Source organism: Chenopodium album, chromosome 12, assembly GCF_948465745.1.
Source record: "Chenopodium album chromosome 12, dcCheAlbu1.1, whole genome shotgun sequence".
Taxonomy (NCBI): Eukaryota; Viridiplantae; Streptophyta; class Magnoliopsida; order Caryophyllales; family Amaranthaceae; genus Chenopodium; species Chenopodium album.
In genome coordinates, this window is record NC_137845.1 from 37,596,566 (window position 1) to 37,668,654 (window position 72,089).

Sequence of the window (72,089 nt, forward strand, 5' to 3'; positions counted from 1 at the left end):
GTTTTTTCCAAATCCGATCCTGAATATTTTGGAAAATTTGCATCTTCGACCCACCAATATAAGTTGGTAAGCCAAGATATTTGTCGTGTCCCTCAACGGTCTTAAAAGATAACTTCATCTGAAGCATGTTCTTCCGTTCTTGCTCAATGTTTCGGCTAAAAGACACTTCTAATTTATCCATATTCAGTTTTTGACCCGAAGCAACCTCATTGGTAGAAAGAATCCCAAGAATTTTATCAACTTCCTCCTCCGCCGTTCTCACAAAAAGGAGACTATAATTTGCAAAAAATAAGTGAGAGATAGGATTCACTTATCTCCCAATTTTAATTCCATGAATAAGTTTCCTCCTTTCCGCATCCCTAATCAAAGATGAGAGACCTTCCGTACACACAATAAACAGAAAAGGGGAGATGGGATCCCCTTGTCTAAGCCCACGACTTGGCTTAAAATTCCTCGACGGTTGACCATTGACTAGCATATCAAAAGAAGCTGTACTCACATATTTCATAGGAAAATTTGTTTAGAAAAACCTTTTAAAGTGAGCCTTTTGTTTAGAAAAACCTTTTAAATTTGTTTGGTTAGGAGAAATTAGTTATAAAATTTTATTTGTTAAAGACAGCCAAATGGGACTTTCCGACGCTGAATCGCATTTTTCCGGCGTTGACCAACCTTTTTCCCACGTGTGTGTGTCACATGAATCTTAATTTTCTAATCACATCCCCTTTTGCTAACCCCATCACTCTCACTCTCCCCTCCTCTCTCTCCTCTCTGTGAACAAGCCATTGTTGGAGTTCAATCTATTCGAAGCAATTGAAGGCTTTTCCAATAAGTTTTGACCAGAGGTAAGTGCTTAATTTGTCCATCTCTCAAGTTTTCGAAAGTTGATTAGAAATTAGCCCCCCCCTAAACTTTCTCAAATATGCAGCAATTATGGTTCGAGGAGGTATAAATTATTGTTGTTGGGTTGGTGTAAATTGAATGCAGGTTCAATTCCTCATTGATGATGTTGCAACCATGGCAGAGAAGGGCGTACTTGCCTCGATGCTTGTTCATAGAGAGGAGAGAGAGTAGGAGAGAGTGAAGTGTTTAATTTAGAGGGAAAAGAGAGTGGAATTAGGAAAGGAGGGGTGTGATTAAAAAATTAGGAAGCACGTGACACACACATGTGGGAAAAACGGTGGTCAGCACTGGGAAAACGAGAGTCAACGTCGAAAAGTCTCACTTGGCTGTCTTCAATAAAATAAAATTATAACAGGTTTCTCCTAGCAAAAAAATTTTTAAAAGGTTTTTCTAAACAAAAAGTTCACTTTAAAAGATTTTTCTGAACAAATTTTCCTATTTCATAACCAAATTCACAAAAATTTCCGACATTCCCAGTTTAATCTATTTACAATAAATTAATATGAACAAGATCTATTTAATAGTTTGTAACTTTGTATGAGTGTGACTATATGAGACAAACACTTAGGACAAAGGGAGTATTAGTGTTTTTTTTTGAAGAAAAATAAGGGAGTATTAGTTATAGTACGAGTATATTAAAAAAAAGCCCGTCTTGTGTGTGGCTAGCCATACCGTATGACCACTTATAAAAAGAACAAAGTAACCCATGTAACACTGATCAAGTAACTCCTATAATATTGTCTGTGTAACCCTATAACAGTAATCGAGTAACCCAATAACACTGACGAAGTAACCCCTTTAACGCCGATCAAGTAACCCCTATTACACTACAAAGTAACCTTTGTCACACGGTGTGGCTAGCCACATGTAATGAAAAAATAAAAAATGTAAGGTTGTGTTTGGATCCAAGCATTTCATTTGAAATCTAGAATTTTCAAATTTGGAATTTGCATTAATGACATTCAATTCCAATGTTTGGAAAAAACTTAGAATTTCAAATGTATCAAAATTCTCTCTTCCTTGCTCTAACTCTCCCTGGCATTCCAATCACCCAAATTGTTCATCCAAATCTCTCTCCTCCTCGTGTTCATCCAAATCCCCAAATTGTTGACCCAATTAGATGAGAAATCGGCATCAATCAACCAAAATCTACAGTCATTATTTAGATTATGACATCAATCAACCCAAATTGGCATTAAAATTAAAATGTCAATGGTGGTCGGTGGTCAGAAAATTGTTTTTTTAAAATAAAAATAAAAATAAAAAACCCTTAGAAACTTTTCGATGGAGGAGAACGCACACTAGCTGCTTTAATGGAGGATAAAATCTTCAGTAGAGAATACAGAGTACATCGATAGAAGAGAGAGAAAAAAAATTGGAAAAACGTAAAAGGACTTAGGAGAGAGAAATTGGGGTAATTTTTTTACTACATGTGAAAATTTAAAATGACATCATATGAGATAGAATTTGTAATTCATTGATTTGGATATAATTATTTAATGGCTTAGATTTGGCCCAAATCAGAATTTCAAATTTTTGTATTACCCAAACAACTCATTAGGCCCAAATCAGAATTTCAAATGAAATCCATAATACCAAATAGACCATAAAAGAATTTGAATTCCATTCCTTTCCGACCTGTTTTCGCCTGTCACTCACAAATTATTCCACCCCCCGCGCCCCCCCCCCCCCCCCCCCTCTCTCTCTGATGCTCCCCTGACGGTGTTGTAAGCTTAACATCTTCGGCGTAACCTCCCATCCCATCATCAACATCCCACTGCATTAACAATGAGTGTGATCGACATTCTCACCAGAGTTGACGCGATCTGCCAGAAATACGACAAATACGACGTAGAAAAGCAGCGCGACTCCAACGTTTCCGGCGACGACGCTTTTGCTCGTCTCTACCCTTCCGTCGAATCCGACATTAAAACTGCATATCAGGTCTTCTTCTCTTTCTTCTCTCATTGTTTTTTTTTGCTTGATTTAGGGTTTGATTGAATTTGTGGTTGTTGAATTGGGGGATTTTTGTTTTTCAGAAAGCTGAAACAGCTGCAAATGAGTCGAATAGGGCGTCTGTTGTGGCGTTGAATGCTGAGATTCGTCGAATTAAAGGTCGATTACTTGAAGAAGTGCCTAAGTTGCAGCGATTGGCTCAAAAAAGGGTGTGTAATTTTCTTCAGTTTCGGTTTGTGATGCTGACCAATTTGATTTTGTGCCGAATTTTGATTGATTTGTTGCCAATTTTGCCCTAATTTTGCTGGATCTATGTTTACTTGGAACTTTGAAATGTCGGTAGTTTCTACTAGTAAATACAGTTGAAGAATTAAATAGGCAGAAAGACAATGAATTATACTTTCTTATTTTGTAAATAAATTGGTATTATGAATTTAGTCTTGTTGCCTTTTGAGGTTCTGTTGATATCGGCGAAGTGTTTTGACTATGTGTATGTGATGCAAAGTTATTTGAGGTTGAATGCATAGGTGGATCAGGATTTTTGGATTGGGCAGGGCGTAAAGCCGTAAACTATAGAGCTTTCTCAAAGAATTAGGAGAAAAAAATTCCTAAAGACAAATAGGGGAAAAAAAGCCAAAGTAATTAATATGTAATCAAATCCATTGTATCTTGCATGTTGTCTTGTTTTTTAAAAATTGCAATTTGAGTACTTATTCAGTTATTCTTTTGTAATGCAGGTGAAAGGGCTTTCAATTGAGGAACTTTCCGCTCGTAATGATTTAGTCCTTGCTTTGCCTGATAGAATTCAATCCATACCAGATGGAACCCCTGCAGCTAAAAAGAATGGGGGTTGGACATCTGGTTGGACTTCTTCAGCTACTCGCCAAGAGATAAAATTTGATTCAGGTGTGTTTGAATTTATTTGCGCGGCATTTTGGAAAGTAAACCTACATTTGTTAGTGTTAAGGTTGACGCTTGAAAGTACTTATGTGACTAATATAATTTATTGCGTTTTGTTTTCTATAAATGGTAGATGGAAGATTTGATGATGAGTATCTACGGGAGACTGAACAGTCCAGCCAATTTAAGCAAGAGTATGAAATGAGAAAAATCAAGCAGGTGAATTTGCACAAAGCTCCCATTTCTAACTCTAAACTTTCAGTTGGAATTTGAGTTCTTTCTTTCATGTCCATGTGTTTTAATCTTACTATATGGTAATATTCTTATTTTGTTAGGATCAAGGTCTGGATGTGATAGCAGAAGGTTTGGACACTTTGAAAAACATGGCACACGATATGAACGAGGTTTTCCATCTTTTGTATCCTTCCTTTGATAAATTTCCAAGTATTCTGTTTTGATTTTGATGTCATCCTGTGCTTTTTGCCAAATACAGGAGATGGATAGGCAAGTTCCCTTGATGGATGAGATTGACACCAAGGTGAAAAACTATTTATTCTAATTGGCAAGCTGATAATGCAGCTAATGGATTGATTTCGATCCAGAGCTAACTCTCTTTGATTTTTGCAGGTGGATAAGGCAACTTCTGATCTCAAGAATACTAATGTCAGACTCAAGGACACAGTGACACAGGTATTGACTTACAATATAATGCTCAACTGTTACATTTGTATCCTTAGGTTGTATTATTTTTCCTTCTTAGTGACTTGACATGCATCTTTATTTCCAGCTGAGGTCAAGTCGAAACTTCTGCATCGATATCATCCTCTTGTGTATAATTCTCGGGATTGCTGCATATTTGTACAAGTAAGATCATTGCTTATTCTTGTTCTGTTATTAAAAGTACTTTAGAATAATAGTTAAACATTCTCGCTTGCATTTAATTTAGGGTAAAAGGAGAAAATCTATTCATGTTGCATGTTAATGTTGAATCATGATTTCATGAATGTTATTGGCAATTTTCCATAAGTTACCTTGCTTTAGAGTAATACGCCATGCTTTGTGGCCTTTTCCTTAGTGCTCTAGGCTTACTAAGCCCAACCTCTTATTTGATTTTTGAGCTGTAATGTTAAAATACATTCCAAAAGCTGTCTTACAAAGTACTCTTGCAATGTTGCTTTAATTATAATTTGATCAAAAGTTTTGATTTAAATGTCAAATGTAGTATATCATTTGAAGAATTTTTTAAAAATTGTTTTTTTCTTTTTTAAATAAAGTTATTAAATTATGATTGAGTACTGTAATGGACTGACCTAAGAGAGGATTGGGAAAGGATTTTGTAGTTGAGCTATGTAATTTGAGAAAGTTTTCGTGTTTTAGATGATAAAGTAAGGAAGTCAAAACAATGTATAAAATGGTTCAAGGTGCACCAAGGCATTTCAGAGTTCCCTACGAGGCATGCCTCGGTGTGCCTCATTGAAGTGAGGCACTTATAATGAACAATTAAAAAAATTATGAAAATTGTCTTTGTGTGCCTCAAGGGTGCGCCTTCGCTGCACCTCATCAAAATCGCCTCGCCTAGAACACAAAAAGCACATGACCTCTAATGCCTTGCGCCTCAGCATGCCTTTTCATACACGGTCAAAATTTTTGTAAAAAAAGGGGAGTAGAGAGATAGGTATAAAAATTGTTGAGAACTTAGTTTTTAGTTCATTTGTTTGTTTGATGAGAGTTAAGCTTCTTGAAAGCTTGAATTATCTTTTTAATTCATTGATTTTCCGTGGTTTGGATGAATTTCAGTTTGGTAGCCTATATTTATCTAGACTGAGGTGTTAGTAATTTCCTAAAAACGTCTTCCTAAAACCAAACCCGATGATGAACAACCTTTCACTGCATTATTGGTCGGGTTAGGTATTTAATGTTTGGAGTGCTTAAAATCCATATTTAGTCCAATATATTTCCATTTAATTCACCTAAATTAACCTAATTTCTAGTCTATTTCCTTAATCTATAATCTTAGTTTTTTAAAAGCGCAAGGCGCATTGAGGCACAAAGGGTGCCTGCCGAAGCGCAAAGCGAAAGCACACACCTTTTGGATATGAGGCGCAAACTTTTTAATTTTTAATTTATTTTTATTTTACTTCTTTTTTGGCATTAAAAATTCATTTAAAAATCAAATTATGATAATTATTTTATTTTATTTTATTTGGTGCTCTTTTGAATAAATTACTGTTCTTTTGTAATTTTTTTAAAGCAGCTTTTTTGTAATTATTTTTCTAAAAATACTCAAATTTAAGCATAAAATAATAATAATAATAATAATAATAATAATTATTATTATTATTATTATTTATTTTTTTTTTATTTTTTTTTTTGTAAAAAAAGGGAAGGTGGTTAGACTGGTCACGTGATTGACAGTCAGAAGGAGGACAGGCTTTTGTTATTTTATCAATAAAAAAAAAGGAATAATGAAAATGAATAATCCCACCTTTGTCCGGTCTTCAGAAGAGACTCTTCTTTTACATGTTCTTAAACGGTTCTTTTGACCTATAACCTATTTTAAGACCACGTGGTTTATATTGTTGCATGTATGTTGTTGAGGCTAGTTGATTAATTTGACTATATGCTCTACAAATTTGCTATAAAGAATTGGATACTTTAAGTAGAGATCTTTCAAGTAGCTGTAGATAGTTGATTATCTCCTTCATTTTAAAAGACGTGAGGCGCGCGAAGTTGCAAAAGTCCTCGGGGCCTAGGCGCAAGGCCCATGTTTAGTCATAACAATTTTTCTAAAGGCTCTTTCTCTCCCCCTTTTTCTCTTATTTATGTGCCTTACATATTCTTTCCCCCCTCTAACTAATTTCTTGCCCTCTTCCTCAACAACTAATAAGTCATAACAGTATTAATGCTGGAATACCCATAACAACTTTTCCTCTTTGGCTAAGTGCTCAGCCTCATTCCCTCACTTGAAACTGCTTTTTCTTCATCTTGCTTTAATATATTATTTACATGTTATTAATGCATGCCAAGCATATTTCCATGTGAGAACTAAAACAATAAAACCCCTGTATTCATTCTACTTGATCACATGGGTTCTTTACCTTTTTATAGTTACTCAACTATCCTAAATTTTTTTGCATTTTAGAAATGTTATTTTATTTGAAAATGGAGGAAGTAATTATTGATAGATAACGTAATTTTAGGCAATTAAATACTCCCTCTGTCCCTTATTTACAAGCTTGTATTTCATATTTGGGTAACCAAAATTACAAGCCTATTTTTATTTAAAGGTTGTATTTTTTTACAATATTACCTTCTCTTTTATGATTTGTCTTTTTTTTTTTTTTTTTTTTTTTTTTTGTTATTTTGACATCAATTTCCTATACTTTCTCTCTCTCTCTTCAATAATTACGAACTACTTTTTCTTTTTCTTTATCTCTCTCTAACCCTACATGCATGTTTGTACTCTCATTTATTAGGGTTCATTTGGCATCGTTGTGATTTTCTGTTTTTTGGTTTTTTGTTTTTCAAACTCATGATAATCATGATAATTTTGAAAATTGACGACAAAAAGGTGGAGACACCTTTTTCTTGTTTCCTGTTTTTGGTTTTTTGTTTTAAAAAAAATAGAAAACTGAAAACTGAAAACAAAAAACAATGCCAAACAAGCTCTTAGTTTTAAGGAATCTATTACTTCCTTAATTCTTGTGAAAAAACCCAAATAGACATGTAAATAAGGGACTTAGGGAGTACGAACTAGTTGCATAATGTAACAACCAAAAGAAGTCACTTGTCCTTTCAACTAAACCAAAATAGGACCACACAAGATGGGGGCTGGTGTATAATTGCAAGATCACCATTGTACAATTGAGCCAGCACCCTCTATCTCCTTTCTTCTCCCAACACCACCAGCGCCTACACATACTGCAAATAGGCCATGGCATGGCCTACAGAATAGATTGGTTGCTGAAAAGAAGGGGAAAAAAAAGATTACACCTCCCAATTAAAAGGCTAATGAAATATCCAAATAAATAAATGAAATTGGAAATGAATTGAGAAACCTAGAATCAAAACGTCTCCACAGTATTAAGAAGGGATGTTATATCATACATTAAGAATAAACTGAAAAAGGGTGGACATAAGAATGAGGTGAAATCCTAGAAGGATTATAAAATTATATGAAACGAGAAAAAGAGTAAGATGTCCATCCCTATAATGGTAATAGGTGAAAGGCAAATGAGACTTTTAGAGAATAAAGGGATGATATGAAGGTTAGGTGGTGAGTCTTATGTTTCCGACAACTAAAATGAATAGAATAAAATAACTTTAAGTGGCTCATACTTCGAACTCCTTGAAACTTGTTTATTTCAATGCATTTCTCAGTAGTAGGATTTTAAGAAATATACAAGTCTTTAATTATTAAGGTAATCTTTTAGACTTAATAATTTAAAATTGTTAATCTTAATGTAAGGTTATTAAGCTAATTTACCAATATTATCATGGGTTTTTAAGCTTATTATCAAGGGCTTCTAAGCTTGCTTACCTTAATTTCTAAGCTTTTCTCATAACGCATCTTGATGGAACTTTTTAACATCGTATTAATGACAAAGACATCACTTGTAACATTTCTCAAGTTAATTGGTGGAACATTACAGAAATTTCCAGTAGGTGAGGAAGTGAAAAAAAATAAAAAAATTATTTGTAATAATATTACCCAAATTTGTTTTTCTTCATTCATGTAGCATGCATTCATTGGGATTGTGAATAAGGTAAAATGAACTTTTATATTCCCTTATTTAAATGTACTCCCTCTGTTCCATATTGTTTTCTGATCTGAAATCTTTTTTGAGACAAAATTGGTCGAAATGGGAAAAATAATATGAAATAGAGGGAGTATGGTTTTTTTTTTTTTTTTTTTTTTTTTTTTTTTTTTTTTTTTTTTTCTAAAATCTAGGAATGCAGGCCAATTTTATATATACTTAGTGCTCCTATATTCAAAACCTCCATAATATATTTTCTCATTACCAAATAAAAGTCTAAATATGCTAGATATAGGAGTTATTGATGATATGCTATTGTTAGCACTTAACGTAGAATTGAGTTATCTCCTATTTCGTCACATGCCTCTCTTAATATTTTAGGTCACCATTGGGCATTTTTCTGCCCCTTTCATTGTCTATGTGTAGATGTTCATCGAAACATCATTGTTGTGCTTCAAAATAAATACTGATGCATTTTGATTATAATTAGCATAATATGTTCAATTAGTTGCTTTTATTTATTTATATTTATCTATTTGAATGTTTTTTAAATGGAAGCCAATTATTTTTGCAGTGTATTGAAGAAGTAAATGATAAGGGGAGTTGACTGCCATTTGGCTTCGGTATTTTCTCATCTGTCAGTGTTTTGAGGATGTGGGTTGTTGGTGTGTTTATCTCCATATCTTTTTTATACCTTTGCTTGTTCTTGGAAAATGAATGTGTATTGCGTATCAACACTTCATTTACATTTGTCCTTGTATACTACATCATTATGGGTAATGTTCCTTGTTATTACTCCGTATCATTTTATAGAGAAGGTTATTTTAGTTCTCTTCATCTGTCATGACATAGTAGAATCCAATAATACATTTGTTAGTTTAAATCCGTAGCAAAATCATTTGGATGAAATATATGGAATCATTGGCTAAATAAATGACTTGTGGTGAATAGTCTGTTTCGTGTAACATTTGTTTCTCGGGACAGGGGAGAAAGATTTCTTGTATTACCAATATATTTATAAATGCCTTTATTCTGTTAATGAACCAAATTTAATCAAGTATTGCTTATTAATTTGATTCTGTTGTTGTTATCTTCGTCGTCACCTGCCATGTCTCTGTTTCTGCTATCACCATCTAACCCATCAATACCAGACTCCTTTCCCTTTCCTCCCGCTCGCCTTACCACCCTGTAAATCCCCATTCCTCCTTCCCACAGCTACCCTATCCATCTCTTCCAGATTCCTTCCCTTTTGCACCACAGCCCCATCCCTCAGTCTTTTCTTGGACAAGACTACTCTAAATTAAAAGTTATGTCTTGCTAAGGCAAAAAGGGTCCTGATTTAATTAAGTAAAATCCTTTGATGGTACTATCTGGCATTTCTGATGATATACATTGTCAATTTTCCTGAGTTTTTCTTTTTTCAGTTTTAAATCATACCCATTTCTAAAAGATGCAGTATAATTCTGGGATCATAAAACACAACAAAATAATCAATGACATGTGATTTGTTACTAAGTTAAGCTGTATTTCACAATATTGTTTTGGAAACCCAACTGCTTGAAGATACTTGTAATGAACTCATTAACATGCACTTAATTTAATCCTTGAATGAATGTCCCTCCTTTCTCTGTAATATGCCTTATACAGAGTATTCTGTATGCATAATTCGTCCTTCCTATTTATTGTCATCTTCAGCTAAAATGGTCATTTCTTTTCTTTTAGCCAAGGATAATTTACAGTAAGCATTTGCAAGTTTAATTTGTTTGTTTGAATTCTGATTCCAATGGATGAAATTGCGGAAACATAGGTACATGAGTAGGAAGAGGAGGAAAAAACTATTCTTTTATCCTTGTTTTGATAGAAGGTGGAAACTTTTGTAAAATTTGGGAAAGATGGAATTAAAGGGTATCCTTGAGTTTATCCGGGCACTTAAATAACTTTGTTGCAGAAAGAAAATCTAAGAATCTTCCTTGATTGTTCATTTGTACTTGGTGTCAAAATTGTTTATTTGTACGTTTTCTTGTTAGCCTTGGGGATAAGATGATTTCTTTTAGAGCTGGATGTATGAGATTTTTTCTAGAGTTTTTCAAGCGTCGCTAATGTTAATGCTTAAAGTTCTAGGGAATAGCATGATGAAATCAGGGTTTTGGTTGCTATAACAGCCATCGAAACCTAATTTTTAGGGCAATGTGAATGGCTTTTGGCTGTTGCAGCTTAATAGCATGACTGGTAACTCGAAAACCTTTACAGTTTGGCCACAATGCTGTCTGTGATGCAGCGAAGATTTAAAAGCTTGATAGAAATAAAGAATTACCGAACTAGTCATTGTTTTTTTCTTACAGATATGAACACGTCGGTTGTTTGGCATTTATGCAATTATGAAAGAAGCTGATTACTTGAGTACTGAGTGAGGTTTCTGTCTTTGTTTACTGTTTCTTTGTGAACTGTTAGAGTTTTAGATCTCCTTTCCAATTTTGCTCTACAAATCCAACTAAATGGGGCTTAGTTTATTCAATAATGAATAACGGGGTATATATATTTTGTAGGAATGTGACAACTCTATTCGGATATCTGAATAAGTAAAAACCTGATTGAGTACTAAATCTGTAGTGTCATCAGTGTATAGTTGCTGACATTTTGTTAAAGATTGCATCTTTTTTTTTTTATCTGGTTGGTACTTGGTAGCCGTATGCTCAATTTATGCTGAACAGTTGACGTAACTCGCCATTTTCAAAATTGTTCTCTCTAAGTATACTAGGGAGGTTTGCACATCACAAAAAAGGGTTAAAACTCTTAAACCACTAGCTTGGAGGTTGTCCGTTCTTCGTTGGTGCTATTTAGATTTTAGTTTGGTTGCAAATGAAAACAATACTTGATATATATATATATATATATATATATATATATATATATATATATATATATATATATATATATATATATATATATATATATATATATATATATATATATATATATATATATGTTTTTTTTTTTTTTTTTTATTCCTTTTCAAGAAGAGTATTCTGATAGGTTTTGTTCTCAGTTTTTAAAATATTGTGATTATGGTAATTTTGATTAGAGTTTGTTATGCAATCAACTGAATCAAGCTTCCACAAGCTCACAATTGTTGGCTACGTTACTATTACTCATCCCGTTTGTTCAACACGGTAGGTTGTTAAACTTCTGCGTGTTAGATTGCTCATTGTCCACCTTCTAGGACCCTACCATGGGCGGTACACATAACTTTTACAGAAGGTGTACTCGTATAAGTTAGAAGTGTATTGTCACCGTGAAGAGCTGCCAAAACCGACCGACCCAACCTGAAAAATTAACCCCATCCTAACCAAAAATTAACCAAAATTCGATCATGACTTGAGTTTTTTAAACCCCAAAAAACTTGAATCCAATCATGATCCGGATGGGAAATTGGGAATTCGTGGTCTTGTTTTCCTTTTACCATGGGAGTAACATTTTGGTTATCCTTTTTGGGTATTCTTACAATCATCACCCAAAAGTATCTTAACAAGGATAGACCCTATTGGTTCGAGTGATACCATTGTTGACCTATCATTCGTTTGCTTAAGAGTGCTCATGTGCCCGGTGAATCTCATGCAACCGCTTCCACCAAGACTCTCAGTAGCCTATTGCAAACTTCAACTTTGTCGACAACAATAGTAATTGCTTCCCCTCAAGTCATGATCATTCTTCATGATCCTTGGTTAAGTGTACTTACTTTGTACCATGTTATCTTTGTTGATACCGCCAACTCCGTAATTTTTCTAGACTCCCCTTGAGAAAATGAGATTTACAATGGGTTAAACTCTCCTCTTCCAAGCAAATGTTCGTAGCATTTCTAGAGGTTTGATGACCCCAAAACCAATTTCAAGGGTCAAGGCAGCCTTGTGGGAAAGTCGGGTTTCCTTAAATTCGAGAACTACCTTCATTATGTCACCTGAACAGACTATAGGAGAGCGTTTCGAGCTCCTTAGTCCACAAGACCACAAGCCTAGAATTATAGTAACTTATAATATTCTCATTTAGCTAAAATTTCTCAATCAGGCACTTCGAAAGTCTATTTTCAGTCTTTTACAAAGTAGTGTATTTAACAAAATCAAATCTTTTTTTTTTTTTTTTTTTTTTTTTTTTTTTTTTTGTTTTTTTGGGGGGGGGGGGGGGGGGGGGGCAACCTTGCCTAAAACAAGAACACAAAAATTAGATATTGTTCCAAGTAACCTCCCCTATGGAGTACTAAACTGTAGGGAATATTTCAAGCATCCCACACTTGAGCCCCATCGTGATCATACACTTAAGTATGATGGCGTCCAAAGGGAAGGAAGTTAGAGCAAAAGAGTCGCCAGCAAGTTTTAGGAACTTGTAAACCGTTCACAGGGTAAAGGTTACATCCCTTCACGATCCATGAGATCACTAACTTCATATTGGTCTGGAACCATGACTGAATATTCGGGGATGAAGGTACAAATCTAACCTAAAAGAGATTAAACCTACCCTAAAAATAGGTCTCTACTTTATTCTTCTCATATTCATGTGCGCTTAATGACTAACAAACAAATAATATATTAATCCTAAACCTGTTTATCTATGTTGGTTGAATATTAATGCACAAACAAGACTATTATTGGCGATCACTTGAATTAAAATCACATTAGCCTAAACAAGGTTATTAATTATCTTATTAAGCGTGATTACAAGTACAAATTCCCTTTAATTCTACAAAAGAGGGCGTGATCAAGCAATAACAATAATATATCAAGCAACAATAACAATAATTAACACAATAAATCATCATTATCAAAATAATATTCTCAATCACATCAAAGCATAATAATATTATTAGCAAGATTCTAGGCATGATATTAACAAGATTAATAACAAATCCTAGTATGTCACTAAACATTAAAGATCAAAGCTTTAGCCCTAACATGATACTAACATGATAGAAGAAATAGAAAGCAACCTATGCATGATACTAGAAAGCAATAAATAGGCTGGGTAGGCTAATGATGTAGGGATCAAGCCCCCAAATCTAGCTCTATATGGATAGGGATGAGCATCGGAGATCCCTTGATATGATCATGCGTGAATATGAATATGAATGCATTTTTATTACGGCCGCACCTCAATGTGAGGTTGCCTACGTATCCGTTAGGAATCAGGCCGAACGTACCTCTAGCCGAACCTCGCACAAGTGTGTGTATACCTCTAAGAGGTCTTTCAAGGGTTGTCACGTGGTTAGGCTAAAGTTTTAAAAAGAAAGGGAATAAAGGCTCAAGACCCTAGATAAGCCCCCAAGGTGTGCAGCCTTACTTTTGAATCTTAGTATTTGTATGCTTGAAATTTCCTCACTTTTGAACTCTCTTTTGTTTATATTTTTGCTCTCTTTTTTTACTTCATCATTTTTTTTTAATATTTTTTGATAAGTGTGGGTAATCCCGATCATGCGGTCTATCACTCACTTGGCATTCATGTTTTTCAGGCATGGTACCGAGCACCCGATAAGAGACGCAATCTGAGACGTGTTCATATCAAAGACGTTCATATTAATGACATTGGCACACTTTCCCTTTTGCACACTTTTATAGTTTTTGCTTTTTGCTATTTTAATATGTTGAAATCACTCAAGCTTTTGAAATTGCATAATTTGCACACCATCCCATCCCAAGGATAGGTAGATGTGGGTTGAAGAAAGAAAGATCTATTGTTAGACGAGGCTCAAAGTGGTTTATCAAGAAAGGATTTATATCTGAAGGGTGAAGATGATACGAAAAGGCTACAAGGGGTGCCTCAAATCATAAGTATACCGTGTGCTTAGTCCAGCGTTTTTTCTATTTTTATTTTTATTTTTTTAAGCAATGATCATATGCAAGGAAATAAATGCTCATTTTATTTAAAAAGAAAAAAGAAAAACCTACAAAATAAAATCTATAGAAAACAAAAGGTGCCTATGCTACACTTATTGGGGAAAGGAGGAAAAGAAAAAAAATCATGACATCTTGTCGTTGAAGTCCGCCTTGTGTCTTGTGCTTTATCATCACTTGGTCTTCTTACCAACTGGAGGTGTGGGAAGCTTGTTATTATCAATCAAATATTGGATGATCTCTTTTAGCTTTCAACAGCTCTCATTAGTATGACCCCTACATTGATGGTACTTGCAGTGTGTGTCTGGGTTCCAATTAGGCAACCTCTTTTCAGGTGCGGGATCTTGAATAGGTCCAATGGGAGTAATGAGTCGCTTGGCATGGAGTCGATTGAAAGCGGTATCATAGCTCATCCCAATAGGGGTGAACTCTTTCCTTAGTTGCTTTTTGGGTCCTTGATTATCCATGGATAAGACATCATTGAGGTCAAAGGTACTAACATTGTTAGTAGAGTGGGTGTTTTCGGAAGAAGAAGGATTGTCGTTCTTCTTTCCTTTTCAGCACTGTTGTTACTACTGTTAGTAGCTTTTTGCTTTGCAAGGTCGTCTTCGATTTCAATACCTATGTCATAGACGGCTTTGAAAGTATTCAAGTTGTGTTGATATTTCAAGTGCTTTGAATATTTTTCTTGTAGGTTCTTGATGAATATCCTTACAGACTCCTTTTCAGTAGGGACTTCAACCATATTAGCGAAAGTTTCCCTCCACTTGTTGAAGAAAGAGGTGAACCCTTCGTTTTCTTTTTGCCTTAGCATCTCAAGTTGTCTATGGTCTGTTTCAACTTGAACGTTGCACTTCTATCTATCTATGAAAGCGTTTATTATGGCATCCCAAGAAGAGGTCTTCTCTTTTTCAAGGGAAAAGAACCATTGTTGACAAACTGTTTCTAAAGATAATGAAAATAGTGAATGGAAAACCTTCCTATAAATCCCTTTAATATTCATTATTGTTTCAAAAGCTCTTAAATGGAAGTATGGATTGTCAGTTGGCTTGAATCTAGGGATGTCATTGGCATTGAACTTCTGTGGAAGAAGTTCCTTGTCCACCAAGACCCCTTGTGAGCTAATCCCCTGAAACTTATAGTCATTAGAGAGCTTGTTCCATTCGCTGCATTTGTTGTTTTTTCGCAGGGTCATTGACTTGAATAGCAATAGTCTTCATCATCTAAGTTAAATTAGCAAGGTTTTGCCTAAGTTCATTGACTTCTTCCTTAGTTGCCATTTTCTTCTTAGCTTTTCTCTCTTGTCGAATCGGTTTATCAAATAGTAGTACTTGAATGAAAGTGTTGTCCTTGATTAAACGCCTTTTCTTCTTGACCAAGTGCCGTGGAAAGGGAAGTCACGGATACTTGGTGTTAATTATTTGACTCAAACTCTATTCAACATGCAATAGATGAGAAAAGATCATGAAAGAATGAGGGGAATGACATGTATGGTGAAATTATGTGGAGAGTGGAAAGATGATGTAAATGGAGAGATATGGAAAAATTAGGAATAGAGTGGACCCCCAACTCAAATGATGGAAAAGATGACTCATGCATGGACCTAAGACATGGTCATGGGGTGAAAAGAGTATGTACAAAGTGTGTGAATACTTGTGAGTGTAAGTAATATGCTCAAGACTCGTGTCATGACCATGGGACTAGACTATGTGACTAGACTCAAAGAAAGACTAAGTTAAGACTTCATGTATGTGCACTAAACTGGACAGGCTGTAGTATTTTAGTTATAACTTTTGATCTGTGACTCCGAATTGGACGAAACTAATGCCAAATGAAATATAAAAATCGGGGCTACAGATCTATAGGTTGTACGACTCGTAACTCTTCCTAGAACTCTGGCTATGATCAAAACAAGTTGACACTTGTGCAGTAAACGGAAAAAAAATCTGGGTTGACTCAAAAGGACAATGACTCGATTTTAGATTTATTTATTGGTTCAAATTAATTAATCAATTAATTAACCAAAGTCCTTTAGTCCTTGGTTAGTTTATTTAGATTTAATCACAAGCCAAACAAACGGTTAGTGTAAATATGCACAAGCAAGAGATGCACAAATAGTCAAATAAGCACAATATGATGCAATGAGTTTGCAACCTAACCATGGCTCTAGTTTTCTAAAGTTCAAGGATAAGGGTTAGTCAAAGAGGGTCCATGTTTATGAGTCCGAATGCATCACGCGGAAGCCTTATCTTTGGAAGGGTTGGCGCGTATGGATATGACCCCACAAGTTAAACTTGTTTCCATGGTTTGGTGAATTCACAAACTCGGATGTACCCTTCGTTGCAATGAGCGTTCGATTAGGTAGATGGAGCGTGAATTTCCATAGGGTTATAGCCATATGTAGAACACATATGCGTTCAGAAAAGTGAGAAAAACACAATCAAGAAGTAAAATCGAGCAAACATTACTAGAACTGGTCAAAGCAAGAAGGTAGATTTCTGGCTCGGTATTGGAAGAACTTAGCGCGAGACAATAGGGACCGTCGCGAGACGATGACCCTATCGCCACGCGACATTGCTGTCGCACAGCGATAGAGCCATCGCACTGCGACGGACACTGTTTTCTCAGCGCCACTTCCTACATGCCAGTTTTCCGTTCTTAGAATTTTCCAGTTTTTCGTAGCGTTATCTCGATTCTAGTTGTGAAAGATATTTCCCAAATTTCCTACGTATAAAAAGCTTATGTTTTTAACGCATTACCGACGGACTATCCAATGCGGACCTTTTTATACTTATGCCAATAATGTCAGTCAAAATTACGCACATGAATTCTTAGAGCTTTTCGAGTCTCATCCACTCATTCTAAATTATTGCCAAAATAAATTTTAGGAATTAAAATAGAAATCCTCCCCAATGGAGTCGCCAAAATACTATAGGGAATATTTCAAACATCCAACACTTGAGCCCCACCGTGATCATACACTTAAGTATGGTGGCGTCCAAAGGGAAGGAAGCTAGAGCGAAAGAGTCGCCAACAAGTTTTAGGAACTAGTAAACCGTTCACAGGGTAAAGGTTACGCCCCTTCACGATCCATGAGATCGCTAACTCCATAGTGGTCTGGAACCATGACTAGATATTCAGGGATGAAGGTACAAATCCAACCTAAGAGAGATTGAACCTACCCTAAAAATAGGCCTCTACTTTATTCTTCTTATATTCATATACGTTTATGACTAACATACAAACAATATATTAATCCTAAACCTGTTTATCTATGTTGGTTGAATATTAATGCACAAACAAACTATTATTGGAGATCACTTGAATTAAAATCACATTAGCCTAAACAAGATTATTAATTATCTTATTAAGCGTGATTAAAAATACAAATTCCCTTTAATCCTGCAAGAGAGGGCGTGATCAAGCAATAATAATAATATATCAAGCGAAAATAATAATAATTAACACAACAAATCATCATTATCAAAATAATATTCTCAATCTCATCAAAACATAATAATATTATTAGCAAGATTCTAGGTATGATATTAACAAGATTTATAACAAATCCTAGCATGTCACTAAACATTAAAGATCAAAGCTTTAGCCCTAACATAATAGAAAAAATAGTAAGCAACCTATGCATGATACTAGAAAGCAATAAATAATGTCCTAACATGATACTAGGAATTAAAATAATTTAAGCATGCTTTCTACAAAATAAAATAATAAAACAACTTACTTTAATGCCTCGTATCTCTTTCTATCAAAATAATACACACGTTAGTAATTTCAAGGAAAATATTAAATGAAACAATTAATTTAAATAATTAAAATAGGGATTTGGGACCAAACCCTCAGAAATTATCAACCTTTCACGTCTAGGGCGAACGCAACTTCGAACTTGGCTAGGTGTGTCTAGAACTCGTGAATGCGGAATTGTGTTTGTGAAAAGGCTAGGCTTAGAAATGGGGAGAAAGAATAAGCTATTTCTTGAGAGAGAAGAGAATAGAATTAGATGATTACTGATAATAGTTGGTGATCAAGCTTGTTGATGATTTAAAACAGGGAAATACGACCCTATTTATAAGAAATGTAGTCCCGAAACGATCAGAATAAGATCGAATTCGATTCGGAGTAAAACTGCTTCCGTCGCGGCGCGATAGGGTCTTGTTGTTTCAAAATAGAGAACGCGTTTTCTAAAATTCGTAAGGAATCCTTAATCTAATTAAATTAGACTAATTAACGTCCGTACTTATCTTTTAAAATCAGATTTAATCTTTTAAAAACACTTGTTTTATTCCAAATAAAATTCTTTATTTTCTAAAAATATAATTACTAATCCTAATTCCACTAGAATTTAGGAGAACCTCCTAGATTATTCTAGAACCTAATGATTTTAGGAATAATAATTAATGGGCCCTCCACTAGATCATTGGGCCGTATATAAAACTTGTTTCGGGCCCAACTTAGTATTTTGGCCATAACTTCCTCATTATTCATCGGAATTGGGTTTATAATATATCGTTGGAAAGCTCTTCTCGAGCCCAATCCAACTATATCATTATTGGACCCTTATCATGGACCAAACTAAATTGGAGTGGACATTTTCATAAATAGAGTACATTTTCGAAAACAGAAAGAAGTATTTTTATTAAAACAACCGCATCACGAGACTTTTCACACTTTCACCTCGTTCGATAATCAATGACGTGAAAGATATTCATCACTGGGTTTTGTTTTTTGGGGAGACACAATCAAGTGTCTACATAAACAAAGTAAAAACAATTGCCAACAAAAGCCTTAAAACCATAGCGATCTCAACCAGACATCATTAAAAGCCACCACGGAGACGAAGGACAAGGTGAAGGGTGGATTCCTTCTAAATGTTGTAGTCTGGAAAAGTGCGCCCGTCCTCCAACTTCTTACCAGCAAAAATCAACCTCTGCTGGTCTGGTGGAATTCCTTCCTTGTCCTGTATCTTAGTCTTGACATTATCGATAGTGTTTGAGCTGTCAAACTCCAAGGTGATGATGCTTTTCCCGGTCAAGGTCTTAACAAATATTTGCATTCCTCCTCTTAAACGAAGCAACAAGTGAAGTGTAGACTCCTTTTGGATATTGTAGTCAGCAAGGGTCCTCCCATCCTCAAGTTGCTTCCCTGCAAAGATCAACCTTTGCTGATCTGGGGGAATGCCCTCCTTATCCTGAATCTTAGCCTTGACATTGTCAATGGTGTCTGAACTCTCGACCTCCAAAAGTGATCGTCTTTCCAGTCAAAGTCTTGACGAATATTTGCATTCCACCTCTTAAACGGAGCACAAGATGGAGGGTTGACTCCTTCTGAATGATGTAATCAGCAAGGGTGCGCCCATCCTCAAGCTGCTTTCCAGCAAAGATCAGTCTCTGTTGGTCTTGGGAGAATGCCTTCCTTATCTTGAATTTTGGTTTTGACATTATCAATGGTGTCGGAGCTTTCAACCTCAAGGGTGATAGTCTTCCCGGTGAGGGTCTTCACAAAGATCTGCATGTCACCTCTTAGACGGAAAACCAGGTGGAGGGTCGACTCATTTCAGCTGTTGTAATCAACAAGAGTGTGGCCATCCTCAAGCTGTTTTCCGGCATAGATCAACCTCTGCTGGTCTGGGGGAATACCTTCCTTGTCTTGGATTTTGGTTTTAACATTATCAATCGTGTCAGAGCTTTCAACCTCAAGGGTGATAGTCTTCCCAGTGAGGGTCTTCATAAAGATATACATGCCACCTCTTAAACGGAGAACAAGGTGAAGTGTCGACTCCTTCTAGATGTTGTAATCAGCAAGTGTGCGGCCATCTTCATGCTGCTTTCCGGCAAAGATCAACCTCTGCTGGTCTGGGGGAATACCTTCCTTGTCTTGAATTTTTATTTTGACGTTGTCAATAGTGTTAGAACTCTCAACTTCAAGGGTGATAGTCTTCCCGGTGAGGGTCTTAACAAAAATCTGCATTCCCTCCTCTAAGACAAAGAACAAGGTGGAGGGTCGATTCCTTGTGGATATTGTAGTCAGTGAGCGTTCTTCCATCCTCCAGCTGCTTTCCAGCAAAGATCAGACGCTGCTGGTCTGGGGGAATTCCCTCTTTATCTTGAATCTTCGTCTTAACATTGTCAATGGTGTCAGAATTCTCAATGTCAAGAGTTATGGTTTTGCCGGTAAGAGTCTTAATGAAGATTTGCATCTTTGATGATTAAGGAACTTTGGAAGAAAAAAAATATTTGTCTTTTCGGGATCAAAGAGAAGAAAACTAGATCCTTATCCCCAATCACTTCTACCGTCTTCCACCTTCATCAACTTCATCAATCTTCCTAACACAATTTCAATCATCAATCCAGCAAAAACAAAAGAAAAAAAAAGGAAAGCAAATGAAAAAGGGAAAGGGGTTGTAGAACAAAAACAGAGGAGTACTTAAAGTTTAATTTTAGTCTTCTTAGTTCAATAGTTTGATACTTTTTTTGCTTGATAACCACTTTTCCCTTCAATTTCCTTGTTCTTTGCGGTATTCCTACTTAATAGTAAATTTTCAATATTTTTGTTGTTTCCCTGTTCCGATTAAGATGACGGAACTCAACCCTTTGCTCACACATGCCAAAGTCGCTCATCCTCAAGCCTTAATCCCTATTTTCTCAATCTTCTGGTACTGGGTAAGTTCATAGATTACAGGAATTTCTCAGAGACTCGAATCCAAAAGTGGGTTTCGAACCAGTGGATTAAATTTGGGAAAATTACAGTTCATAAGTTCGACATTATTTTCCTTTTTCTTTGTGAGGATGTTCGTGATAAAGATGTTATGCTACAACAAGGCTCGACTACGTTCCAAGCGCCTCTCTTGATCTTTACACCTTGGACTCGGGGTAAGTCAATCAGAGATATGAAATTTGACGAGGCTGATTTTTGGGTTCATCTCGATGAGGTACCTTTGAACTTATGCGAGAATAATGTCGTTAATCCAATGCTTGCTCTGGTTGGGAAAATTTTATGTGTCGATGAACCCCTTCCAGGATCAATTAGATGCTTGGTTAGAGTAAAACTCCACATTCATGTTTTGGAACCGTTATTATCCGGATTTTACTTGGACCATGGACAAGCTGAGTTTAAATGGATTAATTTCAAATATGAGAATGTGTTTATTTTATGCTCTAACTGTAATAGAGTTGGCCATAAGCAAAGTACTTGCCCTATGAATCATTATAGCTCTGCTCCTTTTTTTGTTGATAAGAATGGGCCGTTTAAGTCTGCTACTTTGCTTCCTCATAATCTCTCAAATATGAATATTGGCCTAAAGAGAACATAGAAATTTAGAACTACCGCAGTGAATCTTATGAGCTTTTTCAAAAACTTCGATTGACCCCAACCCTAGAACTTTCAACCCAACAAAAGACCCTGTGAGTTTGCTACTCCATTTTTCTCACCTTTGAAAAAGAAGAAATCACAATCAGAAACAACCCACATAAACCTTGTTCCAAATGAATCGTGCCAAACACCATCCCAACCCAATATCTCAGCCCTCAAAGAACCTTTACACGCTAAAGTAAACAACAAACATTGCCCTGACACCTATCCACTATCACCTTCCAATACTACTACCCAATCTGCTCAATCTCCTCGACCCTCGAGGTTCAACCCTCGTGAATGGCCAAATTTCTTTGTCTCTTCGTCAGTTTCATTGCGAAAGGGGCCTAAAAGCACTTCACCATTAGAGAGGGTGAATTCAGTTTGTCCTAAGAAGAGATCACCCTTAACTTCTACTAAGAATATAATGCTCTACTCTGAGGAGAATGGAGCAGAGGCTGCTGCTGCTAGGTGTTTCTCATGTCTCTCTGTTAAGAAACATGAAGAAATTGATACCTTTTCTCCAACTCAGATGTCTCATTCTGGCTCTTTCTCTAAGGGCTCGGTGGCCGCCTATTTAAGGCCACCAGGCGACAGATGAAGCTTGTGGCTTGGAACTGTAGGGGTTTGAGTCAGGCGGACTCCACTAAAGTTCCTTACATCGCGTCCTTAGTCCGCTCTTATCCTGTTGATATTGTATTCTTAGCTGAAACCATGGTGTCTGTACATTCTGTAATGCATAAGTTATCTTCCCTATCATGTTCAGGTTTTGTGGGTGTTGATTCGGTGGGTCCTAGTGGTGGGCTATGTGTGTTTTGGTTTGCCCCAGTCGTGGTTGAACCTCTTTTAGCTTCTCCGCATGTAATATTGTGTCGAGTTGTGGAGAATTTGGTAATAAAACATGTCCTTATTCTGTATGGAGCACCTCAAGTTTCTAATCGTATGACCGTGTGGTCGGAAATATATGATATTTTAGCTTCTTATCCGAATGTTGTGTGTTAGTTGGCGATTTTAACCAGGTTGAATATTTATCGGATAAGGTCGGAGGTAATCTGGACATTCCTGGCCGTCATGATTTTATACAATGGAAATTGGACAATGGGTTACTTGATATTCCATTTTCTGGACCGTAAATTTCACTTGGACTAATGGGAGAACAATTATGGACCCCACTTTTGAGAGGTTAGATAAAGCATTGGCTACTTCCCATTGGCTTTGGGATTGGCCGGCTACCTTAATTCATCACCAGCCCATTTTGTTTTCTGATCATGCGGCTATTATTTTGTGTGACTCTTTGCCTTCTGGTAGTTATAAACGGCCTTACAGAATTGAAAAATGGTGCCTACACTCTGAGGATGTTGCTACTATGGTTCAGACTATTTTTGCCGATCATATCCTGGGGTCTCTTATGTTTACATTACAAAAAAGGCTATGTGTTCTTCGTCATCGTCTACTTTCTTGGTGTGTTTCTCATAAAAAGGTCTGGGGCATTGATTGGAAAGCTCTGGTTGCGGATGTTACTAATGCTTCTTTTAATCTTGATTCTTGGAATAACCGTTGTTTGTTTAGCGCTTTTAGGAGGGAGAAGATTGAAGAGGCTCAGGCAGCCTTTCTTTTTTGGAGACAACAAGCAAAAGTGAAGTGGGATGCGTTTGGTGAAGAGCATACTCGGTTGCTTTTTTCTGCAGTTTAGGCTCGACGTCGGAAGAACACTATACATGGTCTTAAGGACAGCGACGGCTCTTGGGTTTCAAATGCGGGGGACATTCGTTCCGTGGTTCTAGATTTTTATAGGTCACTGTATAGTAGGCATTGAGATCGGCCTTCAGTTTCTCAGTTCCCTTGGGATTCCCTTCACCTCCCTTCTTTGGCTGACAGACATCGTTAGTCCTTACTAGCTCCCTTTTCAGCTGATGATATTAGGCAGGCGATGTTTAGTATTGCTGATGGTAAGTCTCCAGGTCCTGATGGTTTTACTTCAGGATTTTTCAACACCTATTGGACTAAGGTGGGTGATCATGTTGTGAATGCTATTCAGTTCTTTTTTGCTCATGGCTATTTATTTAAGGACTGGAATCGGACGTTCTTATTTTTGCTCCCTAAAGTAGATCACCCTGAACTTGTTTCTCAATTTAGACCGATAGGTCTCTGTAATGTCATTTATAAATGCATAGCTAAGTGTCTTGCTCGTCGTCTGCGTTGGATTCTACCAGACATAGTTTCGGATTTTCAGAATGCCTTTGTCCCTGGTAGGTTAATGTCTGATAATTGCCTGATGGTGCATGAGATCCTTTCATTTACGAATGCTTCCAAAGCTAGAAAACGTTTTTACGCGGCCTTGAAGCTAGACATGAACAAAGCTTATGACAGAGTTGAGTGGAACTTTCTAAGTCGAAAACTATAGGGCATATTTCAAGCATCCCACACTTGAGCCCCACTGTGATCATACACTTAAGTATGGTGGCGTCCAAAGGGAAGGAAGCTAGAGCAAAAGAGTCGCCAACAAGTTTTAGGAGCTTGTAAACCGTTCACAGGGTAAAGGTTATAACCCCTTCACGATCCATGAGATCGCTAACTCCATAGTGGTCCTGAACAATGACTCGATATTCGGGGATGAAGGTACAAATCCAACCTAAAAGAGATTGAACCTGCCCTAAAAATAGGCTTCTACTTTATTCTTCTCATATTCATGTGCGCTTTCTGACTAACATACAATCATTATATTAATCCTAAACCCGTTTAATCTATATTGGTTGAATATTAATGCACAAACAAATCTATTATTGGCGATTACTTGAATTATAATCATATTAGCCTAAATAAAATTATTAATTATCCTATTAAGCGTGATTACAAATACAAATTCCCTTTAAACCTGCAAGTGAGGGCGTGATCAAGTAATAACAATAATTATATGTCAAGCAACAATAACAATAATCATCATCAAAATAATATCCTCAAAACAGAATAATATTAGCAAGACCCTAGGCATGATACTAACAAAATTAATAATAAATCCTAACATGTCACTAAACATTAAAGATCAAAGCTTTAGCCCTAACATGATACTAACATGATAGAAGAAAATAGGAAGCAACCTAAACATGATACTAGAAAGCAATAAAAGCATCCTAACATGATACTAGGAATTAATATAATATAAGCATGATTTCTATAGATATAGCAATGAAATTACTTACTTGGTTGCCTCGTATCTCTTTCTATTAAAACAATACACACGTTAGTAACTTCAAGGAAAATATTAAATCAAACAATTAATTTAAATAATTAAAATAAAGATTTAGGACCAAACCCTCAGAAATTATCAACCATTCACGTCTAGGGCGAAGGCAACTTCGAACTTGGCTAGGTGTGTCTAGAACCTGTGAATGCGGTATTGTGTTTATGAAAAGGCTAGGCTTAGAAAGAGGGAGAAATAAAAGCTATTAGCTTATAGAGAGAAGAGAATAGAAGATTGTTGATGATTATGAATAATAAAAACGGGGAAATACGACCCTATTTATAAGAAAAATAGTCCGAAAACGATCAGAAAAAGATCGAATCCTACTTGGAATAAAACTACCTCTGTCGCAGAAAGACAGGGTCCAGCGCGACGCGACAGCCTGTCGCTGTGTGACAGACTTTTCGTGGCGCGCCAACTTTGTCGTTTCGCGATGGTTCACGCGTTTTCTAAAAATCTGTACGGAATCCTTAATCCAATTAAATTCAAATAATTATCGTCCGAACTTATATTTTAAAATCATATTTAATCTCTTTAAAAACACTTGTTTTAATCCAAATAGAATTCTTTATTTTCATAAAAGATATTATTATTAATCCTAATCCCATTAGAACTCAAAATAACCTTCCAGGTTATTCTAGAGGACTAAAATCAATCTTAATAATTTTAGGAATATTAATTAATGGGCCCTCCACTAGATCATTGGGCCATAAAACCATTTCAAGCCCAATTTAATATTTTGGTCATAACTTCCTCATTATTCATCGGAATTGGGCTTATAATATATTGTTGGAAAGATCTTTTTGAGCCCAAACCAACTACCCTATTATTTGACCTATATTATGGACCAAACTAAACTAGACTGGACATTTTCATAAATAGAATACATTTCGAAAATAGAAAGAAAACATATTTATTAAAACAACCGCATCACAAGAATTTTCACACTTTCACTTCGTTCATAATCAAGTGACGTGAAAGATATTCATCACTGAGTTTGGTTTTGGGGAGACACAATTAGGTGTCTACAAGTACTTCAGGTTTTTGGGTTTCCTCCCTACTAGATTCATCTGATTATGCAGTGTGTTTCTACGGTCTCTTATCAGGTGCTAGTTAATGTTTCTCCTACAAAGGGTTTTCGTCCTCAGCGTGGTCTGCGTCAGGGAGATCCTCTATCTCCTTACCTGTTTGTTTTGTGCATGGAGGTTCTTTCAGCAATGCTTCGTAAGGCAGAATCTGAAGGCCTTTTTCAGGGTATTAAAATAGCGAGGGGGGCTCCAGCCATTACACATTTGTTCTTTGCCGATGACTCCTTACTATTTTTCCAGGTCTCTCCCTCTGCGTGTGAATAGGTGTTGAATGTGTTTTCTGCATTCTGTGATATTTCAGGTCAAATGCTTAATTTGCAGAAGTTGTTTGTCAAGTTTAGTCCTAATACTCCAGAGGATTGTCGAGCTTATCTTTCTGGTTGTATGATAATGCGTTCTGAATCTAGATTGGGTTCTTATTTGGGGCTTCTTGTTGATTTGGGCCGTAGTAAATGCTCTGAGTTTGGGTTCCTCTTAGACAAGGTGCCAAAACGCTTACAGGCCTTTGCATCTCTACAGCTTTCGCCGGCGGCAAAGCTTGTTATTATCAACTCAGTGCTCATTGCCTCCTTTAATCATATTTTTTCTGTATTCAAAATTCCTGATTCTATATGTTCTAGAATGGATAATTTGTTAGCCAGGTTTTGGTTGAAGTCATCTTCTTCTAATCGAGGATTAGCTCTTCGTTCTTCGTCGTTGCTCCATCTTCCAAAGGGTTTAGGAGGATTGGGAATTCGCAGTATTTCCCCTTTTAACTCTTCCCTGTTGGCTAAGTAGAGTTGGCGGCTTATTCAGTGTCCTCAGTTGTTGGTTTCCCGACTTCTGTTTGCGAAATATCCGGCTTTTCGTTCCATTGATTCGATCTCGGTTTCTTGTCCCTCTTGGGGTTGTAGTGGTCTTATGTCGGGATTTACCGTGTTATTGAAGGGTCTATTTTGGAAGGTTTGTTCAGGTTCTTGTGTTCGTATTTTGGAGGATTCCTGGGTTCCGGGGGGATCGGTTCATTTTAAAGATCTTCTGACTGATTTGGTTCGACCGACTCTTGTGTGTTCTTTACTTGTTTCGCGTTCTTGCGCGTGGGATGCTACTATTATTCATGGCCTATTTGATTCTAGCTCTACTGCTAGAATTCTTTCACTAGATCGGCCAGTGCGGTTGATGGATGATTTTGTTTATTGGAAGTTCACTAGGGATGGTGTTTTTTCAACAAAATCTGCTTATGCACTTCTTTGTGAGCCTAGGGTCTTGTCTAGTAGTCAATCTCAAATTTCTCAAGCATGGTGGAGGAAGTTTTGGGCTTTACCAATTCTTCCTAGGTGGAAAATCTTTGGTTGGAAATTGCTGCATAACGCTCTTCCTTTAGCGACTATTCTCCATGCTCGAGGTCTCCTGATTGATCCATATTGTGCTTTTTGTCATGTGGATGTGGAATATGTGTCTCATACATTCAGAGATTGTCCTGTTATCTGTAGTCATTGGCTGTTTGGAGCGTTGGGCATTCAATGGGATCTTATGCAGTTTCCTTCGTTTGGTGTTTGGTTCTTCTCGCGTACAATTTCTCATTTTTTGTCATTAGGGGACTGGAAGGGTATTGCTTCATTATTTGCTCTTCTCTGGGCGATTTGGATTTCTCGTAATCATCTGAGGTTCAGGAAAGCTATTTGGTCGCTTGGGACTATTGTTGGTTTGGCGTCAGAGTGGTTTCTTCGTGCTATGTAGGCTCAAAATTGGAAGAGGTCTTCGAAATCTTCTTGTTTGGTTCGTTTGGAGGATAAGCAGGATGTCCGGTGGCATTGTCTGCGAGGGTTACCTAATATCTCTCCAACGGTTTGTTTGATAATAGATGGGGGCCTGGGATTGTTCTACTTATAGGGCAGGAGCAGGTTGGATAGTCCGTAAGCTTCATTCTTCTAAGGTACTAGGAGGTGGATGTCGGGCTTTTATGGCAAGTTCAATGTTGCAGCCTGAGCTTCAAGCTTGTGTTTGGGGTTTTGAGTTTGCTATCCGTAGAGGCTTCTAGAAAATCCGGGTTTATATAGATTGTACTACGCTCCTTGCTCTTTTTCCTCCTTCTGGGTGATGAGTGAAATTTTTGGCACTCATTTGGTTCCGTTTTGGATGATTTTCTTTTCATTTTATCTCTCTTTTCTTTAGTTTTCCTTAGTTTTATTCTTGTTTTCTTCATTTTATGCTTTTTGTAGTTAGTTTCTCTTTTTCATGTCTTTTTCTAGTTTACTTGTTATTTTTTCTCTTTTACTTGCTTTTTATCCTTTGATTGTAGGTGGTAATTGATTGTCCAAGAATTCCCGGGCTTCCTTTCTATAGTTTTCCATTGATTTTCATGCCTAAAGCTTATGCAAGAAGTTTCAAGTCAATGAGAGGTTCAAGGAGCATGCTTCAAAGTCTTGTTTATGCCTTCCTCATGGCTCATTTTCTTCAAGAAATTCAAGGAAGTTGCTGCCTACCTTGTCCTCCATCATCATCATCTAGGATGCGTGCACCTCGTGAGCAAGGGCAAAGAAGAAAGGAGGAAGCTGCAGCTATGTGCGGGCGCACTTAAGGAGTGTGCGGCCGCACATCTGTCGTGTGCGGCCGCACATCAGGTGTGTGCGGGCGCACATTCCTGGGTACACTCCTTCGAGCGCCCGCACTTACGAGGGTCTATTTTTGGGCGTCATTACCGACCTCTCCTTTGTATATATAGTTATTTCTACCTATTTTTGGAGGGGGGAAGTTTTTAGTTTTAGATAGAATTTGATAGTAGTTTTTGGGAGAATTTTAGAGAGAGAAACTCAAGAACTAGAGAGAGAAACTCGTGATTTTTGGTGATTGCTCAAGGATTCCTCATTGTATTTGATCTTTTGATCAAAGTTTTGTAAGGATCTTCTTTTTAATCTCAATACAAGTTTGTCTTTAGTTGATTTCATTAGTTTCTCATAATGTTGATGATTGATTTGGTTATTGATTGAATTTTGATTGATTTTGATTGATTGTTGGTTTAATCTTTGAATTCAAGCATGTTGATAATGAATTTGATGAATGTTGTAGTTTTGATCTCCATTTCTATGGCTAGTGAGTAGTTTCCTAGCTAGGGAGATGGTGAAGCATGTATGAATGATGGAATAGTGTAATTTGGGGAAAATTGATGGAGTTGATGATATGATTAAATTTGGTTGATATTTCATGTGCATGTGTGTGATTAATTGAGGTTTGGCTACCTTTGATTAATACACTAGATTGCATTGTAAGCTTTCTATGATACGGACCATTGATTAGTGAACTTGCAATTTCACGATTGAGGTGCTTTGTGACGTTCCCTAGGTAGTGTTTAGCGTAGTTGACGCTAGTTAGACCTCTAGGTGAACCACCTTAGTATGCTCTTTTGGATACATGATGATTTTCCTTCATATCGCTTGACTTAGTCGGTTTGACCTCCCAAATTACCGTTTCCATTATGATTGCATGTGGATCCATTGCCCTAGTGTCTTAGATTGATTTTATACAAGTTTGCATTACCTAGTTTAGCTTTAGTTCTACCTCAAACCCCTTCTTGATTCCTAAATAGCTTGATTTAGACATCGTGCACTTGATATCCATTCCCTTGGGTTCGACCTTGACTTACCACTACGCTAAATAGGGGTTAGTTAAGCTATAAATATTGTTTGATAGGGTGGGGTGGTAGCCCAATGACCTACCGTTCTCCTTCCCATCAAAATGGCGCCGTTGCCGGGGAATGGTGCTTGAGTGCATGTTGTTTTTAAGTCTATTTCATTTTGATAAAATACAAAAAGATTTTACACTTTAGGCTACACTTGTAGCCGTGCTACTAACATTTTCTTTGAGTTTTGTGTGCTTAGATCCCTAACCATGGGAAGTAATTCAAGAGTTGCCTTGAAGGAACTTGGAGTGCCCGATGCTTATAGGTATGAGTGCGGCATAGCTCCACCTACAACACCGGCAAGCAATTTTGAAATTAGGCCGGCAATGATCACCCTAATTGAGAGGAGACAATATAGTGGGGCAAAGAACGAGAGCCCATTGAACCATCTTAAGGAGTTTGAAAAATATTGCAACACTATTAATGTCAATGGAGTTTCTCAAGAGTTTATCCGCCTTAAGTTGTTCCCTTTCTCTCTCATAGGAAGATCTTTGGAATGGCTAGACAAAGAAGTGAAGCCCAATTCCTTGAAGACATGGGATGATGTCACAAAGGCTTTCTTGTCCCGTTTCTACCCACCAAAGAAGACGGCGGAGGCTAGAGCCTTAATCCAAAGTTTTAAGCAATTGCCTAGAGAGAATCTCTATGAAGCATGGGAGAGATACAAGGACTACCAAAGGGAATGCCCTCACCACGGAATTCCAACATATCAAGTGATCCAAATCTTCTATAGAGGTTTGAGCTTTCAAGGTAGATCGAGCCTAGATGCCGGAGCCGGAGGGCCAATCATGAACAAGACGGAAGAAGAGGTTGTGGATGTAATAGATGTTGTGGTAAGGAATTACATGGATTGGCATGATGTAGAGAGGGAATCGGCAAGCACAAGTTGCTCAACCGATCAATCTTATGTCATCAACGAATTGTCCACAATGGTCTCGGAGTTAGGAAAGGAGATGAATTCTCTCAAGATTAAGCTCGAGAGCCCTTCACAAGCTTCTAGTCTTCCCTCCCAATTTAAGGGGAGAGGTACATCTTCCTACTCTAACCCTCCTTTTGCTTCTTGTTGCATGATTAGAGAATGCTTGGTTTGTGATATGTGTGGAAAGAATGATCATGATGCTTCTAATTGCTCCAATGTTCCTTGTGATAGATATGATGGATATGAGAATGTTCATGTGAATTGTGATGATAATAATGATTTTGGACCTAGATTTAATGCTCAAAAGATTGTTGGGAATAGGAATTATCACAATAATGGGAGCTATGATAATTACAACCAAAAGAGTGGTAATGGTAACTGTGTGACCCAAGAATTTTGTGGTAACCATAACAACTTTTGTTGTAATGATCAAAGTTATGGCCAAGAATATGGGGATCATGACCAAGGTTATGGTAACCATAATCAAAGTTTCGGCCAAAATCATGGTAAGGGTAATTGGAGTAATCAAGGTAGGGGAAATTTTCAAAATGATGTTCAAAGAGATACCCCACCCCAAATCACTCCAAAGACTCAAAGCCAAGGTGATGATTTCTTTACTCAACAATCCCAATTGAATAGGCTAGAAAATTTCATGATGGATCAATCTAAGATGTTGAATGAATTTACATTGTCTTGTAATAAAATGTTTGAGGTCCTATTTACTCATGGAAAGATGCTTGAGAACCAAATTGTTCAACTAGCCAACCCTTTGAAAGATTGTGCTAGTCCATCTCTTTTTCCCTCACAAGAAGTTGATTCTAAGGAACCGATGTGTGCTATGACCACTAGGAGTGGTAAGGTCCTTAAAGAGAGTATTCCTAAGAAGAGTAAGGAGAGTGAAAAGGAGAATGATTTGAGTGAAGAGAATAAGAATGAAGAGCCTAGCAAGATGAGTAAGGATTCCAATGATAAGCCTAAGGAGAAAGAGCGGAAGCAAGATGAGGTTTACAAACCTAGACTTCCTTACCCCCAAAAGCATAATAGGCATAAATTGGATGAGCAATTTGGAAAATTCATCGACATGCTTAAGCAACTTCATCTTACTCTTCCTTTTACCGATGTTGTAGAACAAATGCCAAACTATGCTAAGTTTCTTAGAGAAATTTTGAGCGGTAAGAGAGATTGCAATTTGGTGGAACCGGCGAATCTAGGGGAGTGCTTTAGTGCCTTTTTTCAAAACGACCTACCCCAAAAGTTGAAGGATCCCGGAAATTTCTCCGTACCTTGCAAAATCAAAGGAAAATTGTTTCAAAATGCTCTTTGTGATCTTGGTGCTAGTGTTAGTATCATGCCTTATTCCGTTTTTAAGAAACTTAAGCTAGGTGAACTTCTTCCATCCAATATGACCCTTCAATTGGCCGATCGGTCTATCAAGTTTCCTAAGGGGAGAGTTGAGGATGTTCCTCTCAAGATAGGAGAGTTCACCATTCCCGTTGATTTCATTGTGCTTGAGATTGCGGAAGATGACCATATCCTATCATCTTAGGAAGGCCTTTCTTAGCTACCTCGGGAGCCTTGATAGATGTTAAGAGAGGTCGAATTACCTTGAGAATTGGTAAGAATGAGGAAAGTTTTGATTTGAAACCAACACATGAGTCTTTGTCCCTTGTAAAAGGAATTATGTGTGTTAATTCCCCTCGCCCTATTGATGATGTATGCACTATTGATTCTTCACATACCGATTTTCTTGAGAATTATGATGATGTGCTTTTGAGTTGTGATAGCAAGAAGGTTAATGAAGATAAAATGATGATTCCCAAGCTTATGGACGAGGAGGAAGTTGATATTCCTCATTGGTTTGAACTCCATCCTCAAGATGAAGGTGATCTTTCTATGAGTTTAGATGGTGAAGGACCATTTACGAAGAAAAACAAGGCAAAGAAAAGAGCACGAGCTTCTAAGAAAAAGAGAAAGAGAAAGAAGTTGAGGAAAGAAAAGCTTGCATTTGAAAGGTCTTTGTATGAAAGTTCATCAAGTAACAACGAGAAGTTGCTAGAAGTTGAAAAGGAATTTGCTCTTTCTACTACCTTGAAGAAGGTGGTGTTCTTTGACCCTCCATGATTTGGAGGAAGGGTCGAGCTTAGGACCTTAAGCAAGCGCTTCCCGGGAGGCAACCCGGAGATTCTAACTTTTCTTTTTGATTTTTGAGTTTTCTTGTTTTTGTTTCTTTTATTACTTTGTCTTTTCTTTTACTTTTCTCCTTATTTGGATTTTTAGGATGTCCGTTTGCGGGATTGGAATTCAACAAATATGCATGATGAATGGAAGGTGTTCATGGCACAAATCATATTTTGTTCGATTCTAGTCGAAATTTGAGGTAAAAGGGTAAGAATTTTAGAGAGGTAAGATAGGAAATTTATATTTTGAAAGTTGGAGGAAATTGATACTTAGTGAATTTTTGTGGTGTGTACATGAATTTTCAACTTTGAGGACTTTGAAAATGATTTTAGCTACTGCCTATGTTGTTCCTCATCACCATCATGATTCATGTGCGCACCCAAATAGGCAGTAAGTATCAAATTTTTGAGAAAAAAAAAGAAGGAAGGAGCGCACACGAGGCATGTGCGGGCGCACAGCCTGCGTGTGCGGGCGCACATCAGCGCTGTGCGACCGCACAGATGCTGAACGTGCCATTTATCTTCTTCTTCTTCTTTTTTTTTTCCCTTCATTTTCTCATTTCCCTCATCTCCTACCTCGCGCTCTCCCTCTCAAACCCTCCTCACTTGTACACACTCCTTACTCACCATTCACCATCAAAATCCCTTGAATCCAAATCTTGTAGTTTAGTTTAGTTCTTTAGTTTGTTTAGTTACTTTCTTGCTTCTTTAGTTTCCCTTCTTTTATTCTTTTTACTCTTTGATTAGTTTAGTTTTTATTTCCTTTAGTTGTATATACTTCTTGCTTTGTTTATTTTCTTTTATTTGTTGTTTTCTTTTATTTGTTTTGAAGTTACTAACCATTTTCTTTGTTCATAGTTTCTTTTATTTCTTTTTCTCACTTGGTTCCTTGAAGAGCTTATGGATATGGAATGCTACGAAGTGGTTTCTTATTGCTTCGTTTATTTTTGCTATGCTTGGAATCCCGGTGAGACCTTTCTTATTTTTCTCTTTATTTTTCTTGGTTGCATAGAATAGGATTAGTTTAGGAGAAGTTGAATGGTTCGAGGATGGATGCTTGTTAACACGTAATGTGTTTGGGATCGGTGACTTTGTTGTCTATCGATCACTTGTTTGTCGATTTGGATTTTTTTGTGTTTAACATGCTTTCTAGACCTTTGCATGCTTTTCTCCTATGTTTTCCTTTCCTATGTCTCCATTTCTTTTCTTTTCCTCTCTTTTATTTTACCTTTTTCTCTTACTTTATTTTATTTTTCTTTTTTATTTTAATGTGATTTTGAGGCATTGTTTTTGATTTCTTTTCTTTTGACATGAACATTGTACATTGGACTTGTCTTTTGCATGACTTTCTTCCTAGGTTGTAAAGGTATGCACGGTTTGAGATTATGTTCGGTTGACTCTAGGATAGTGTATGCTAGGGTAGTTGGTTTGAACTAGGAGGATCATGAAGCCGGATTCTACTTGTTTGTGGTATGTTGGTAGTTGCTTCCTATAGTTGATTTGACACCATTGGTGAGTTTTTGCCACAACCTTGTGAGGTTACTTGTTTTTCAAGCCTTCAACATTCCTTGTATGAGCGGCGTGGATCCTTGACTATGCAAACCTAATCTAATAAAGCTTGACGTATGATTCTCAAACACGAGACCGAACTATCTAGGAAGGACAAAGGCACATTTTTCGGGGTGGTATTTTTCATTTTTACTATATTTTGTTATTTTCTTTTGTTTTTGGTTTACATTTGCCTTCTTGCAACCATTTGAGCCTTATCCCTTCTTTTCAAGCTACATCTTTAGTTATTTGACCTTTTGTTTCATTTTCTACCTTTCTTGATTTTTGTGAAGCAATATGATCATTTGAGATGAAGTTTATGGTGGTTACGTTGGAATTTTGGTTTTTATGAAAGCAAGATTGTGTTATGATTTCTTTGTGAATAATGGCAAATGAGTATGAGTAAAAGCCGTCCTTTATAATAAAAGGCATGGACAAATAAGTGCAAAAGTTGTAAAAGCCGTCCGAATTTAGCAAAAGGGCAAGGACTTTGCAATTACAATATAAAAACAAAAAAAATGAAAAGTGAAAAATTCAAAAATATTTTGATGTATTCTTTTCTCCTACTAAGCATTGAGAACAATGCTCCATTTAAGCTTGGGGGAGAAGCGTGTACGCTTTTTGTATATATTTTTGTGAGTATAGCTTCGAGTAAGCTTGGGGGTGTTGTTTTTGTTTGGTGACAACTTAGTCTTGGTGTAAAGATATGCGCAATCTTTGCTTCACTATTAGGAAAACCACCAAATTTTTAAATTTAAGCCTACCTTCACCCTTTATGCCTTACGTTACAACCTTGGGGAAAGACCTTTCGACCTAGATAGTTGAGTCACTATTCGGGGGAGGGCATCATGGGTCATTGCCTAAGGAAAGGGGATGCATAGTCAAGATTGTCGAGTAGCCTTAAAATATTTCTTTTCCGGTTCCTTCGAGGAATCATTGGGACACTCACTAAAGGGAGATTTGAGACTAGTGGGAAGAACGCGGTAAGATTGTTTGGGATGAAAATGAATTGTGATAACTAGTTCCTATGCCTAGCATACCCTATGTTTCAATCAACCATGGATATCTTGAAACGTGCATACCTTAACTACTTGAGAAAGATTGTCATTCATTTGCTTTATAGTCTTTATGTTGATTCATTTCGTAAAGGTTTGTTTTTCTTTCTTTTTCTTTTATGGTTTGCCTCATTGATGTTTGGTGGAGAGTTATGGGTCAAACTCTTAGGATACCCTTACGAGACCTCACTCGTCCTCATAGGAGACTTTGGGGTTTAAAGGGCTTGTTGTAGCTAAAAACAACCGTGATTCCTACGACAATGAGTTTTAGTGTATATTCTTATCTTGAGTCTTTCTTTTTCGTTTTTAATAAAATTTTCATCCTCTCTTTCTCTTGCTTTGTTTTGCTCGAGGACGAGCAAAAGTTTAGCTTGGGGGAATTTGATGAGTGACATTTTTGGCACTCATTTGGTTCCGTTTTGGATGATTTTCTTTTCATTTTATCTCTCTTTTCTTTAGTTTTCCTTAGTTTTATTCTTGTTTTCTTCATTTTATGCTTTTTGTAGTTAGTTTCTCTTTTTCATGTCTTTTTATAGTTTACTTGTTATTTTTTCTCTTTTACTTGCTTTTTATCCTTTGATTGTAGGTGGTAATTGATTGTCCAAGAATTCCCGGGCTTCCTTTCTATAGTTTTCCATTGATTTTCATGCCTAAAGCTTATGCAAGAAGTTTCAAGTCAATGAGAGGTTCAAGGAGCATGCTTCAAAGTCTTGTTTATGCCTTCCTCATGGCTCATTTTCTTCAAGAAATTCAAGGAAGTTGCTGCCTACCTTGTCCTCCATCATCATCATCTAGGATGCGTGCACCTCGTGAGTAAGGGCAAAGAAGAAAGGAGGAAGCTGCAGCTATGTGCGGGCGCACTTAAGGAGTGTGCGGCCGCACATCTGTCGTGTGCGGCCGCACATCAGGTGTGTGCGGGCGCACATTCCTGGGTACACTCCTTCGAGCGCCCGCACTTACGAGGGTCTATTTTTGGGCGTCATTACCGACCTCTCCTTTGCATATATAGTTATTTCTACCTATTTTTGGAGGGGGGAAGTTTTTAGTTTTAGATAGAATTTGATAGTAGTTTTTGGGAGAATTTTAGAGAGAGAAACTCAAGAACTAGAGAGAGAAACTCATGATTTTTGGTGATTGCTCAAGGATTCCTCATTGTATTTGATCTTTTGATCAAATTTTTGTAAGGATCTTCTTTTTAATCTCAATACAAGTTTGTCTTTAGTTGATTTCATTAGTTTCTCATAATGTTGATGATTGAATTGGTTATTGATTGAATTTTGATTGATTTTGATTGATTGTTGGTTTAATCTTTGAATTCAAGCATGTTGATAATGAATTTGATGAATGTTGTAGTTTTGATCTCCATTTCTATGGCTAGTGAGTAGTTTCCTAGCTAGGGAGATGGTGAAGCATGTATGAATGATGGAATAGTGTAATTTGGGGAAAATTGATGGAGTTGATGATATGATTAAATTTGGTTGATATTTCATGTGCATGTGTGTGATTAATTGAGGTTTGGCCATCTTTGATTAATACACTAGATTGCATTGTAAGCTTGCTATGATACGGACCATTGATTAGTGAACTTGCAATTTCACGATTGAGGTGCTTTGTGACGTTCCCTAGGTAGTGTTTAGCGTAGTTGACGCTAGTTAGACCTCTAGGTGAACCACCTTAGTATGCTCTTTTGGATACATGATGATTTTCCTTCATATCGCTTGACTTAGTCGGTTTGACCTCCCAAATTACCGTTTCCATTATGATTGCATGTGGATCCATTGCCCTAGTGTCTTAGATTGATTTTATACAAGTTTGCATTACCTAGTTTAGCTTTAGTTCTACCTCAAACCCCTTCTTGATTCCGAAATAGCTTGATTTAGACATCGTGCACTTGATATCCATTCCCTTGGGTTCGACCTTGACTTACCACTACGCTAAATAGGGGTTAGTTAAGCTATAAATATTGTTTGATAGGGTGGGGTGGTAGCCCAACGACCTACCGTTCTCCTTCCCATCACTGGGTCAATGGGAATTTCAGCTTGGTGGCTCATTCACAAGTTGCGGGCTTTGGTTCAATCCCTTTTGGTTTGCCAGGTTCAAAAGGTTCCTCGTTTGTGGGTTACTTCGGCCCACTAGTTAGCTGGTTGTGCCCGGCGTCGTCAGTTGTTGTATTTTTTGTTTTAGCCTTTCGTTGACAGATGTTGTTTTTATTTGTTTTCCATTTATTTGATAGCTCTTTTGTCAAAAAAAAAATCAACTCTTTTCCAATACAATAACGGAAAATTGTAAAAAATAATCCCAACTTTGCTGCATTTTCTTTTAATAATTCTAACTTTGGATTATTCTGGAATAATTCCACTTTGAGGCTGTTTACTTTCTTCAATCCCAAACCGGTCAACAAAATTCAATGACCTATTATATCAGGTTACTTGACAAGTGTTAAGTCCTGATTAGTCCAAAAAAAATTAAAAAAAAAAAAAAGCAAAGGGGAGATAAGGGGGTTACGGCTTATGGGAATTGGGGGAGGTGGTTCAACGAGGAAGGGGGAGGGGAGATGGGACGGGAGCATAGGCGGCTGGCCAACGTGAGGAGGGGAGTGGGTTTTCCAGTGCGGGAGGATATTAGGGTGGCTGGGGTTCCGATGGGCGGTAGGGCTGGGGTGGTCCGAAAAGGGATTGGGATGGGTTTTCTAAATTTTTTATTTTTCTTTATTTTTTTTTTTGGCTTATTAGCTTTTGACGTGTGGCATTTATTATTAAAAAAAAAATTTAACCTTTTCAATAGGTCACTTGTAATTGGGATTGAAGAAAGTAAACAACTCCCAAAGTTGGAATTATTCCAAAATAATCCAAAATTGGGATTATTAAAAGAAAATGAAGCAAAGTTAGGATAATTATTTACAATTTTTCCTACAATAAAAATAGTTGTTTTATATTGTCAACTGATAAATTTGTTCGAAATCAAACAAGACCTTTTTATGGAAGCTAAGTACAATATTACCTCATTCTTTTCGTCTTTATACTGAGAGTAACAGGGGCGGAATTAGGAGGGCTGGCGTAGGCCATGGCCACCCCCATAATACTCTATAATAACAAATTTTGCTTGTAATTTGTAGTCAATTTTCATAGCCCAGTTGGTTTTCAAGTGAGATTACAATTTGCATCTCTAGAGTTAGAGGGTTGCTACACTATTTTTTTTTTTCTTTTTTTTAAACTCTCCTTTATATTGACATCACACATAAGCACAACATGGCAATACTACCTAAAAAAAAAACTTAGCCTCTATAATGTAAAATTTCTGAGCACAACATGGCAATACTACCTAAAAAAAAAACTTAGCCTCTATAATGTAAAATTTCTGCTTCCGCTACTGGCAATAACATATTAATATCAAGTGTGTAATTATCTTTTTATTGTTTTTAGAGTGTCATTGATCTCTCTTATATAGTTACATGCAAGAACTATATATTTCATAATTTCGTTGCTAAGGATGAACTCGTACATAACAGTCATTATAGATGATGATGGATGATTTTCTATTTTACTTTATCATGGTAATCATAACTTCAACTCTAGTTCAAAAGAATTCTTATAGATACGAATGTTAAGTAGTATGATGTGTTTTTCTTACTGTAAAAAGTCATTTATAAATTCATTGACTATATAATTTAGAAACAAGGAACAACTTCTTAGTTGAGTGATGAGGCATAGACTACAGCAAAACAAGCACAAACTTCCAAGCGTAACAAACATAATTGGTACTTGATAATGTGACATGCCAACGCATATTGTGGAACAACATATTACTATAAACTTTATTTTTATTTTAATATTTGGTTCCGTAACTCTTATCACAAAAACATCATAAGATAGCCGTTTTTACTACGTAAATGATGCAATCACGGCTAGATTTAGCATATTTAAAGATCCTCCTATTGAGTAAGTGAATTAACAAAATGTTTATATGTAAACCAAATGTACAAAACAAAATGTATTAATATAATCTTTTTGTTGGATTTAGTCACAATTTATATTTTTAAAATATCATATTTTATAAGTTAACTAATACAAACTTAAAGATAAGTTTAACCATTAATATATTTTTTCTGGGTAAAAAAAAAAAAAAAAAAAAAAAAAAGTTAATGATTAAATTTGTACATTATAAATTTCATATGAGAGTCAAAATAATACACTTAAAAAATACGGAGGAGTAATATAGTTTGCCTTAAAACCTAATGCAAAGTACAATCTATTCATCACCTAAAGGAAATTCATGTATGAGGTAATTTGTAATGATCTTTTATGAGATTAAGATGTATAACTATTATTTTTAAAGATAATTTGTTGCATTTACATCTTTTTGGAGGTATATATAAATATATACTGTAATAACTATAATATGTACTCCAAATGAGTTTCCAACTCCGATCCGTAGTTTCTGCACACAAACTTGGCTTGTGGGACAAGTGATACTTATTTACATCTTTGTGTAACCACTATATATAAGTAATAATGTTGTATTGGTGGTGAATATTTAGACAATAAAATAATAATCTTGTTTGTTATTAACGGTGTTGGTGACGATGAATGTTCACTTTAAGACTATTTTTTTACGATAAATATCTTATTTTTCCGTTTCATATTACTTGCAATTAATATCTTATTTTTTCCGTTTTATATTACTTGCAATTGTATTAATGTTCTTTATTAAATCGTCTATCAACTTTGCCAATGTTATTATGAGCATTATGGACGAACCTATAATCTCCTGTATTTTTTTTTTTTTTTTTTTTGGGTGTGTATAATCTCCTATGTATATATTGAAATTAGTATCTTGAGCTGTAACGTAATATGTTATATAAGTGGAAATAATTTTAAAAAATAAGTAAAAATGTAAAAAAAAAAAAAAAATCGTCAGTAAAATCTAGCAATATCACATGTATTTTTGTTTCATGTTATAGTTCCATGGTACATGTTTAGGACTGAAAATGTAAGAGTTTTTTTTCAACTATTACAACTTAATTTTATTTGAGGAAAACCTATTACAACTAAAAGTAAATGAGTTAAGGTAAAATACAGTCCCTGAGTTTTGGTATTTATAGCATTTTAGTCCCTCAACTTTCAAATGAGGCAAAATAGTCCGTCAATCACCCAAGCCTCACCATTTCTGTTGGAGGAAAAGCTTATTCAATAAAGTTTATGGACTTTCAAGCCAACTAAGCGAAGTTTAGGGACCATTTAATATGATGTGTCATTTATTTTTATTTTTTTTTCAAGCAAAAGTTTAAGGATTCGTTAGATCACAAGTCCATTAATTAAATTAAATATAAACTAAATTAAAGCTTAGGGATTTATAAAGTGAGTTTTTTTTTTTAAAACCAATTAAATATTTATAAAGTGAGTTGGCAAGAATAAAAATTCCAATAAAATTTGATAATCATGACATATTTATTATTTTTATCATTCCTTTTCTCAGTTCATCTTCTTACCCTTTTTTCCACAATCAAATTTTTTACAATATATCTCAACTAAACTCATTAACCACACATCCTCAAATCCTAAGTCCTCCCCTTATATATTTTAAACACCAAAAAAAAATTTGAAAAAAAAAAAAATGTAATGTGTTTTTAGAGTGAGTAAGACAAAACCCTAACTTTGTAATATAAAACTAACTAAAAATATGAAAAGATTGAAAACTAGAATAAAAATACTACCACCTCATTTTTCTTTCAAACTGACAATTCATTTTCATGTGTTTATTTTCTAGGAAAAATTAGAAATAATAATCCCAACTTTCATCAATTTTGGTAGAATAATCCCAACTTTCAATTATTCTGTAATAATCCGAACTTTTGGAGGTCCTCTTTTTCTTCAATCCCAAACTGGTCAACAAAGGTCAATGATCTATTATACCAGGTCACTTAACACGTGTCAAGTCCTGATTGGTCCAAAAATTAAAAAAAAAATTTTAAAAAAAATCAGAAAACCACCCAGCTTCCCCTTCCCCCAACAATCCAACCTAACCTCCACCACAGGCCAGCTCGCCACCCTACAGATCCACCCTAACCTCCACCACCACAACCCATCTCGCCGCGTCTCCCCCACCCCTCCAGTCATTGTTTTCTTCTCTCCCCGAAACCCCATGCAACCACTTAAATCACCAACCACCGTAACATCCCCGAAACCCCAAAATACTCCTCCCCCACCCCGAAACCCTAGCGGCTAGGGTTTTCGATGGTGGGGGAGGAGTTTTTGGGGGTTTTCGAGAGTGAGGAAGGTGGTTTTAAGGGTTTTCGAGTGGTTCGGGGGTTTTTGAAAGTTGGAGAGGTGGTTTAAATGGGAGTTTCGAGTGGTGGTGGTGGTGGCTGGAGCAGGTTGACGATGGTGGTGGCTGGAGCTGGCCGAATTTCGTGGCTAGTGATCGGTGGCCGGCATCCATGGCTGGTGTCAAGGGTTTAGCTGGTTGGGGTTTCCGGTGAGCAGGGGTGGAGGGTTGGGTGCTCTGCTGGTTTTTTTTTTGGGTGATTTTTTTTTTTATTTTTGATTTTTTTATATTTTTTTAACCAACTAATTTGTGACACGTGCCACTTTAACAAAAAAAAAAAAAAAACAAACTTAACCCATTCAACCGGTAACCGGTATTTGGGATTGAAGAAAAAGAGGAGCCTCCAAAGTTCGGATTATTCAAGTATAATCCAAAGTTGGAACTATTCTACCAAAATTGATGAAAGTTGGGATTATTATTTCTAATTTCTCCTATTTTCTAAAAGGGTTTCAATTTTTTTTGGGTTTTTGTGTGTCAACTTTGAAGGGGTTTTTTTTTTTTTTCTATGTGTTTATGTTCTAAATGATTTTCAATTCTTTTGGGCATTTTGTGTGACAATTTTTAGGGTTTCTTTTTTTGTTTTTATCTTGTGTTAATTTCCAGGATAAAATAAAAATTGCCCTAGATTGTTAACTAAATGTGTTTAGCTGAATGACTAAGAACTAAGAAGGAATTTTTCTTTCACAAAGAAATTTCGTAATATAGCTAGATTTAAAGAGATTTATTAACATATTTTAGTGAGAGAAAGTATATTGTGACCATAAATTTCACACTTAAGATATCTTTCACTTATATATTTTTATAAAGTTAATAATTTTTACTAAAATTAATTTGGATTTGTTGAAATCAAATTAGTTTTATAGAACTAAATCAAATTTATGGGTTAAAACTTATATCACTCTTGTATGGGAGTGACATGTGTCCCTATAGGTCCCTAAAGTTTGGTATATAATAATTACATTAGCCACCTCACCCTATAGGTTCCTAAACTTTTACTCGTATCTCTAATTTAATTAATTTCAACTCATCAGTTGAAGGTCCCTAAACTTTGCTTTTAAAATCATTAAATTTATTGCCACATGTGCACTAAGGTCCCTAAACTCTACTTAATTAGTTAGCTAATTTGTACCTGAAAAGTGAGTCATTGGTGGTTGAGGAACCATTTTGCCTCATTTAAAAGTTAAGGGACTAAAATGCTACAACTACCAAAGTTCAGAGACTGTATTTTACCTTAACTCCAAAGTAACCAAGAAAGTACAAATTTTGAACGAACTACATCAACGTCAGAGCTACAGATAAGGAACTGCCCCTTACTCTATTACCTTCATTGGAGTCAGGTAATAGAACTGGGTCAGATAGCAACATTAGTAGCCATTTAGAAACAAGAACAATTAACTGCAGTAAAGAAGAGGAAGCTAACTTCATATTCTAACATTTAGCTGCTTCCTTTACTCATAATTAGGAAAAAACAAAACTACAATTACTAGCTACTTTTAAGAAACAAGCTTCTTCCTTAACGTTCGTGAGCCTGCCCCGGTCTCACTCACTTGTTGGAAAGCTTTAGCTACACTGCTTTTTTAAAAAACAGATTGAGCGATAGAACTGCAGAGCAACAGGAAACAAATAGCCGGTCTATCGCACTCGCCTTTCCCAAAGGCAAGTGCCATAAAACTACATAAAACAAAGAGATTGGCTGCCCCTTGCTTTCTTTCCCTACCTTTTTTGGAGTCCGGGAAAGAAGCGGGGGCAGAAACAAGCAAAGTCTCGTACAATCCAATAAAAAAAAAAAGCAAAGAAGACTTCCTCGGCTTATTGAGACAGAACGAATTCCTAGCTTAGTCTTTGAACAAGGAAGGAGAGAAATCACTTGCTTCTTCCTTAAACGTCCGTGATCCTTGCAAGGGATCACTCACTTCTTACAAAGCGGTAGCTGCACAACACAGATTTTGTTTAAAACAGATTTATCCACCAAACTACACAGCACAGATTTTGTTTAAAACAGATTTAGTCCCCTAGTAGCTACGTTCGTGAGTCCGCCCCGGTCTCACTCACTCCAGTAACTACAGCAATGATCGATTTCCGATGTTCGATACTTAAGTTTTGGAAAACTCATAAGTGGTCAATGAACCATTTCGAGGCTGAATTCAAAACAACAGGTCATAGACTTCTAAGTTTGAATGGTTCACTCAGAATGACAAAACGACATTGGTTGCTTTCGGACTGAGTAACAGACTCAGGAGAGCATGCGGGCTTGGGGTAGGTGCAACCTACCTGTGTGTTGTTGCTCTACCGAAAGCGGGAGGAAGAACCTCCCTTGCTGTACCTGATCGATGATGGCTCCATACTCCCATATTCAATATCTGTCTCTCGGCGACTTTCTATGAAGTAGTTCGAAATCCGGGCAAGTATTGAACTAGACTGGATTTTTGAAATGGCTCGACTCACATGAAAAGTAAGTGAGTCATACTTTCAAAAAAAGAGATTATACAATACAGAAATACAAAGAAAATAGAGATTATACGTACATTATAGAAATACAAAGAAAACAGAGATTCCTGCCCTTTGTTATATGAACGTTCTTTGGTGATTAATAAATTTTCTAATTTTTTCAAAAAAAAAAAAAGAAAATAGAGATTACGAAGGTCTCTACATGGAAAGATGTGAAGACATAGAAAATTATTACTAGCGTCAATCTTGAAGTAGTGGAGTGTGAGCTATGTCAAATATGCAAAATAGTTATAGTTTTGATTGTAAAGTTATGTTTTTTTCTCTAAATATGTGGTTTACAAATCTTTATTATTATTGTAGATATGTATGAATATTCATTAATGATACTCCCTCCGTATTTTAATAAGTGTTACACTAGCTTACCCAATGCATCTGTGTTTTAATAAGTGTTGCACAATCTTTTTTGGCAAAAACTATATTTTAATATTATATCTCTCTCTTCTCATCCCCACCCAAACCCAGTACTATTTTATTATTTATTTCCTCTCACATTTATTACTTATTAATAAACTATATATTAACTCTGGTATCTTTCTTTTATAATTTTTTAATACTCCAAGTACTCCATTTACGATTATCTTTTACATTATTCAAGTCAATTAAATTGTCTAAAACTATGTGCCGGTTAAAATGTAACACTTATTAAACACGTACACGAAGGAAGTATTACTTTTCTTATCGTAGAAAAAATGCTTGAAAATTAGAAGGGGCTTAATATATAGGAAGAATCCATAGAAGATCTATATAAACCTAGTCACATAAACTCATAAATAATTATTCAACCAAATAATCAATGGTTGCTTGGGGATGTCGTATATGGTCGGGGTATTGAATTAAAATAACAAATCTGATTATGTACACCGGGAATTAGGGTTTTAATTCACTAAAAAGAAGACTTGTTTAAGTGTGCGTCTCCATACGTGTGCATGAGAGTTCCCATGTTATCGATCAATTTTTATATTTGTCATACAACTATTTTATTTTTATTATTTTAGAGTATCCTAATCTTGGTATAAAGGTCCAAATGCATGAAGCCAAAAAGCGTTGAATAATATATCTTTTTGTGATGCAGATCTTCTATAAGACTAATACTTCACATTTTATTACAAACAATTCAATAACTATATTAGTTTAATGCATATCATTGTATAAATTTTTTAAGTTAAACAAATTGGTAAGGGCCAGGATTAGTCTTCAACTCTTCAATTCATCACATATTTGTATGCATTTACTTCATAAATTCTCCTAATATGGCCTCGTTCACTTCACCTTATTTTTGGTGAATTGAAATTATTTTTATTGAAACAAATTTATATTTGTTGAACTTAAAGTATTTTTACCGAACTTAAATTATTTTTATTGGACTGAAATTATTTTTGCTAAACAGAAATTATTTTTATTGATTTTCTATTATAATTATTCTGTAAGAAAACTAAATTTTACTGAACTGGACTTATTTTTAATGAACTGAAATTATTTTTACTGAACTGAAATTGATTTTACTGAATTGAACTTATTTTTACTAAACTGAAGTTATTTTTAATTAATATTATTTTTTTAAGGAGAAGTGAACAGGGCCTATATACCTATTGAAGAATCAAATTAAAAGTATATCTTCTATTAAAATCAACTCATATCACATTTAACTCATTTAAAATTTTAAAATTACTATTTATGTTAATGTTAATATTTGAATAGAGTAAAGCTTAGAGGTTAATTATTACAAACAAGAGTCATAAACTCATAATATCCTAATATTGTACATTACTTAGGTCATGATCATATTTATTAACCTATTAGTTATGTGCACAGTACAGGAGATGCCTTGAGTTGTTGATAGAATTTATGATAAATTTTTTGGCTTAAATGTTAAATTTTATTATCACATACGGGATCAGAGTACTATGTAAAGGGCACATAAACCTTTTTGATAATGTAGGATATTTAGACATAGTACGATATCATTAATTTATAGAATAATATACGTTTAAATACAAACTTTTAAATGAACCTGGTTTATATTAATTTATTGTGGACCATAAATGTTAGAAACACTATGAAAAGGTCACTATGTTAAAATAAAGATATTATGGTAAAATAAAAGTCATTGTGTTATTATAATGGTCATAAGAGGATTTTTTTTTTAAAAAAAAACAATAATATACTAGTCAATATGAATAATAATAATAAAAAAAAATGTTAAAATTAGGGACACTATATTCAATATAACGTCAGCTAATATGTGCGTATTTCAAGTTTACAATGATATTAAAGGTCACTCAAGATTTAATAAAGGTTACTAAGTTAAAATTAAGGTCACTATGTTCAACAATATCAATTGCGCTTAGTATAAAATTATAAACCTTGGTCCACAGTAATATGATAGTGAACCAGGTCCACACAAGTGTTTTTTTTTTTCACGTTTAGTAGTTTAAGTAGTAATATGATAGTGAATCAGGTCCACACAAGTGTTTTTTTTTTTCCACGTTTAGTAGTTTAAGTAGTAAATATATATTTATGTTATTTCACTTTACTAGACAAGAATTAATGATCCCTTGATAATTATATTTGTAAAAAATAAAAAACTATTTATTTAGGATCTAAAAGATACAAAATCCAATGTAACAAACATATATCTGTAAGATCATGTTCCTTTCACCTTATTTTTGATAAATTGAAATTATTTTTATTGAACTAAAATTATTTTTACTTACTCTCTTCGTATTTCTTTAAGTACTACATTTACCAAATGCGGCCGTGTTTTAAAGTGTTACACTTCCTTTATTTTGTGCTATATTTAATACTAGGAAAAGTTGATTCTAATAATCCCACTTTTGGTCGGTTCGCTATCAATAATCCCACCTTTATAGGACATCTTCTTTTATTGGCCCCTAACCTGTTGGTAACCTGTTTTGATAGATTAAGATGCTACATGTCACTTTGTGATTGGTTGAATTTGTTTTTTTTTTTTAAAAAAAAAACCTAAAATTAAAAAAACTAAAAAAATAAAGAGAAAAAAACCAATCCACACCGACCCCACGCCATCCACCATCCCCAATCCTCCCGGCAGCCCCTCATCCCCACCCACACCGTCGGAACCCCTTCCCCATCACCACCCAGCGAAAATCGGCCCCTCTTTCCCATAAAAAAAAAAATTAGATTCATACTAAAATTTTGAATCGAAAAACTAAAAAGTTCCACTTTAGTTGTAATAATTTGAATTTTGTTTATTGTTCTTCATTTGCTCTTACGCTAATTCCAAACTCTTAGATCTTAGATCTGCCTAATTTCAATCATTTCATTGTACAGATATTTGATATAGCCCAAAATATGACAATTAGTAGAAGAATATTTGAATTTCAACTCAAATTCGATTTGAATTGAGTTTTTTGAGCTTCATTAATGGCAGTTTGAACAATTGCACTAACCGGATCCCTAATCAATCTATTCTCATTCTTTTGGAGCTGTTCGACATCAGGGAAGGGAAGAGGGATGGTTTTCAAGGTGGGAAAAAGGGAATTGAAGGGGTGGTTTTCGTGGCTGGAGGTGGAAATTAGGGTGGTTTTAAGGGGGGGGCGGTTTTTGCTGGGTGAGGGTCTGAGTTCCGGCGGAGGGGCTGCCGGAGGAGTGGGTGTTGGGGTGGTCGTGGGGGTTGGGGGCTGTTGGGATGGGTTGGTTGTTTTTTATTTTTATTTTTTTAATGTTTTGTTTTTAAAAATTTTTTTTTTTTATGACTAATTACTTAGTAACACTTGTTACTTAAAAAAAAAAAAAATTAACCAATGTATAGATTACCGATCATAAGGGACCAATAGAAGAAGATGCCCTATAAAGGTGAGATTATTAAATAATAATCAAAAGGTACGGTGGTATTATTAATAGCAAATCGGGCAAAGATGGGATTATTAGAATTAACTTTTCCTAAATATTATTTTAGAGTATCTCCAATGGTTTACAAAAGGGACTTGCTTGCAAATTAAATAAGACTGCAAGCATGTAGCCTACCATTGGAGTGAAAACATTGATGTAGCTAGGTTAAGCAACCCTGCTCAAACAATCTACATTGCTTTATTTTTTAAAGAAAACTTCATCCATCCACTTAAATTATGACATGTGTATGATAAAAATTACTTTATTTATTTATATATTTAATTTTCAAGCTAAAATACAATATGCAATTTTTCACCATGGGAGCACTTTGTAGCTATAAAATATACTAGCTTAACAAATAGATGTATCAAGGTAAGCTACAAAGTATTATGAACATGCATCTCAAATGGTATACAAAAACAGGGCCATCTCAATGATTATGGAGGCCTTGTGTAGTTGAAATAAAACTAGGCCCTTTTGTTACTGAAATGATATAGTAAGCTAAATGCAACAATTTTGGGTAATAGATACTTCATATTAGGTAAATGGAACACATCATTGGATTATAGGAAAAACGAATTGTAGCACTTTTGTAGAGTTTGATTAATTGCGTTATAAATTTTTTTTTTTAAAAAAAAATCTTAAAAAAAAAAACTAAAACACGTTGGGTTGGGATTCGATCCCACAACCTACTCTAAGTGGATGAGCTCCTTACACCACTGAACCAAAGTTTCTCTATTGTTATATAGCCGTTGCAAATACTATATAAAACACTGATTCCCCCAAATAAAGTTGGACCCTATGCCACCGCTCACCTTGCACCAGCTAAAGGTCAGGCTTGTACAAAAAGAACTTGAAGCATGTAGCTAATTACTATTGGAGTGGAAAAATTGATGTAGCTATATTAAGTAACCCTGCTCAAACAAGCTATGTTGCTTAATTTTGTAAAGATAACATCACCCACTTAAAGTAACACATGTGTATAGTAAAAACTATTTTTTATTTATTTATTTATTTATTTATTTTTCTTTCAAGCTACTATATGCTACAGTTAACCATTGGAGCACTTTGTACCTACAAAATATACTAGATTGAATATTTAATGTGGCAATGTATTGTACCTTATCATTGGAGATGCTCTTAAGAATCCCACCTAAACCAACTGTTTTTTTTTTTTTTTTTTTTTTTTTTTTTTTTTTTTTTTTTTTTTTTTTTGTATTATTATGATTTGTTTTCTCTCACATTCAGACATTTTTGAAACAAGACAATTCATTAATCAAAAGTCATACGACATTTACAAATGAAATTTAAATTAGAAATACATAAAATTGAATCAAATAAGGGCTTCCTTCGTCAAAGCTACGATCGTTGAATAGATCTTGCATTGTGTTACATCACTTGTAAAAATCGCTGGAATATACAACCTTTTCGGTGAGACGGTGTAACGATTTTTACTCTCACATTCATTACTTTTGAATAAAATATTAATCACACTACTTTTTTATTTACAAGTTTTTTAATATTGTAATTTCCCATTCACCTCTTATTTTATTTAAGTCACTAAATTGCCTAAAATTATTTGAAGGTCAAAATGTAACACTTAAACAAACACAGATGGAGTATTAAACCTTATTTTTTTTTCACTGAAACTCTATTCTGTATGTTCTTTAAAGTTACTGTCTCCATTTTTTTAGTGTTACGCTTATCAAATACGAGCGTTTTTTTAAGTGTTACACTTTCATTTTTAACAAATAAATACATTTTAGTATTACATCTCTCTCCTCCTATTGACCCCCCCCCCCCCACAATCAAACTCACTACTACTTTTATTTCCCTCTCACATCATTTATTTACTTTTCAATAAAATTTTACTCTACTATCTTATTCTATTATTATTATTTTTATACCTCAAATACCCCACTTTCTTCTTATGATATTAAAGTTAGTGGTCGTTTGGTTGGGGGTATTTATCAAAGAGAATGGAAATCAGCTGCCCTCATTCCCTTTGTTGTTGTTTGTTATTATGTTAGACCTTTTTTTCCCATTCCCTTTACCTTCTTTATTCCCCAAAATCCTTCGGTGTTGATTCCCCACTCCCTAGATATTTCCATTCCTATTCTCATTCCTTAGCAACCACCACACCACCACATCTACACCCTCATACCTACCCACATCATCAGATAACCTAGAAACCACACCACCGTAACGCACCACCGCCCCCAAACCGTACCCTTTGCCTCCCTTCCCCCACCCCTCGTTGCCCCTCCCTTCACCCTCGAAAAGCCCTCATCTCCGTTGAAATCCAATCCCTACCCCCGCAAAAACCTAAACAACCCTCCCCCCGTCTTTGAAAAACAGTCGACAGGCACTCCCCCACCCTCAGAACCTAGATGCAACACCTCAAATCTCCCTATACGGAAATACTAGCATAATACGTATAACTATGTATATAGAGATAGGCTTAGGCGTATTACCGCCACGTGATAACATAAGACTATTTTAAAACTTAACTCAATAATTAACTTACAGTGGAAACTCAACTTGTTCTTTATTACTACTTTAAAATAATTAAAGCATTATCATGAGTACTCAAAAGCTGAATTCATCATCCCTAATTTAGGTGAAGTAATTCCGGGACTCTCATATGCGCATTTCTCCTAGAAATTCACTATTGTTTACCAATAAAACAAATAGGGCGAACCAAAACAAAATAAGAAATACGGATTAGCAGAATCTGCCAAGCACATTTAAGTGGAATATAAGTAAACTTAATTTATTAGCAACCACGCTTTCAAAATCCAATCATAAAAAATCCAATATTAATTCCAATAATTCTTATAATTCCAAACCAATTTCTAAATTCTCAAATACTCAAATAATATTTTAAATAATGAAAGTCAATTCCTTTAATCCAATTCCTTTCCCAAGTGTACACACCCTCTAGATAGTATCTTTATGGAGAACGGTTATTCTTGAGAAAATACTAGGTCATACATAGTCCATAGTCTTATTAACCAAATACGCATGGTGAAATAAACATGCTTGTAAAGCTTTAATAAATAATAATAATATATTGTTTTTTTGCGAAAAATGGAAGTGTAAGCCTTGTTCACTTCACCTTATTTTAATTTGCTGAACTGAAATTATTTTTACTTAACAGATATTAATTTTATTGAACATAAATTATTTTTACCGATTCTCTAATATATTTCTTCTTTAAAGTTACTGATTTTTACAGAACTGTAATTATTTTTATCGAATTAAATTTTTTGTTGCTGAACTGATATTATTTTAACTAAATATTACTCTCTCCGTTTTTAAATACTTGCTCCACTTTTCATTTCCGACCGTTTTTAAATAATTGTTTCATTTCCTTATTTGGAAAGCTTTTACAATATTTAATTATTTTATCTCACCTAGTGGACCCAACATAAATCATATGTTATTAGTTTCATATTCTCTCTCCTTCAATTCTTTCCACTACTTTTTGTTTTGGGTGTTTTTTGGTCCCTCGGGAGAGTTACGTCACCAAAACTGGTCTTGTGCGATCTGTACATGCAAAACACGGAGACTCCGGATGGTAGGAGATCCGCCTCCGACGATCAAGTTAGTATTGGTCGTAGAAGATGAAAAGGTGCGGAAAAGGTAAAAGTGAGATCAGGTGAGTTTTCTCTGATGAGAGAGAATGTAAGGTTGTTGTAATAATTGAACGTGTCCCCAAATTTTTTTTTTGGGGGGGGGGGGAGGGGAATCTCTCTATTTATAGGGTCATTGGTAAATGTATTCTTTATTAGGTCACTCTGACCTAATCCTGATGGGCTGTGCCACATTGCGACTTTCTCAGGATTTGGACCTTGAAGGCCGTCTTTTCTCCCGAACTCTAGGAGTGCCACGTGTCAAATAGGATAGGTTTACTTTGAACTTATCCTAGGCTGACACGTGTCGCCTACTGGTTGAGCCACGTGGCATTGGTAATTTTTACCTAAAACACTTTTGATTTATACAATTTTTTGTTCTTCCACCCGCCCTACTACCTCCATATTTTATTACTTTCTCCAATTTCTACTAAAACTTCGTACATGAAAAAATAGAGCAAGTATTTAAAAACGGATGGAGTATTTTTATGAGGTCAAGTGAACAGAGCATTACTAACAGTTATTAAAAATAAAAAAAAAAATTAAAAAAAAAAGTATTTAGTAAGTATAACACTTTAAAAAATCGGAGGGAAACTAAACATCTAAACTTCTAAACATATTAGACTCAAAAATGATCATTTAGACTCAAAATTGACCCAACTTAAAAATTAATCTACCCTGCCCCAAAATTAACCCGACTTGCTATTGACTGAACCCGAAAAAGACCCGATTTGAACTCGAACCTGACCCAAGCATAGCACGCATACCCGAACGAATTGAACCTGACCATAGTATCTTAGACCCAAATTAATCTGACACAAATTAACCCGACCCGCACCTAATTCGAACAACCTGTTTGTCAAGGTCTACCAAATATGCATCCGAAAGTCCGAGACAAAAGAATGACTGCCATCATATTCATAATTGATGAAGGATAAAAGGGAGAGGAGCATAGAAAGAGCATCAAACCACATGGACTGCACCCCAATATACAAGTCTAGTATCAATGTCTCATTTTCCATTCATAGATGAAGGTGCCCATGCAAACATATTCTAATGGGTCCCACTTGGTCTAAAAGGTCAGCAACTTATAGACACAGCCTTCACGGACCAACGCCATTGTATCTATAAGGAAAATGTTTTGCATAGATTACTGTAATTTCTCTTGTCAATTTCTACTTAACTTTTTTTTAAAAAAAAATTATTGTTTTACTTGTATAAAAGTGGGTCCCACTCCTAGTCTCCTACTGTAATTATGATATAATCATGTTGTTGAAAAGACTATAGAAAAAGATGACTGACTTTCTAAGCTTCGAACCTATCATCAATTCACGTACACACCTTGCATTTTACGGTGTAAAGTGTAATTCCATCTTTTGCCTTTTCATCTACACTTCTGACCTTTTAAATTTGCTGTGATCCCAAAAATCTAAGATCAAAGTACTTTGTATACAGTATAAAATATGTTGAGATACTTAACGTAGTTTGTAGAGGGGAATTGATCAAACATCATCCTTTCAACATTTTTAAAGAAAGTGTTCGATAATTAATTTCGGCCAGGCCAACATTTGAATTACAAATTTTTAAAAAGGCCTTTGTTTTTTTTAACCTGTTTAAGGATTTGGTAAGCAAAACGTTAAATTATACCCTCATTCTATCAAGAAACACCCGCATTTTAAAATAAATGGATGATTCTACCCATTTATTTACTCTATTGTTTTCGTTTATATAACTCGAGAACATTCTCTTTCCTCCTAATTAGCCACCATCGACCACCACCAACCAAGGGGTAAGACATCGCTAGAGAAAATGCTGTTATTTTATTTTATTTTCGGACAAAGCCACAAATGCCTTTTTTTCGAAAACTCAAGGTAATGACCAAAAAAATTCGAAACTCGCATAGTTATATGAACTTTTAGGGCGCTTTGGGAGAAACGCCCAGTAATTTTGTTAAAATGTGGGTTTCGAAAATTTTGAGCATTTCTTACCCTGTTGATTCAAAATTTTAGGCATTTTGCCGAATTATTGAAGTACAACTCAGATTCAGACACATGAGTAGTCATTTTTGAATGAAAACGATGTTTTAAATCAACTTGAACCTAACATGTACTTAGATGAGACTATTCAGAGGCCAAATTCCTCCCATAAATTAGTTTTTTCAAGGGGTTTTTCCGTTTCAAACAAATTTTTAAAAATTTAGAACCTTGACTAATCATTGCTTATTTGCTTGTTAAGTATTTGATGTGAATGATTTACGTGTTATATACTGCACTTATTCCTAATCTTTTTTTATGTAAATTTAAATTAAGTTTATTGATTAGATTAGAAAGGCCTAATTATTTTTATTTTTTTTAAACAAAAAGCCCTAAATATATATAAACCCTAATTTAATTGAAATTGCAATTGAATAATTGGATTATCTATTGAATCATTGAGTAATATATTTAATAGACTATGATTCCATGTTAATAATCTCCATATATTCACATAATTAAAATATTAATTGTATTAGTTGTTTTTATTTGAATTACTTAAACCCTAATTCTTGAATAAAGATTGAATTTCTTGATTTTTTAGTTTGGGAAATTGATTGAAAATTCATGAGATTCTTGCAATATTCGAATCCACTACTCTTTCCATATATTATGAAGTGACACGTTTTGACTTTTTGCACTATTTACTTAATTCGTTTTGACTAAAGTTAGTGAATTATACATTAGGAAAAAATATTGTCTTGTGGGTACTTGTTGAAATCGTCTCATAATTTTTACTTATTGATAATTATTGATTTTACTGGTCAAAGTTTTACATTAACTAGGGGAGTCTACGCGCGCGTTGCGCGCGACATAATCAGTTTTATGATCGAGTTGTAATAGCTTGTCATGACACCCAAAACTTATTGGCTAGGCTTTTGAACGCATATACTAAAACATAAATTGTTAACAATCTTTCGTAGATACGGAAATATATGTAACACTTGAAAATATATATTTAATATTCACATTTTAGTTGTAAGATTTTTATGTTATAATATGGCTTTTGTTGTGAATTATAATATACATCCTTTGTCACTTTTAGTTGTAACACTTGAAAATATATATACACTATTCACATTTTTATAACTGACCTTTATTTTTATTGACTTTTTTTGTTGGTCAAAATAGTCATGTGGGATCTTATTAGATTCATCTCGATTTATATATATGTTTTAAATATTTAATCTTTCGATTTTTTACACGTCTAATTAGAGATACGAATAATTAAAATTATGCACTGACAAGCGTGAAAGTTAAAATGTATCAACTAAAAGTTAACTGAGAAAGTTTCATAAGAAAATGTCTAATTAGATGATGAGGTAAGTAAAGCACAGAGGGAGTGATTTCGATGTGTTTGTGTGTGTATGTTTTTTTTTTTTAAAAATTTTATTTAAGAAAATAGTAACAAAGTGGACTATATCCATCAACACACGCTTTAATGGAGGACTTGTTTCGAACATCGGCTGCTAGACCTCGAAGCACCATATTTTAGGCGGCTTACATTGCTCCTACTGAGGGGGCCCCATTTTTACATACTAAAACCATGTCATTCGAATCGCTCCTTCGCTTCAATGGAGGAGAGAAAAAGAGAGTAGGGAAATAAAGGAGGATGTAGAGAGAAATGGGGGGTTTAAAAGAGAGGAAAAGGTTGGAAGTTGGAAGGGAAGGAAGACTAAAGAGGAGAAAGAAATATAAGAAGCATAAACACACTTAACAAGTTAATATGACATAAATGGGTATATGGATAAATCAACATTTTTTAGGTGTAAAAAAGTCATTACACTATTCATAAGAGTTCTTTTGAACTTTTTATAAGGTAGGGATATACGTTCACATGGGAAACGTTTTACTTTAAAATAAAGCGGTAAACAATTGAGCCGACTTGCGAACCCGATCTGAACCGACAATGATCTAAACCTGGCCTGCACATTAATAGGGTAAAACTAGTGACCTGTGTCCCGACTAAATGTTAAGCGACTACTAATTTGATCCAATACTTTATGACCTCAACTCGAACCTGCACCCAACCTGATAATAATCGTCAACCGATTTAATCTGACCCGATAACAACAATACTAGTACATACCCGACCCAATTAGAATCTGAAAACGATTATAAAGCGACACAACAACCTATTGACCTGAGTCATGGTGACTCGTAACCAGACTTTATTTGACTCATCACTATTGATACCATTTACTACAACTAAAACTAACTTGAACTAGATATCAACGCGACTTGCTATTACTCAATAACTCGAAACAAGTTTAGCCAAAATATATCTTGAGTATAATTTGTTTACAATAATAAAACTGTAGAATTGTACAGCTTGCTTAGATCATATACCTTTTGTTCCGTTCATATACCAATATTTTGACTTAACAACTTGTTTAGATTATATACCTTTTGTTCAATCTTCTATTACTAAGCACATAGGTTTAATAAAATCTTCATAATGCTTAACCAAATTATGGAAGGCGTAGTTATATATATGTTTAACTTGACCACATCGATATTTATTTGACTTGAACTTGAACCAAACCCAATTAGGATTCAACTTTAAGATTATCCTGCCTGATAATTTTTTGACCCAACCTAATTTGAACCAGAATTTACCAACTATTTACCCGCTAAACCTGAAATTAAACCTGACTTGAATTTGAATCGAATCAAACCCAACCAACACCCGAAAGGGTGAATGACTCAAAATAACTTAAACCGAAATTGACACGGCACGAACTTGAGCCTGATTTGGAGGCTAAATTGACCTGGCATAATCTGAATCTGATTTGACCCGATTTGTAACCGACTTAAATACCCGAATTGACAGCTCTACTTTAAAATACACGGAGGGAGTGCCTAATATACATTAGTCCTCAATCTTTACCGCTTTGCTAACACCATTTAGATGGATAATTATATGGTTAAAAAATCCATTTGAAATTTAAAAAAGAAAGAAGAAACTAAGCTAGAAGACAATAAGAAAGACACTGGTGGAGTCTGTAGCACTCTACAATCCTACTCATTTCCGGGAACAACAATTCACAAGCACCTACGCCCTACCGCAGCCTCTCTCAGTATACACAGTACACACCTAATCCTTATTTCTTTTTTATCACGAGCTAAAGATCGACAAACAAAATTAAAGAAAAGATAATAAAAAAATAAAAGTAGACCCTCCATTTTTTAAATCTATAGCTGACCGACCGACTACTTGGATAAAAGCGAAGAAGACGACGTTTAGAAACAAAGAAAGGTAACAAACAAGCCAATTATTCTCTACTCTCTATACTCTCATCTTCTCATACTAGTTTATTTTGGTGTTTTCCTGTAAGAGGGGCGGAGCTAAAATCAAAACAAAAACAGTTCAACTCAAGCTTTCGCCTTAATTAGTTAATTCTAGTGATGGTAGTTGTTACCAAGCTAACTATATGTAATAATAATAATAGAAGTATTAAATTATTTTTTGTGCTAGCTTAGTTTTCTTGTTGTTTTGGTATAATCCGAACAGATCATTGAATACTTGATCGAATCGAGTTATTAACTCGACACAGTCCTATTTACACCCAAAATACATACTACTACTAGTATCTTTGTTGCTTTTCTTTCTTACCAGAACTCTTAAATTCTAGTGGTTTTTCTTGGAAGTTAGCTGTTTTTTGTATTTTTTTTTCCTTTGATATAAACTTCCAAAACCCGAGAAAATAACAATGAATTTGCAAGGTATTGGAGATGGTTTTTCTTTACGTTCGTCAATTACAGGATTTCCTCATGAAAGTCTTATTCAACAACCACCACTTCTCAATAACTCTAACCCTAAACCTTCGTCCAATAACAACAACAACAACAATAATAATAGTAATAATCCTCCGGTTTCGAAGAAGAAGAGAAATCTACCAGGAACTCCAGGCAAGTAATTATATCTCATCTCTCTTTCGTTTAACATTTGTTTCTATTGTAACTTGAATTTGTTACTATGACTTTTCCCCTTTTTATTAATAATAGATTACTAGTTTTGATGCAAAGCTACATGTGATTTGATTTATTAAAAGCTTACCTTGAGTTTTGTCTTAGTAATTACTAAAGTATTTCGTTGATTGTTGAAGTAACTTTGCTTAAAATTATAGGAAGAAAAATTACTTGTATTTTCTTATCCTAACTTATAGAGATTCGAGCAACTTTTTGACCAATATGATGGATATATAAGAACAACTTATTTAATATGGATGATGTGTTTTTATTTCTAAACCAACCCATTTTTAGTCAAAAATACACGAAACTACAATCATGTCAATCGTCTAATTTAATCTCAAATATAGATTTATCATACTCTTTACAAATAATTTTTGTTAGACCCTTAATATCAATTTAATTATATGTTTCAACTTTTCAAATAAATATTTTACAAGTAGATGAAACTCATTATTTTTTAATGATTGGATGATTGCTTTTGGTTTGTCACTTAATTCTTAGTATGATTATATCTCGAATTACATGAACAGATCCAGATGCGGAAGTCATCGCTTTATCACCCAAAACACTTATGGCAACAAATCGATTCATTTGCGAAATATGCAACAAAGGATTTCAAAGAGATCAAAATCTCCAGCTCCATAGGAGGGGTCACAATTTACCATGGAAACTACGACAACGAACGAACAAGGAAGTAAAGAAAAAGGTGTACATATGCCCGGAGAAAACATGTGTACACAACGACTCGTCTCGAGCACTCGGCGATCTTACCGGAATCAAAAAACATTTTAGCAGAAAACACGGTGAGAAAAAATGGAAGTGCGAGAAATGTTCTAAAAAATATGCAGTGCAATCAGATTGGAAAGCTCATACTAAGACTTGTGGTACTAGGGAGTATAAATGTGACTGTGGTACACTTTTCTCTAGGTATGTACTAATTAAATTTTATTCTTGGTCTTTCTTGTTTTAGAATATTTTTTTTTGGAAATTTAGTGTAATAAATGTGAAGAATATACTCCCTCCGTCTTCAAAAATTCGACCCTTTTGGCCTAATTTTAGTCCCAAAATAATCGACCTATTTACATTAAAATATTCTCTAATTTGCAATAATACCTATGCAAAGTTAGCTTCTCTATGTAAATTTTGTTTTTCCATATACTTTTATTACTTCGTCTCTCTATTTTTTTGCTAGCCAGGGGCGGATTATTTAAGGGGCTCAGTGGGGCTTGGCCCCTGTTGGATTTGGGAAATTTTTTTGTAGTAAAATGGAGTAAAAGGCTGATATTTGCATGCGCTTAGTCCAATAAGAATGGCCCAATAAATACAACAAGCTAAGTCTCTTTTTATTCACGGAAAACAACCCAATTCCCAAATAATTAAAGTCTGACAACCCACAACCCCATGTCCCCCCCACCCCCACCCTCCTACGGTTACATTTAATATAATTAAGCACTTTTTCCAAATTACATGTCAAAATAACAATTGTTGGCTAAAACCAAACAAATTATCAATATACGGTAATTCGATTGTTTTTTGGTGCAATCAAATTGGTAAGTTATTTTGATTAGTTTTTAGCCAAAAATATTTTATACCCCTTACCATCTATTACAAATTCACATTAAATTTATTAATAATTTTTATAAGCTTATTATATTATATTTTTTTTAAGACATGCATATTGCATACAATTATGTTAGAAAATTTTGGCCCCTGAAACAAAAACCTTCAAGAGACGCCAGTGTTGCTAGCCCCATGTGAATTTCATTTTTCAATATACTTTTACTACTATCTTTTTATTTTCTTAATACGCGCAAAATCAACCCAAAATGGTCGTTCTTTCGAGGACGAAGGGAGTATATACATCTGTTTCATATTATTTGTAACGATTTAATATAAAGTTTGAGTTGGAAATTTCTAATATATAGTTTTTAATAATATAAAACCAAGGTAGTATATTTGTAACGATTTTGGGTTTATGTCATGAATTTGTAGGAAAGATAGTTTTATCACACATAGAGCATTTTGTGATGCCTTAGCTGAAGATAGTGGGAGGACTACTTCATCAATTGTACCTCCAACTCTATGTTTCAAGACTGATAATCCTAATAATAAGACTATAATTGATCATCCTCCTCAACCCGGTTTTTGTCACGAGTTTGTGAGTCAAGAGACACAAGATCATGCTGGTGGAATCTCACCATTTAACTCGCTTTTCCGGCCCGATTTCAACTCCATGGCCGGTGGCAATAGTCTTACATCAGGTTCGTTCAGCTCTCCATTTAAACGCTGTGAATGTTCATGTGTGTATTTTTTTAATAAGCAACTGAAAACATGTGACTTGAAAATATATTAGAGAAAATTTATTCGTATATCTCTATCGTCTGTTGTCATACTATCTATGTAATTGTTAATACTAAATGAGCCTAGCTAATAATTTAACATGGAGTTTAGTATATTTGTCCAGAATTTTAAGTAGCTAAGGCATTGTTTTTCTTCATTTATTAAAATTATAGATATAATCTTTCTTCAATACGGAGTTTAATTTTACAAAATAATTTACTCCTATAGTTCATATTAATTGTTGATGAAATTACAGATATATTTATTAAAATAAACGATATCATTAGATTATTAGATTGATCTAGCAATTTACTAAAATGAACTGACAAATTTGTAACAATTATGAGGGAAAACTTTTTATCAAGGGTTGAAAGTTGTAATTATTGCAGAAGGTTTGACCTTGTACACTAATACAAGTACTATAATACCGTACTTCGTTATAACTTTTTAGTTAAGAACATTTAGTCAAATGGTAAACTTTATATGAACTTGAAAAATTATTACTCCGTATGACTGCATGACTATAATTATAATATAACACATTTTTCAACTAAGGGTTTTCCGGTACGGTAGTGGTACCTGTAAATTTGAATATGAGTAATTTAAATATGAGTGAATCAACTAACTCTAACTAAAATTGTCAATGGAATTTGTAGGTTTCCCTGAGATGGTGCAAATGGCAGCGCAGACTAACCTTTTCGGCTCATCTTCCATCCCCAACTTTATGATGAACAATCAATTTTTATTCTTAGACAGAAATGCTACAACTCCATCCACAACTGCAAGTCTTACCCTATCATCCTTTCCGCCTGCAATGAAGGAAGAAGGAAGAGAAAAAAATAACAAAGCCGGTATGGCTGAAGGCATGAACTCTATATATTCACATGATCAAAATAACTCATCTTCTTCCTCGTCAAACCCTTCAACTCCCATGTCAGCAACCGCGCTCCTACAAAAAGCAGCTCAAATGGGCTCAACAAGGAGTAACCCTTCTTTTCTAGGTACATCTCTTGGAGTCATGACAAGCTCACTGTCTACCAATAACATCACTTGTAATGAGCCACAACAAGTGTACCATATCCCAATTGATCCGACTCATCATCAAGGAAATTTATTAGGCGCCCCAATATCCAATACTGGGGCGTCTGATGTAGGTAGTGGTGGTGGTAGTGGCAGTAGTATTGGTCTAGTTGGGAGCTTAAACATGGGTGCCATGAATGCGACTTCTGTGAGCAACCTTAGCCAATTGATGATGCACTCGAGTGCAAATTCAGTGCACAATACTTCAAACCAGCTTAGTAAGCCCCCTTCTGTCTCAAATGGTCAAACTAGAGACTTTCTTGGCATGGGAGCTGGCGATGGAAGCGGTCGCCCCTTTTCGCCTCAAGACCTTGCTAATTTTGTGTCAATTAGCTCAGCTATGGGACTCAACCATTTTGGTCACAAGTAGTAGCTTTTGATTAGCAACAAGTTATTATGTAGCTATTAAAGAACGTAAGATTAACAACAATCAGGGTAAATGAGGTTGTGCAGTAAGAACTTGTTCAACTCCATCCTGATTGTTGAAAAGAAAAGGTAGGGTCGAAATCTAGCTTGTTGTCCATGCTATATTGCTGCTGTCTTTACATGTTTTTTGATAAGTATATTTTTCCACTTATTATGTAGTCCCTTAGAAATGATACTACTGGCCGGTTATATTTTGGGAGAAAAGTTGATAGTTTTAGCTAAGTACGCCGTAATATTTTTTGTACTCACATTGTACAAAAGTTAAGTATTCAAGTTTTGAAATTCATAACTAAGAGTATGAAAAAAAAAAAAAAAATCACATGCTTCAACTATTATTTAAAACTTTTAATTAATTAATAAGTTGGTCCTGTGATATGATATACTAGCCTCGTGAACCCAAACCGTTAAACCTGACTATTTTAAATCGATCTAAAAAGGAACCGAACCGTTAAAAACCCATTTTTGAAAACCAACCCAACCAAATTTTTTCTAACCCAAAACTGAATTGAATCGAATTTGTGCAAACTGTTAATGACCTAACCCATTATCAAGCCAAACCGTTACGACCCAAAACCGAAAGCAACCCAAACCGATTACGTTTGAACCCGATAGTAACCCAACCCATTTTAAACCGAAAACCGTTTAAATCCGGCAAAATCCGATAAATCTGAATTGTTCCAACCCGTAACCTGTTGTAACTGAACCATTTGTAAACCGTAACCTGTTAGGATCGAACCCTTTTCAACCCGTAACCCATTGAGACTGAACTGCTTATAGCTCGTAACCTATTGAGGGTGAACCTGTAACCCAATATAACTGATGTGAGTCATTTACAACTCGTAACCCAATATGTTTATGATCTGATTCGTTTCAATCCACTATTCGATAAACCTAACTTATTTAAGACTTAACTCGATTATAAATTGGACCTGTTCCTACCCATTACATGATTGACCCAACTCGGTAATAATTTGGCTCGATTTTAATCCGATATGATTTGAACTGAAACCCTCTTCAAATTGGGTAAACCCGTTATCAAACCGACCCAATTCAATCCAAACCGATTATGATCTGAACCAATAATGACCCGACCCAATTTCACTCAATCTGTTTTGAACTGAAGCCCATTTTCAAATCGACCCAATTTAATGCAAACTAATTATAACCTGAACTGATTACAACTCGACCCGATTAGGACCCAACTGGTTTGAACAAACAACCTCTTTAAATTGGCTAAACCCGTTTTTTAACCGATCCGATTTAACTCAAACTGAGTATGATCTAAACCGATTACAACCTGAGTCGATTAGAACCCAACCTGAATAGAAAACCGTAATTAGAAAAATCAAACCGAATTGATCCGATAATTTTCAAAACCAATCCAAACCGACTTGCTAATCATTTCAACTCATTAGAAACTGATCCGTTATAACCCGAAATAGATAAACCCAACCCAAAATTGAACATTTATCCGAATTGACACCCCTAGATGCATGCTATAATTTTAAGAATGAAATACTTTACTATGTATTCAATTTTCTCATTTGTATACATTAAGAAAAAAGATACACTTTAAATACTAAAATTTCGATGAAAAAATGTAATTAAGAAGGGTAAATTTAGGAATAATTGTCAAAAATCAAAGGACATTTCAGGAGTGTTAAAAAAAAAAAAAAAAAAAAAGACCCTTCAATTGTTCTAAAATAAAACAACCTTTAATATTTGAACACTAGTGGAAAAAATGCTATTAGCAACTGGCATGTATGGTTGCTATTGCGGGTGCTACTAATAGTGAATATCATTAGCAACGGGCACTTGTTTATTGCTAATAGTACTTATTCGCAACTGGCATAGTGATACGCCAGTTGCTAATAATACTTATTTGCAACTGGCATAATGGTACGCCAGCTGCTAATTGTACTTATTCGCAATTGGCGCTGTACAAGGCCAGTTGCTAATAGTCTATTTTTTTATTAAAAAATAATAATATTAGCAACTGGCCAAGGATTATGCTAGTTGCGAATAGTCATTTATTTAAATTAAAAAAAATTGCAATTTTGCCAAATTGATATACAAACTATATTGTATACTATTGCTACAATATTTATGTTAATTGTGGAATAAACATTAATTACAAATTAAAAAAAAATTAATTACAACGCTTCTAAATAAACACATCATAAAAGCGTCCAAGAACGACATTTATGAACAACAAAGAGCACTAACACGAACGACATAAATCGACTAGATAAGCCATGCATTTCCCTCCAAAAAAAACCTACGAGAAACAAGAATAGATTAGAGATTCATCTAAACATAATTAAATAACATTCCAAGGCACTCTTTTATTGCTTGGTTGCTAGCTCGACGCCGAGAATTTCTTAGGTGCCTGGGTTCGGCTATCAACAAAAAAAACACAACAAAAATCAAAGTAGAAAGAACTTAGATATATACTCGAATTAATTCTAATGATGAATTGATTACTTAAGACCCTCAAACTGGGATGGATACAGTGGAGACCTTTTGTTGGATGACTTGACAATGGCAATGATAATGGATGAAAACAATGATATGAAGTTTCATGTTATCTAAAGTCAAAGGATCTAAGGGAATTTTCTATTATTCAGCTTAATTTTGCCGTATAGAACCTTAAATATCATCAAACTAAAACGAGATTGTCTTTTAAGTTGAAGAGAATGTGAACATGACCCATGTGTAATGGAAAGAGCAGTAGTGTTGGGTAAGACTTTATGAAATTAGAATAAAATACGGAGTGATACCCTTGAGAACATCTCATTCTGAAACACTAAATAAATCAATACCCCATATTACTAAAAGAGAATGCATTGAGGGATTGCAAGCTAAAAACTGCTAAGACCTCTATTTTTAATTTTCCATTTGGAATGAGCACAGACTCCAATAGCTACAACACATGGTCTTAAAGAAAGGTGACAATGACCAGTTTTACATCAATTTAAGGGAAAAAAAATAAAAAAATAAATCGACAGATCTTGCATGAACAGAGAATCGAAAGTAGCATATTATAGAGGAAGAGATTTAAAGTAGTAGATTATAGAGGAGAAAATGAGTATACCTTAATAAAGAACCCACCGAGATCATATCATATACTGTAAATCTTAATTACCAGCAGCTCTCATGTTGCCTTTCCCACATTCCTCTTGCTTCTTTGAATCTTTCACAAAACTCACAAAAAAAAAATCAATAAAAACAGTACAATTGGAATTACCCATTTTTTATTACAACCCAGAAGCATAATTATGCAAATAAATTATTAAGATTAAAATCCACAAAATATTGAAAAAAAAAACCCACATTAAATTGAAGAACCCTAACAATTTACTAATTCACATACAAAAAATCATACATCAGTGTAATAAATCAATTACCTGTTATTCGAAATAGTGATAAGAACATCCTAAACATCTGGATTAGAGCAAGGGAGAAGCTGTGCAGCGATTTTAGAACCGTATACAGTTGCAAATTGATGAAATCGCCAAACCCTAGATGATGAACAACATCAACAATAGTAGTGAGCAAATCTCTTGACAATTTCGAATATCAACACAGAAAAACAAAGATTGATTCACAAGAATTAAAACCCCCAAAATCTAAATTAGTTTCGAATCAAGATTCATAAGAATTAAAACCCCCAAAATCAGCATATCTTGAACAAATAGAGAAGACAAATTATCAATTTATTAGCATATCTAGAACGAATTGAGAAGACGAATTATAGAGAAAAAGAATGAAAAAATGTTGGGAATTCAGGCCACAAAATCAGAATTATCAGCCCTAAGGGCCTGTTCACATTTACTTAATTTCAGTTCAGTTCAATTCAGTTTAGCTCCAATCAGTTCAGTTCAGTTCTAATCAGTTCAGTTCAGTTCAGCTCTTAATTTCTCTCTCACATAAAATATTCATTTCAGCTCAATTCAGTTTAATTCAGTTCAGTTCAGTTCAGTTCCAATCAGTTCAGTTCAGTTCAGCTCAATTCAGTAAATATGAACAGGCCCTAAGTGTAGACGAAGAACGAAGGAGGAAAGAGAGTGACATTGGAGGAGAGAGATGCTGTAGAAATAAAAAGCAAAAAATGTACTTTTAGTAGTGGGCGTTTAAACGCCAGTTACAAGTATTTGATAAAATATTAATTTGACTAGTATTTGTAGCGGGCATAAAATAAGGAGGTTGCGAATGGAAATTTTAATTTTAAATTAGAAATTATTAGTAATGTATAATCTATGTCAGCTGCGAATACTATAATATTTGCAATTGACATTAAATTGGCCAGTTGCTAATATAAATATTAACTTTTACACACCAATTATTAGCAATGCTCATAACTATGTTAGTTGCTAATAACATAGTATTTGTCACCAACATTATATTAGCCAGTTGCAATTACTATTTTAGTAACTAACATATTGAATGTCAGTTGCTAATAGGGTGCTGCTAATAGCATTTTTTTCCACTAGTGGAATCTGCTCAAAATAGAACACAAAACTGGTAATAACTTGTTTAATAGGTTACACCAAGCACATATTGCATTGTGATTACACTACAAGAAAATTTAGCAAATTGTGACACAATTGTTATGACGCTTTTGAAAAGGGTAGCTACTTATTTTATGCGCCAAAATATTAATTGCACGTAATGACGCTTTTTTTAAGACAAAATCTATTTTCGACTCTTTAAAATGTCACTATATTGAAAATGAACATGTGGCACATAACTCTCAATTACAAAGCCCACTGAACTAAAAAAATTTCACACCTTAAAAATTGTTAAATCTCCGCTCAACTATACTCTCCCACGTCCCACCTTCTCTTTTAATTCCTACAAATTCTGAACCCTAATATTATTTTCTCGTCATCTCGGACTGGCGGTTGCGTAGTTCTTCAAGATTTCATTTTTTCTTTTTTCCACCATCAAAATTCTTCGCAGTGGTACTCCTCTCACTCTCGATCTCTCTTATAAATCATCAATAATGATTGTAGTTTAATCTCTTAATTTATTGAGTTTGAACTAATTTAATTGACACAATTTTTGTCACACCCCAATAATTCTCTCTTTAAACCAGTGAATACCTTTAATAAAATGTAAGAGAATTACTGATGTGTTACCGCTATACGTTAAAATGTTAAGGCAAATACATAATTTAGTGATGGAAAAACTAGCTCAGTTGTAATAAAGTTTCAAAACCAATAAACTAAACCAAATTAAGTCTTACAAGTTGGAATCATCAAGGCCTTTATTCAAAACCCAATTATCAAAGTAGTAAATAAATCAAACCAGAGTTTAAGTAACTTCAATGTTCATGCAAGAAATATACCACAAGTAGTAACCTAACTCGATCTCCACTCAATTTCCCATCACTTGATGCAAGTCCAACTATGCAAACACATGTGATTAATCTGCTCCATAATAATACAAGTGTAAAAATTGGATCATCACAGGGTCATTGAAAGACGAAGGCCATGACAAGAAAACGCACGCAAAAGCACGCAATCAGCAAAGGTGGGTACATACAAGCAACAAAGTATTACAATAAAAATTCCTAGCATGCTACTAATTATCAAACAACACCCAAACAATTTACTTATTAACTTAATCACATGATTCAACTATTTACACTACTAAGACTTTTCTAATTAATATTAATTATTTCATTTCGTTTTATTCATTGGATTAAGCAATAAACAAGGTTGTCTCCCCATGCTGCAATTAGGAACATCAATAAAATAAAAACTTCATTCCTCCTTTCAAAAATATCAATAAACATCCAAAAACAGACGGGCGCGACTACATGACCATAGCTAGTATGAGATCTCATCTAACTCCTTATTGTTTTAAAAAGTATTTGAAAACAAGAGACTCGTAGATCAGACAACCTCTAAAAAGTACACGGATTATACCCCGTGAACCTCAACCCTAGTTTGTCAAAACTCTAAATGTGTACAGATCTTGAGTTTATCTTGGTGGTATCTCCTTGTGTGCCTTTGAGCCTCATTTTGCTTTTGCTGTTGCTCTCCCTAATAGTTTATTCAAAGCGGTTTCGTTCGGTAAAGTCTATCCCCCCTAAGTGTCGCTTGAGTTTTTCTAGGGTTCTAAAAGGAGCGCTTGATAAGGTGATTGGCAAGTCTGATGACATCGCTTGTTAAGTTCAATTGCTTATGTTATCTCTCTGTGTCCTTAAAACCTTTTATTCGAGGAGTAGTCGAGAAAGTTCTTCGGGTGTCAGGCGACAGCGGCAGTAAGAGAGTATCATCGATGCTATTCGTTCTTGGTGTGATCCTGGTGCTTCCGTGCAACTTGCACTAGTAGAAAAAACCAATTTGGAAGCCCTAAATTGGAAGCGGTTTTTCAATTCCGCTTCCAAAAACCCACAAAAACCCTCCAAAAAAAAACAAAGATTTGCAAAGGGAAGCGGTTTAAACCGAACCGCTTCCATAAATTAAAAGGGAAGCGGTTCAAACCGCTTCCTTTTAAAAAAAATTTGCCGCCCAACACAAAACCAGCTCTTTGTTTTTCGATCTACCTCCTCTCATTTTTCATTCCAAATTCACATTTCCCTCCACTCCTCTCATACTTTCGTTCCCCTCTCATTTCAGTCCTTCTCATTTTTCGAGACTCCACCACCACCACTCTTACTCTATTCATGGGTGTTGCTGCTGGTCGTGGTTGTTGCTGCGGGGTTGCTGGTGCTCGTAGGTGGTTGCGGGGGTGTTGTGCTGTGGTGGAGCTAGTCGTGTTGCTGTGGTTGTTGCTGTGGTGTTGCTGCATGTAGGTGGGTTGCTGTAGCCAGAAGCTGGTGGTGTTCGTGGTGTTGCTGCTCGGGTTTGATGTTGGCGTTCACCTCTCCTCCCTGCCATAAGTACCTAGTACCACCACTACACCTCCCCTCTCTCACTCCACATTCCTTCTCTTTCTCACTCTCAAATTAGGGTGAGTTGTTGCTCAATTTTACTTTCATTTGATATAATTGTTTGTTTATTCCAAACTTAAAAGTTAGGGTTTCAAATTTAGTTAACACAATTTTTACTTAATTGTTTGTTTATTTCATATTGTTAATTTTTTGTTTAATTGTTTACATGTTACATATTTATATGTTGTGTGAATTAAAGTAGCTTTAAAGTAATTTTATTGAATATATTACTTGTTAGTTAACTAGTTAGTTTGTTAAAATTTGTTAGTAAAATATAATTTATGAATGGATTGTTATGAATGAATGTATGGATTGTAAAGTAACATTAGTTTGCTTGTAGTTACTCTAATTAGCACTATATAAATGAATGAACTTGTGTATTGTTGAATGTCAAATAAATGCAAATTATTGAATGCTTGCATCATCATTTGCCTAGATACCCGTTCGAGTCTTTCTTATTAGGAGAAAGTCTTGAATAGTCCCCGGTTGGGACTGTTCTTGGACGTTTGATCTCACTTAGGTAGTGAATGTATGTCTCTTTTTCAATTTTAAGGATTATCCTGGCTTATCATTTTCCCACCTTGTTCTCTGGGTGCATATGTAGGTAAGTTATTACCTACATAGTGTACTTGGAGAACTGGGGGGGGGGGGGGAAATGCTGCCGAATTTTCCCTAAAATTGGAAAGTTGACATACATTCACTAGTGAGATTAAACGTTCAAGGATGGGTTAGGTTGGAGTGATAAGGACCTTTTTGGAGCATTCATTTTTACGCAATATGAATGATATATATGGATTGTACTCTGATTGAGATCATAAATGTGTTGGTATGCTTAATCATATATGTATTGGTATGCTTAAAGGCAGTTTAAAACGTCGATGGATCGCGGTTGGATGTATGGTAAACGTGATACATTGGAATTCTTTAATGGTGTTGAAGAGTTTTGCAAGACTGCTTCACAATATCAGCTCAGAACGGGTGTCAATGCCCTTTATTGCCCTTGTGTGAATTGTAATAATGTCACATTGGTCGATAGTGTTGATACTATCATGGTTCATGTACAATGTCATGGGTTTAGGCCTCAATATCATGTGTAGGTTTGGCACGGTGAAAAGGGGTCTTATAGAGAGAATGTTGTTGGAAATGATACGCATGATAAAAGTGCCAAGATTTGTGTAGAAGATGAATATGGGACTGATGATGGTGGAGATGGGGATGAGGGGAGGGATGAGATCGAGGATGGTGGCGTTGATCACTTGGATGAGATGATGCATGATGTTGAAGGTGACTTCAGGGACCGGTCCGATGTATTTGAGTCCTTATCAGAGGCTGCCAAAAAGCCTTTGTATCCCGAGTCCAAAAAATACAAAAAACTCTCGGCCGTGCTAACACTTTTTAACATTAAGTCAAAGCATAAGTGGAGTGACACTAGTTTCACTTCTTTGTTGACTGCGTTATGTGACATGTTGCCAGAAGGGAATGAACTTTCTAATTCCTACTATTATGCAAAGAAACTCATGTGTCCATTTGGTTTGGAGTATAAAAAGATTCATGCATGTCCTAATGATTGTGTTCTGTATCAAAATGAATATGAAGAGTTAGAAGAGTGTCCACGTTGCGGTAAGTCGCGTTACAAGCAAACAAGCTGCAATGCTGGGATGAAGGGACCTCCTGCTAAGGTGTTGTGGTATCTTCCCATTATTCCAAGGTTTAAGCGTCTATTTCCAATTCCAAAAGACGCTAAGAACTTGAGATGACATGTAGAGGGAAGAAAGAAAAACGGTTTGTTAAAGCATCCGGCCGACTCTCCACAATGGAAGAACATTGATATGAAGTTTAGGGCATTTGGTGATGAAGTAAGAAATTTAAGGCTTGGGTTGTGCACGGACGGTATGAATCCATTTGCCACTCTTAGTACCAAACATAGGACATGGCCGATTCTTTTAGTGATCTACAATTTGCCTCCATGGTTGTGCACGAAACGCAAATACGTAATGCTTTCACTTTTGATAACGGGGCCAAGGCAACCTGGAAACAACATTGATGTTTACCTTGAGCCCCTTGTTGATGATTTGAGAAAGATGTGGGACGAAGAGTTTTCGTTTATGATGCCCATAAGAACGAGATGTTCCTATTGCGTGCAGCCTTGTTGTGGACCATTATTGATTTTCAACTTGTGATACTAGCTTCCATTATTGCACCGAACACATAAATGGGAAAGAGAAAACCCGAGGCAACAAACCAACTGTATGATGAACCCGAGGCATAGTCCGAGGTAGCTGCACCTGAGACAGCTGCACCCAGGACAGCTGCACCCGAGACAGGGTTGGAGATGTGGAAGACGAGGAAGAATATGATGCGTTTGATGATTCTCCCCTTTCACTGCTCCCAGAGTTGATATAGCAAATGATGTAGACAATGATGCAAATTATATTCGATGTGACCACAACGAGGGAATACCCGAATGAGGTACTTTATTTTTGCATTTTAGAACTTAATTTGCTCTTACAATCTTATTTGGGCATGAAATCAAGTACTTGTAAGCAATTTCAACTTGTGATCATTGTAAGAACCTCATTTGGGCCATTTTGAACTTATTTCGCTTCTAGAAGCTTGTTATTGCATTAAAACAATTACTTGTGATCATTTTGGACTTATAAAGATGTTATGTATGCCAATTATGAGTTAGAAGCTCAACACATTGATGAGGTATCGATTTATTTTATTATTTTTTTTTCCGTTCGATCGATACTAGCTTCCGTTATTGCACCGAACACATAAATGGGAAAGAGAAAACCCGAGGCAACAGACCAACTATATGCTGAACCCGAGGCATAGTCCGAGGTAGCTGCACCTGAGACAGCTGCACCCAGGACAGCTGCACCCGAGACATCGGCACCCGAGGCAGCTGCACCCAGGACACCTACCCAGGCAGCTACACCCAGGACACCTACCCAGGCAGCTGCACCAATAGCCCAGGCACTTGCCCAGGCAGCTGCAGCAGCAGCCAAGGCAGGGCTGCCCATGGCAGTTGTAGCAGCAGCCCAGGCAGGTGCCTAGGCAGGTGCAGCAGCAGCCAAGGCAGGGCTGCCAAGGCAGCTGCAGCAGCAGCCCAGGTACCTGCCCAGGCAGCTGTAGTAGCAGTCGAGGCAGCTGCTGCATCGCCGCCGGGGAGTGGCCAAGGTGATTCTTGTGAATGTGTTTACCTTTCGTGAATTTGGTTAATTTTTGTGAACTTAGTGCGTAAGTTTTGCTAAAATTGGTTAATAACTCATTTTAATATTTTTTGTGCCTTACACGATGGAAATGCATCCTTAAACTTACTAAAATGCTATTTTCATGTGATTATAAACCTTAGACACCTAGTACTAGGTAATATTGACATGTTATGAGAAGGAAACACTTCATTTGATAAGAAATGTAGAAAATGGGCAAAGTAGAAGTCGTATAGGCTTTATATGGGCCATTTTGGATGGAATGCGTCCTAAAACTTAGTAAATTGCTATTTTTGA

The 72,089-nt window shown here is 35.3% G+C and overlaps 3 protein-coding genes, 1 long non-coding RNA gene, 1 other non-coding gene and 1 pseudogene across 5 annotated transcripts; 3 read left to right on the forward strand and 3 right to left on the reverse strand.

Moving 5' to 3' along the window:
• The first annotated feature begins 2,587 nt into the window (after positions 1–2,587).
• Positions 2,588–9,345, forward strand: LOC145572358 (syntaxin-71-like). Its single transcript, XM_081631334.1, has 9 exons — positions 2,588–2,844; positions 2,940–3,065; positions 3,594–3,762; positions 3,890–3,975; positions 4,092–4,160; positions 4,250–4,294; positions 4,384–4,446; positions 4,544–4,620; positions 9,088–9,345. Exons 1-9 carry the CDS (start codon positions 2,689–2,691, stop codon positions 9,101–9,103), a joined length of 807 nt encoding a protein of 268 aa, XP_081487460.1. The 5' UTR covers positions 2,588–2,688; the 3' UTR covers positions 9,104–9,345.
• A 9,823-nt stretch (positions 9,346–19,168) lies between these two features.
• LOC145572359 (polyubiquitin-like) lies at positions 19,169–20,606 on the reverse strand (annotated as a pseudogene).
• A 3,746-nt stretch (positions 20,607–24,352) lies between these two features.
• On the forward strand, positions 24,353–26,863 carry LOC145571141 (uncharacterized). Its single transcript, XM_081630221.1, has 3 exons — positions 24,353–24,376; positions 26,105–26,252; positions 26,388–26,863. The coding sequence occupies exons 1-3, from the start codon at positions 24,353–24,355 to the stop codon at positions 26,861–26,863; spliced, it is 648 nt and encodes a 215-aa protein (XP_081486347.1).
• A 3,475-nt stretch (positions 26,864–30,338) lies between these two features.
• LOC145573483 (small nucleolar RNA R71) lies at positions 30,339–30,444 on the reverse strand. The gene has a single exon (XR_014097493.1). It is a non-coding gene; the product is annotated as a small nucleolar RNA R71 (small nucleolar RNA).
• A 27,053-nt stretch (positions 30,445–57,497) lies between these two features.
• LOC145572360 (zinc finger protein JACKDAW-like) lies at positions 57,498–61,578 on the forward strand. The gene is made up of 5 exons (XM_081631335.1): positions 57,498–57,725; positions 58,319–58,715; positions 59,781–60,049; positions 60,785–61,180; positions 61,247–61,578. Exons 1-5 carry the CDS (start codon positions 57,527–57,529, stop codon positions 61,576–61,578), a joined length of 1,593 nt encoding a protein of 530 aa, XP_081487461.1. The 5' UTR covers positions 57,498–57,526.
• Positions 61,579–63,699: 2,121 nt separating this feature from the next.
• LOC145572361 (uncharacterized) lies at positions 63,700–65,411 on the reverse strand. Its single transcript, XR_014096806.1, has 3 exons — positions 65,042–65,411; positions 64,729–64,827; positions 63,700–63,912 (listed from the first exon to the last, which is right to left on the reverse strand). It is a non-coding gene; the product is annotated as an uncharacterized LOC145572361 (long non-coding RNA).
• Between the last annotated feature and the right edge of the window lie 6,678 nt (positions 65,412–72,089).

Coding starts and splice junctions, on each gene's coding strand:
- LOC145571141 (XM_081630221.1), top strand. CDS start 24,353: ATGACTCGATATTCGGGGATGAAG. Junction 24,377..26,104: donor CTCGATATTCGGGGATGAAG/GTACAAATCCAA, acceptor GTCTCTTATCAG/GTGCTAGTTAATGTTTCTCC. Junction 26,253..26,387: donor ATCTGAAGGCCTTTTTCAGG/GTATTAAAATAG, acceptor GTGATATTTCAG/GTCAAATGCTTAATTTGCAG.
- LOC145572358 (XM_081631334.1), top strand. CDS start 2,689: ATGAGTGTGATCGACATTCTCACCAGAGTTGACGCGATCTGCCAGAAA. Junction 3,976..4,091: donor AAATGAGAAAAATCAAGCAG/GTGAATTTGCAC, acceptor TTATTTTGTTAG/GATCAAGGTCTGGATGTGAT. Junction 4,447..4,543: donor TCAAGGACACAGTGACACAG/GTATTGACTTAC, acceptor CTTTATTTCCAG/CTGAGGTCAAGTCGAAACTT.
- LOC145572360 (XM_081631335.1), top strand. CDS start 57,527: ATGAATTTGCAAGGTATTGGAGATGGTTTTTCTTTACGTTCGTCAATT. Junction 60,050..60,784: donor TGGCAATAGTCTTACATCAG/GTTCGTTCAGCT, acceptor TGGAATTTGTAG/GTTTCCCTGAGATGGTGCAA. Junction 61,181..61,246: donor GTCTACCAATAACATCACTT/GTAATGAGCCAC, acceptor GAAATTTATTAG/GCGCCCCAATATCCAATACT.